The sequence below is a fragment of the Hesperophylax consimilis genome, unplaced genomic scaffold (assembly GCF_061612785.1).
Source record: "Hesperophylax consimilis isolate HC1 unplaced genomic scaffold, BYU_Hcon_1.0 scaffold_125, whole genome shotgun sequence".
Classification (NCBI taxonomy): domain Eukaryota; kingdom Metazoa; phylum Arthropoda; class Insecta; order Trichoptera; family Limnephilidae; genus Hesperophylax; species Hesperophylax consimilis.
Genome location: NW_028301348.1, coordinates 3606 through 75694, shown reverse-complemented (window position 1 = coordinate 75694; position 72089 = coordinate 3606). Strand labels below are relative to the sequence as shown.

The window sequence follows — 72089 nt, the reverse complement described above, 5'->3', positions numbered from 1 at the left end:
TGTAAATATTTAATAGAAACCAGATTATAGTCTGCTTTAAAACTACAGGAAATAGAATAAATGTTGTGAGAGTCCAATGTAGACATTAAATTAATGTAAAAATTTTGTCTTAATATGTATAATTAATCTGAGATTTATTTACTTTAAAAAAAGTTATATTTACATTCTATCTGTAATTCATTTTAAAATCTTTACATTGCACTAAGCAGAATAGTAAAATAGTATAAGTAAATGTCTTGTTCTATGAACCATCATCATCCAGCTTCATGGTACTGCGGGGTCTGGGTCGGGTTTAACCTCCACTACAAATGTCCTCTGCGACTGCAGTCAATTTCCGCACCACTCGCCTCCAGTCTCTCGTCCTTCTCGTCCTGCTCCGATCCTCCGCAGTCAGTCTCTGCCCTAATCCTAGACCTATATCTTCTGTTGTTCAACCAATAAATAACATAAATATTTAATGCACTTTGTTGAAACTGCATCCAAGTATAGTTGTACTGCCTTCATAAGCAAAAAAATAGTTGGGAATCTACAAAATTCACATTCTAATATATACTTATTATTATTATGTGACCTTTGCAAATTTCCAGCTGCCTTTTTGCTTATGATGGCAGAATACTAACTATTCTATTAAAAAATAAGCATAATTATTCTTCTATTCGGCAAAAGAAATTAGAAATAAAAGTGATTAAAGTTGTATTTAGAATCACAGTCGAATTTCTGTTTTCTTCTGCTAGGAAGGAATCAACATGCCATGTTTTTACTAACTTATCATAGAAACATTAATTTTCTATATTTTTGATACATTTTCATATTTATTTTTTTTTTTCTGCCTTGTTCACTTATATTCTTGGTAAAAAATAAAATACAGGTGACAATATTAATTTCATTTCTACCTTAGTGTACATGTATAGGAAATGTAGACAGATATCTAAAGAACAATATAAAATAACATATTTTAAAATAAAGTACTCAAATGAGGATATGCATATATTAAAACAAATTTTCTGCTTGCAAACATCAAAAATTCAGATTGGTGACGGAAATCTTTGTAATAATGGAAATCTATCTTATAACTGTTTCAATTTAACCTAACGCTATTTGATCATTGATTAGTCTGTAGAAAAACAAATGACGACAATTTGACATTTACATTAGCGCAGGCCTTAAATCATAGATCACGGCATGTATAGAGTAAGACAAGGCAAAAATTCAAAATTGCAATTTATTAGGTTTTTTTTTTGGACTCCAAACTGATTTAGTTTTTCCCAAAATGTAACAATATTTTCCCACAGCACAATAGTTATGATTGTTCTCAATTGTATATAATAATTCAGACATTCTTCAATAGTTTTGCCGTCAGCTGCGTTACTTATGTTGTTCATAAAAATGTATGTTATTATTTATTTTAGGCATTAATTACATAATATGTGTAAGAGTAAGTTTAACATATCAGCATTTCGGAAATATTATTATGCATAGTTCCAACTGTGCACTTACAAATTTTTAAGAATGTCAACTTTTGACTATATGGATCTTAAATGCCTTACACAACCTCCCTGCAATCGGAGGCAATATCGGGCAGTGGTGGGGAGCACCCTAGATCGCTTCCTTGATCATCGCGTGAGACAAATCGGCACTAACTCCAAAATCGGGACCGTGTTGAGTCACCCAGTGTGTAGTAAAATCATGTTGATTTTGTTAGTTTTCTTGCGAGCGATTCACCAATCAATTCTTAACCCAAATCTTTTTTTTTTTTTACATAATTGCACTCAAGAAAGCGCTGTTGCTTTGCTGCATGATCAGTTTAACACTGGGGCAGGGACGGGTGTGTGGAAAAGATGCCAATTTTACCCCCACCACCACTCCCTAAATCGCATTCGATTACAGGGAGGTGTGTAAGGCCTCTTAGGGTGCCGTCGAAATGTAATTTAAAAGAAGACTTTTCCATGTGTATTTTAGAATATCAAAGCAAATATGCTTTTTTCAAAGTTTTACAAACAATTCATCAAAATTAAATACTACCTACCACCATATTAGCCTGAATATCATGCCCCCATTAATAAATGAGATTAGTTGATTAGAAAATAGCGCAAGTAAATACCAATATAAATGTGCACAGAGAAGCAAATGAGTATACAAAACATCATACAGCCTCTCCCTCACAACGTACCTCAATTGAGGATGCTATTATCTCACTGGCTTCAAACGATTGGGACTGTTGTATTTGCAAAAAGTTTTGGTTTTAATGCGACACACTTATTTCTGTACCTATCTAACATTGCATTAAATAATGATTTGTATTTTGGCTAATATGGTGCCATCTACTTGGGAAAATACTGAGAAAAATTCTGTTACTTTATTAACAAACAGAATCATTTTTGAAATATTGTGAAAATAGTTATTCTTGATACATTTCGGAAATTAATTAGAGTAGAGATTTAAAAGATAATATTGGAGAGATATGTATAATATTGACTTGTTATGTTTTGTTACTTGATGTGAGGGGCGATGGTTGAAATGTTACCATTAAAAAAATTAAAAAAACACTGAGGGCTATTAACTTCTTGCGACGCTTCCTGCGCTTAAATATTTTCAGTTCCTTTACCAACCAATCACCATTATTCTACACTGTGAAAGATTATTTTAACATTACATTCTCACAACACTGAAATACCAGGATAAGTTTTTTGTTAATAGCCTCATTATTTTAGATGATTAATTTACATAATATATTGTTTATGTACCTTTTCAATTTATTTTAAGTATGTAACATTTTGTTTTCCTAGATTAACTTTATTTAATTTTGTCTTCTGTAAATTGAATTAAATTGTCACTTGTTGCACAAATTTCAATTAAATTTAAACTTTTCTAAGTCAATAAATTATTTTTCAATTAATTTGTATTTGGTTTTAAATAGTTTTTGTAATTTTTTAAAGCTAGAGTCTTTTTATAGAATTTGATACCTACCATAAATGAAATAGTTATTTTTATGTAAGATAATATCTTTGAATTTAGTTAATTTATTGCTGCACAGATTTCAGAACTGTGTTTAAAAGATTAAGATTAATTGCTATATTTTTGTAATTTTCATTCTATTATGTAATTTTATTATTGTGTTCATTGAATTAAACAATGTAATGGATAACCAAATATTTTTGTTTTATTGTATTTGTCAAATCTTGTATTTTCTGCTATGAGACCTATTTGTATATGATAGTCACTGAAATTCTTTATCGTAGGTTTTCAACAGCCTCGATGTGTGCTTTATTTCTCTCCTCATATGTAATATACAGCACTGAAATTTATTTTGTATATTAACCACTGTAATGTCATCCAATTTCATAGGGGTGGTGTTTTGAAATCTTATGTAGATAGTGACCGTCCTCTTATTTTGAAGGTCAAGTGTGTAAAGTATGATCAATCTCGGGATAAAACAAGATTTGTATAAAAAACATAGCCAGAACGTGGTACTTCTAGATAGATAATATACAACTGAAGTCCCCGGGATTTATGTAAAGTTTTTCAAAATCAGGTGTAGACTGTAATTTTCTTCTTATTTTGAACGCCTGCTGTAAGGGGTGGGGAATGGGGATGGGGTGGTTTTTCGAAATCTAATGTAGACAGTGGCCTCCCAACTGTTTTAAAGGGTTCCATGCTAACTCAACACAGTGACTATTCAACACACCTTTAAAACGTGATATAAAGTCATTAAAAATGATGAAAAAAAATAAAATTTTAACCTAACCTAACCTACTTAACCCAGTTAATAAAGTTTTTGTTTCATCACTTTCCATGACTTTAAAGATGAGATGAATTATCATTTTGATGATTTATCCGGTCACCGTTTTAAAGATCTAGTGTGCTAAATTTCATTAACCTCGGAATAAAACTGTAGATTTGTATAAAAAACAAAACCACGCCACCCGCGCCTGTCCGCCACAAAGAGATACTCTCCTTTATATATTAGAAGATTACATTTTTGTAATATTTTATTGATTTGTCCTACTTGGGCCGTGTTGTAGCAAGTAGTCTATAACTTCAATTTGTTCTGCATACTACTAAAATAATGAATACACACATTAAATTATAATGGCCATAAATGAGAACCTTGAGGTACGCCAAAGGGCACTGAAAAGAAGCTGGACTAAGTTCCTTCAACTGAATCACATTGAATTCTACTCCTAAGGTATGAAGTGATCCACTGGAGTAAGTCACCGTGGATGCCTAATTGATATATGGCTCTCTGATACATTTTTTTAATCTCTCCTTGATAACTTGTCTCTTCTCACTTAAAAGTCTGCCACTAGGGTAGTAAAAAAAGTATCTTATTTCAATCCTACTTACTGTATGAATATTTATGTACACCTGCAAAAACTATGGTCCAAATACAAGGAAATTTAATACACTTTATTTTAGAGAAAGATACAAATAACCTGGTAATCTCTACTGCACAGACGCATTGTGGGCATGCTGAGTTTGTTCTACAGGTATTCTAATACAGCCATTGATCCCCGGAGCACTAGTGCGTGAAATTCGACAGGCATGAGCGGAACACAGTTGAAATTGGCTTCATTAGAATGGGCAGTTTCTTCGACTCATTTTTGTGCAGGTCGACTCGTATTTTCTCGTTGTTTTTCCTCCTTCATATAATCCGGGCCTCGTCAAGACCATATTAAGACGCATTAATAAATTCCTTCCTACAGACCTTATCTCAACCCGCCTCACAATGCTGCCCAACCAATATATATTTAAATTCCTCCTACTACCATCAAATGAAATTGTTGCAGGACTTAGCTAACAGAGAATTGAACCCGCAAGAATTTTTTTAAATATTCTTTTTTGTTTTATTTTAGGCCTTTCTTCCTCAGTAATACTCGAGTATCCGATACTAATGTTGTGTATTCACGTCGCAAACACCTTGACACGCATAGTTCATACACGTCGCTACTGAAATCAAAAGACCCTCATCACCACCATCTCTCAAAACGTCATAACTAGCTTTCGTAACCTCACTCGCTCCTCTGCTGATGCTGGCATTTTGTTCCTAGCATGTGATCTAAAGCACACGCATTTTTATAAAATATCTGACAAGCAATGAGAACTTGAATGAACTGAAGAAGAGACTATCATATTCATTGCTCCGCTATGTTTAAAGTCTCGATGACACGAGTGGTAACGACTTTAGCCGGCTGGTCTCGAGAGACTGGCATCACCGACGTGTGTCTGTGAACAAACCTCCACACATGTTGTATGGCAGTGGTCGCCAAGATATTTAAATCACTGAGTATCAGATACTTGTGTATCCCTGTAGAAAAAGGGTCTAACACTACATTGTCATTATCAGTATTGCAAGGGAGTGAATATGATATCTCTATTATACTAAAATAAAGTCACTATCCGTGTCTGTTTGTGCGCTTAGTTCTTCTCAATTACACAACTGATTTTCAGTATCATTTACAGAATTTCTACCAGAAGGTTTATAAATATAATACATGCATATTATTTTTATAGAAAGTAGAGAAAAGTCAAGCAACGCCGTCGGCTAGCATTAAATTAAATTCACTTTTTGATAAAAATATGTTTTTATTATCCATAAAATATTTACACATGTACATTTAACATTGGAGAAACACTGGATTCCATAAACTACATCTACATATTAGGCTCTCCCACATGTACGCTTCGGAACGAGCGTTCCGCGCGCCGCTTCAGGCGTGTAGAAAAATAAAGTTACATTAGTATAACGGTTTACAGCGCTGCCATCGTGGGATTTTTCTACACGCCTGAAGGGGCGCACGGAACGCTCATTCCGAAGCGTATGTGTAAATCCTACTATTCACTTTCTTGTCTTAACAGCTTACAAACGTCATAAGTAGGATTAGTCCATTCAAGGGTTTATTTATTTAAGAAACTATTTTATAATGTCGTTTCACAGAATTTGAACAATTCATCAAATTTAAAAGTTAATATTCAAGTTCTGTTATTATCTAAGTACTGTAAAACGACAAGCCCATGATGAAATAATAACCTGAATTTTAACTCGTTTAATTTTGACAAATTGTTCAAATTCTGAGAAATAATCCATCCTTAATAATTTCCTTCACATCAAACCAAAGAAAAATATTATAAACAACTTCCTTCACATCAAACTAAAGAGCGTTAACAAGAGCCTGGTAGTGTGACAATTGATTTGCGGCTGTTTGAGCTTCCGTTTGGGTAACCGTCACTCATTGTGGATCTTCATGGGGTCAGTGAACCTGGAGGTGAGGATGTAGAAGGCAGCAGGAGCAGGCACGAGGGTCAGCAGAGCCCCGTGGAAGACGGGGTCCTTGAGGCCGGTGATGGAGACGATGCCGTAGGCGTGCAGCAGCCAGTGGCCCAGCAGGATGACTACGTTGCGCACTTCCGTCACCGAGGACACCAGCATGGCCACGACAGACTGGTCGATCTTTACAGAGAAGTGCGACGCTGACGACATCATGGACAAGATGATGATGATGTAGGGGAAAGAGTAATCTGAAAGTAATCATTGCAATTTTACAATATTCATTGTCATTAAGTGACTTTGTGATATAGATTTATTTCCCATTCTCATCTGACAAATGTTAAACCGTGTAGAAATGTCAATGCATGTTTGGCGTGTATCCGGTGCCGAAGCCATCAATGACACTAGGTCCTTTTTTTTTTTTTTTTTATTTTATAGTGAATACCTCACAAGAGTCCCAACTGCTCCCGTCTGGAGCCAGTGAGACTATGGCATCCCCAATTGGGGGATGTTGTGAGGCTGAAGGTAAGTGGGGAAGGGAAAGAGGAAGGTGGGGAAGTACCTGGCTATTCAGATCTAGTCACTAAACACGGCTAAAGCCATTTGGAGCAACGTTTCAATTCTGAATGGTGGTCTTACACCAGGGCGATACTGGTAGTATCTTCCACTCTGGAACGTGCCGCAAATATACTATATATTATTTTAATTAATTAATTGTGAAATAACACAAATTAATCAAATAAAATTTATTTGCGCACGCTGGGTTCGAACTCGCGACCTTCGGAATGGCAGTCCAATGCGTTACCACTGGACTATGCCGGCCGTCCTTGTAGGATCTTCCATTAAAGTACCGGTAGAACAAGGACAGCACTCCCACCTGACGCCTGTTCTCAAAAGATTGCAATCCGTTTGTTAACGCACATTAAGCGGGCAGTTCATGCGCTGACGGCAATGTGTAGCGGGTGAAATAAAAGGTTACGTACAAAATTATAGATTTAGCTTTAAATAATGTACAAATTTGAATGTAATTTTCTACGTATTACTAACCATACCCAGCTATGAAAGTATAGTTGGGACCTTTCCAAAGAGATTGGTATACAATATTCATATAGAAATATCGGATAGCAATATCTTTTACGCTATTAACCCCTCCAGCGTTTGAGGGTCATAAATGACCGGGCGTTTATATTTTATAAAAATATTTTTATCTTTTTTTCATGCAGAAACACGTAATTTTTTTAACATTAGATAGAGAAATAATAATTTTATACTGAAATCCATTAATAAAATCCTAAAAATTGCCAAAATTAATAATTCATATTTCACACCGCTATCGTAACAATCGGTTTAAAAATTATTTTTTAAATGAACGAGATAAAAGTGAATTTACAGTTGTCTTACAAATTCCCCAAACAAAACAATTTTTATATGATTGGAGTAAAAAATTAAGTAAAAATCTGGTTAGCATTTTTGACAACATTTTTCACATTTGATATTAAAATTTAATTATTTAGAAATAGTAATGTTTATTTTAAATATAGATCTACCCTTCTCACTATCAAACACCAGTAGATGGAATGGGTAGAACTACCTTTTCCGCACAAAGTGGTTAAGTTATTTTTTATTAAGGATTTTTTCAAGTAACTTGGGGGTACAAAGCTTTTTATTCCATAAATAAAAAAGTAATTTCATTGAAAATATGAAACCAACATTGATTGCAATGCTACTCACAGATGAGTCCCGCTCCCACGGCGTGAATGAATATGAGGATAGGCAGGAAGTAGAGACCGCAGTAGACGGCGAGGATGGAGACGGTGGGCAGGAAGGTGGCGAACACCACGCAGCGGTACAGCAGCAGCAGCGCTATGCACAGCGCATACATTATCAGCACCAGAGTGTACCTGTAACACACCACATTTGATATATTGTAAGACCCGCCTCCGTGGTCGAGAGATAAGACTCTCGACTAGCAAGCTGGTTCAAATCCCGGCTGCGCTAGTAAATTTTATTTGATTAATTTATGTTATTTCGCAATTTACTCATTTAAAATAACGTAAAGTATATTTGCGGCACGTTTCAGAGTGGAAAACACTCTCAGTATCGCCCTTGTATAAGACCATTATTCAGAATTGAAACATTGTTTGAAATGGCTTTGGCTGTATTTGGTGACCAGATCGGAATAGTCATGTACTTCCCCACCTTCCTCTTCCCCATCTCATTTCCCTTCCACCACCTTCAGCCTCACAACATACCCCAATTGGGGATGCCATAGTCTCTGGCTACAGACGGTTGGGATCTGTTGGACTCTTGCGCGGTCTGCCAGTCGGAGAACATCAGACAGCCAAGATCACTTAAATAAAACACTTAATAGAAGTACTCACAGAGGATAGACAGCCTCCTGCGTGCAGTGCAGCGTGGTTTGGTAGTTGGGCGTGGGGTTGTGCAGCAGGGTGTACCAGTCAGCTAGACCGCCCACGCGGCAGGCACGCACGCTCAGCGAGCCCAGCGGGTCGGAGAACAGCAGCGTGATAACACAGGCCATGGCCACCTCAAACAGCGCACACACGTGCATGGCTATCAGGTGGCGATTGAAGCTGGGAGTGGAACTTCATCAAATCAATTAAATTGAATCTCTTGGAATGTGGACATATTTTGCATTAATAGCCCTGTTCACACACTGTGCTCCTAGCTTTCGAGGCAGTTCCCAACCAACAAAATCAATTGTAACTATGTATAATAATATTTCAAACCATTGCTCAATACTTGTTTGCACTCGTCATGCGTTGAAGGCTTCGTAGCGAGTTCTGAGCTAACAACTATGTCCAGATACCAAGAAGCTAGTGCATGAGCTGTTCCCAATTAGCTAGAAAGTTAATTACATTGATGGGAGGGTCCAAATGTGTTATTAGAGTCACAATTGATTTCATACACTTTATTTTGCTATTTTGACTGCTTAATCATTTATTTGCTAGTTGGGTATGAAACGTGCGTATTGCGTGGACTATCCAGACAGAGCTAATGCTGCTACATAAATGGTAAGCATTGATACTGCTTGTTTGTCAGTTACATGATTTCATCGCCGTTGGGGCAAAACTCACCAAACCAAAACACACATTTTTGAGATACTACAAATTTGAAAGCTAAAATATAAACATTAAAATACAATTTTTAGTTTTCTAAGTTTTATTTACCCGCATAATCTATTTATATAAATAAAAAATATCAATGTTCGTTTGTTCAAAATCTTAAATCTTAAAGTTCTACACCGATTGCTTTGAAGTTTTGACACAACGTTGCATTTGAGTACGAGTGTGTTTTTATATACCTATCTTATATAGATGTCACCTGTAATAGGTAAAAACATGCCTTTTGAAAAACAGGGTAATCTGTTGGACGTAAAAGCAACAGGCGCTATTGTACATTTATTTGAATTTCACTCTTGTTTTCTTGAATGATATGGAAACTAACCCACTTTCCGACTTCCAATCGAGCTGAACCTCGGCAAATAAACTCGTTGTGGATGACAATGCATTCTATGATCTTCTAGTGGCAATCACTCACACAATCGGACATATAGGCATTTCTCTGAAATTGACATTACAGCAGTTAATATACTCAATAAATGTCGATCCTACCCAATTGGAATTTGGCTATTGTTAAAAATTTTAAATACATCTATTAATAAAAATATTATTATTTTCTTTTATACCATACTATGTAAATTTGCATACTTACATTATTTTTATTTTAAAGACAATTTATCTTTCTACTGATAGGTAGATACTTACAATTTGAATGATATAAATTTATACATCATAATGGAAATTAAAATATATTTATGTTAGGTTAGAAGAGCTACATTTTTAGAATTTTTATTTATTTAGCTAAAATCTGTTGAATCTCCAATTTAGTGAGATTTAGCTTAAATCTATTGAATCTCCGATTATGAAGATTTAGCTTAAATCTATTGAATCTCCAATTATGAAGATTTAGCTTAAATCTATTGAATCTCCGATTTAGTAAGATTTTGCTTAAATCTATTGAATCTCCGATTTAGTAAGATTTTGTTTAAATCTATTGAATCTCCAATTTAGTAAGATTTAGCTTAAATCTATTGAATCTCCAATTTAGTAAGATTTAGCTTAAATCTATTGAATCTCCGTTTTAGTAAAACTTTTACAATAATTTGTTAGGCAATGGACAATACCTTTCTCTCTTGTAAACAATGTCGATGAAGAACCAGTGCAGCACTAGGGCCAGGAGGGCCATGAATCCGAGGTAAAGCCAGTCGTAGAGCAGCAGTTCCTCCACGCACGGGGTGCAGTGGCCCGAGAAGCTGGCGCGGTAGCCCCGCGGGCAGGCACCGCACTCGCCCCACGTGCCATTCTCCCACTGCGAGCGCCCGCAGTACTGTCCCGGGCACGTCTGGATCAGAGTCATGGCATCTCAAACCTGGACAACAACATTTTATATCTTTACAGTGTGCAATACACAGCAAGTACATAATACTAAAACCAAACTAAGACTATCCATAAACCATTATTTCGAGACAAACAAAGATTTTTTTTTTGAATCTCTTCAAAATTGATTTTAAGATATTGAATCATGTTTTAAATTTGAAATCTCGCAAGATTCCAAACTGCTCCCAACCGTCTGGAGCCAGTGGAATACGGCATCCCCAATTGGGGTTGGAAGAGGAAGGTGGGGAAGTACCTGGCTTTTCAGATCTGTTCACCAAACACGGCCAAAGCCATTTCAAGCAACAATTCTGAATTGTGGTCTTACACCTGGGCGACACTGAGAGTATCTTCCACTCTGGAACTTGCCGCAAATATTCTATATACTATTTTAAATGAGTAATTTGTGAAATAACGCAAATTAATCACATAAAATTTACTTGCACAGCTGGGATTTGAACCCGAGACCTCTAGCTACCTGGTTCGAGAGCCTTATCCATTGACCACGGTGGCCGTCAATGTTAATGTCATTTGAATGGTATGGCTTAGATAAGTTTGGCATATATTTACATATACAAATTTGTGTTCTCATCGGTATTATTATAGAGTAGTTCATAATCCTTTTAGCCAAAAAATGATGCCATCGAATTGAGCTTTGAATAATCAAAAATACTGATTTCGGTCCAGCGTACGATGCGATGTTCGAATGTTTGGTAAATAGACACCTAATTACCTTAATTTTTATAGGCACAGATTCCATAATCTATATTTCAGACGTATATAGTTGTTTCATGTAGTAATTAAGTTGAAACGAAGTATAATTTCCATAAATTATACTTCGTTTCAACTTAATTCCTACATGAAACAACTATATACGTCGGGAGAGATGGTAAAAGACGCATTAAAATACCATTTGTATTCAATCAAAGTTCAAAGTTTCCCTTATAAAACTATTCCTTTGCCGCCATCTTGGCCTTTTTTTAGTATGGATTAATGTTAGGTGAAAGTATAATTTCAATTTAAATATGCATAAATTATTTAAATATAATCCAAACTAAGAACCTATGTTGTGTTCTGTAGTCATTGTTGAAACAAAGTGTAATATCCATAATCTTTACCTAAAAGTGTGACAGCGATAGTTTACGAGGTAAATAATTATCATTACGTAAAGGTCTGCAAATACACATCCTCAACACTATATTACAAAACCTGGAGAACTTATAACAAAATTTGATAAACTTGTCGAATTCCATTCATGCTAATATGCACAAAAATTATAAATAGCACTTGGTATTCAGCGGAATTCGACAAGTTTACCCACTATTCGAAGGCGGTGTTAGAACCCTGAGACTTGGTCAGTGACCAGCAGAGGTGTGCAAAATGGGTACCCAAAACCATTTGAAATGGATTTATTTGAAATAAAGCACATCTCTGGTGACCAGTCACCCTAGTTGTAGTCGTGCACATCGCTCGGGTCCATAAAAAAATGGATAGTGTAAAGGCTTGTTTTAAAATTATCCTTATTGCATCGCTATAAATGATCGTATTTTTTCTTGTTGTTATACAGACCAAATCCGACAAAACGTGTGTTCGAACAATTTTGAACAAAGAATTCAAACTCACCCAAATTCTGTTAGAAATTGTCTATTTTAAAGAAAAATTGTCCAGTAATATTCTCCTAAGCAATATAGCATAAAATTAGTGTATTAAGGAAAAAAGTTTGAGTATTATGACATTTGTCAAATATACAGAAATTGTCTTCTCACATTTTTGACAGTAAATGAAGTATTGCCAGATTGCTAAACACTTTCACAAATTATATTTATGTTTGGAAGTACTAGCGCAATAGCCATATAATTAGAGCTTTGGGCACAAACACACTAGTGTCTGCCATAATCAGAAATAATTGATAAAAATGAGGTTGAATGAAATATTTAAAGAATGTCACCGAAAGGTCTTGGTCGTGGCAGAAGGAAACAAGTCGAAATGGATGGAAAAGGGGATGGGGAAAGGACGGCCGGATGGCAGAGTATCTAGATTAGCCCTGTCTAGTTAAATTCATTTTAAAAATAACGCCACGTAGCGTACGTCACAAATATGGAGATGAACTTAACAACCCAACTCTGTTTAAACTCCTTGTACAAGCGTTCAAACTCGTAAGCGAAACCACGGAGAATTTGTTGTCAGAGGTGTTGTAATATGGACATAATTCAAATTTAAATATTTGGAACTGGGCTATTTTTGTGATTGAAAAAATGAACCTGCCCAGCATAGCTGAGAAGCAAAATAGCTTACTCTAGAAGAGTCTACTAGACCAACAAAAGGTAAAACGCAATGCATAGTGCCCATTTCGCATTGCGACACAGTGCGTGGGCCTTTTCATAAATGTGCACGTGAACCAAACTAAAATTGTGTTGGGGTTATTTTTATTTTTATGCCGTGTCTAGTCTAATTTAGTCTATGCAGAGTATTCTAATATACTTCCCTCAATTTGTCAGATTCAAGACAATAATTTAATTTCATTTTTACTCCCCACTACTCAACTAATACATCGTGATACCTACCAATGCAATATGGGCATGATATTAGTTGAGAAAATCACAAAAAAATTAATGTGTAAAATTAATAAATAAAAACAAATAAACCTTGTCAGCATTGCAAGCAAGTAGCAATTCTGCCACGAGTTTGAAGAGTTATATAGGTAGACTCTTTTAGGGGACACCTAATATAGAATGTAGTTAATAAAAAAACGTTTTACTTTTCCTGAGAACTGTCGGACGAAGAATGCATGCTTGTACCAATAACTTCTCTATTTATTTGGCTTTTTTTTTTAATAGGAGAAAATATTTTTTAAATCAGCAAAAAGTAGCATCTTTTGAATCATCATTCTTACGGGCACAAATGCGGCTTTCTCGGGGACTGCGCCGAACAGACTGAAATGTTAGATTCTTACTAAGAATTATGGTCTGAAGTCCAATCAATTACAAAATCAGCAAAAATTAGCATTTTTGGAACAATCATCATACTTACGGGCACAAATGCAAGACCTGGGTCCGAACTTTGAAAGCGTTTTTCTCACGCTCTACTGCGCCGAACGGACTGAAATTTCGGAATCTTACTAATAATTATGGCATGAACCTGAATCAATAACAAAATATTACATTTTTGTAAAATCATCATTCTTACAGGCTCAAATACTTTATACCGAATCTAAAACCGCTAGGAGTTCGCGCTCCGTCACGCTGCAGTTTGGCTCATGGGCATTAAAGCACCTAGAAAAGTATGGAACCGGGTGATCCTCTCCTTCAAAAAATTGTGTGTGTACACCGCCTAAGCCCACATTACCTGCATCACAGTGAATAGTAAATGGCAGTGAAAAATCAGGGCAATTAAATTAAAGCCTTCTTTCATTTCTTAAAAGAGTTGTCCGCCTCCGGAGACCAAGAAATATTACTCTCTATTTATTTATTTTATTTCTAGAGCCAGTGAGTTTGTTAAGGGTGCGGCTATGGCAGAAAAATCCGCGATAAAGCGCATAGGCCAATAAAAGCTTTTATCTGTTTTGAATTTTTTGGGGAGGAGGAAAGACAGATGCCGGCAGTGAGCAAAATCAACTGTAAACGGGTTTTCCGCTCGTGTTCCTCGAGTCTCACGCCGTGTAGGAGATCAATGCTGCTATCTCTGTCGAGCAGATTCTTGTATTATAACACCGCGTATCTCAAAAAATACGAAATTATTTTTTTCCGACTTTATTTTAAAACTACAAACAATTTTTTATCAATCACCAACCCTTTTGTACGAAGTTTGGTAACAACGCGTATCAAAGAATTAAAAAATTAAGAAATATAAAATATAGTCGAAAAAGATAATTTCGTATTTTTTGAGATACGCGGTGTTATAATATAAGCGACATTGTGTAAAACAGAAACTAAGATGTCCAAGGTAGTATATCAAGGTACAAATTGAACGCGTTTTAAATATGTTTTGCAATTTACAATGAGGATTGCATGAATGAGACACAGCAGGCGTATTAAAGATAATATTTTACCTCTCCAAGCTCTTAATTTCCTGTTGTTTATTTAAATGCATTTATTGAATACCCGTCAGTGCAAAAATAAAAAGTATTTCTTACCTCCTCATCCAAATCTCAAAACTCCAAGCTTCATTATTCAAGCTTCAAAGGCCGAAAATTATTGTTCGTTACATCATTCGGCGCCTGTACGGAATGGATTCCGCAATCAACACAACATATTTTTTAATTTATTTTTTATTTAATATTTGAAAACATATATTTTTACATAGATAAGTATACAGGATAAAAAAAGATATAAAACAATAGAAATGAAAGTAGCCTTTCCTCACTATAAAGAGACAATGCTCTTGTGTTTGGTGAGATATTTGAGATATTATCACATATTTGCGCATATTTCTTCGGCAGGGCGCCCGTTTTTTATTTGATATTTTGATATTTGGTGTTTGGTGTTTGCGTTCGGGCAGCTTCGAGTTCTACCGAACATAACCGAACGCTACCAACAGACTCGTATTACATTGCCGGGTGACGAGGAGCCATTCTGTCGCTCCTCGGTGCCAGACCCGGTCAAAGGCCTTGGATATGTCTAGTGCGACCGTTTGGGTCTCACCGTGACGTTCCAGGCACCGCCCCCAAACATGCGTCACATACACGAGAAGATCACCGCACGAGCGGTTCCGCCGGAATCCGTATTGACGGTCGTTGATAATTTTGTTCTTCTCGAGGTATGTGAGCAGTTTGTCGTTGATCACTCGTTCCATCACTTTGGAAGTCGCTAGACGGCCTTTAGGCAACTTGTTACTTGAGTAGTTGAAAATCAAAAGGTACTTAACCACCATTTTGACTTTTTTTGAGATTTAAATGCCAACACGTTCTCCTGGATCACAGCTATGTTTGAAATATTATTTCAGTGCCAAAACATGGTTAAATCCTTAGTTATAGCTTGTTAAAAATCGTCTTCAATTTCAAAACGTACTTAAATCCAAAATCGTTTGTTTTCAAAACGTACTCAACAACCAATAAGGGCCATGGAATTGGCAGCCATATTGGTTTTTTAACCAATCAATGGGCTGTTTTCTGTGCAATGGACACCATAACAAGGAAAACGTTTTTTGTGAGTGGTTTTGAAGTTGATTTGGTCGTGATTTTTTGAGTTATTAACGGTAATTTTGAAAATTAAACAAAAATGAGTGAATCAATTTGTTCTCCAGTTGTACTAGCACGCACTGGAAAAGGCAGAAAGCGTTTCAGGCGACCGGAAGAGTAGACAATCAATAAACAAAAAGTTATAAGATGAGTTCCATCATAAATATACCACTCTCTAGATCGATATCTTCCGGCTTTTTGTATCCAACAGAATTATACAGTACTTAACCACAGATATACAAGCAGTACCTACCGTGCGGAGCAAAGCAGTAGACAAGGTAGAGGAAACTCAAGGCCATTTAAAAAAAGATGCGACCATAGACAACATAATTGCTCTCAGCCTACTCTATTCATTCACTAGCCCAAAAAAACTATTATAAAAATAAAAATGTCCTTGAAGCAGAAAAATGTCGAAATGTTTTCCAAGGGAAAGGTTCATCTGACTAAGAAAATAAACTTTTACAGTGCATTTCCTTAAGATGAAACTTGTTAATCTGAGAAGTAGAAACCCAAAATGACAAGAAATTTGCAAAAACACTGAAGAAAATTTCCAAAACATCGACAGTACGACGAAAAATTCCGACATTTTTCAGCCTCATGAACTCATGGTTACATATGATTAAAAATCTTTAATTTCACCAAAACAATAAGATAATACAGGATAACACTAATCAATAACATGAATAAGTTTATCGATATAATAAATAACATTTATACGTTGTGGAGGAAGACATAATGTCAAGTATGAAGCATTGTTCAAAAAACCGAACGAATAACCTAAAACTGTTAATTCACTTTAAACTTGAACTTACGTAGGTAGGTTGAATATAATATGTTTGTAACTCGCTAACACTATACTGGCTTATATTGTATTTTTATCACGAACAACTTTAACACGCAATATTTTCGACGGAAATGATAGTATTTCGGCAGAAAATGACAACCCGCGTGTATAAATAAACCACTTTGTTTGAATGATTTGAAACTGTCAAACATCTGTCAAACGTCAAAATTCCGTCATCTCTTTCTGTTACACGAGTCATTATGGTAGAGAGCGAGAGATCAAACCAATCCTTCTGTTCTCACCAATGAGATCTGAGCTTTTAGCCATATTATTCGTTTTCTATAAGAATTTTGAGGTGGGCGTGGCGGTTTCAAATGAGTTTCGAGGCCAAAGCTTAGTTAAATGCCCCTGAGTTCCATCATGCTACTAAGACATCAGTCTATGGAAACCACAGATCGATGATAAAATAGATCGATGATCGATAAACAACCAGTGTTTTGAGAAAAATATTTATGGCTAATCAAACTTAAAAACGTTTTCCAATAAATTGGGTCCACATACAATGATAAAGATTTTTCATTTAATAATCAAAAATAACATAGGTAATGCTTCATTCACATTCTGATTTTTTTTAAAACGAATAATTTTTTTGCGTTATAAATATTAAGTAGGTTGAAGTAACGATTTTTTTATTATTAAAGGTTTTTGCATTTCGCGATTAATAATAATCATTTAATTTAGGGTGGCGGTCATGAGAACCGTCGCCCCGGGAGCCATTCATACATAGCATGATCTCTTTATTTTTTTAACCAGTAGGTAACATATTTCGTTTTGCATATATATTTTTTTTTTTATTAAATTAATGATAATTCTTATAAAGCCATTTCTGCGAAAAATTAGCTCGGTGACGCTGTAATCTACCAGGAGCACAGACGTTTGGGAAAGTAATTTACTATTAAAAACGGTTTATTCAATTGTTTTTTTTTTTTTAAATAACCTTTTTTCAGTTAAAAGTTTTTACATATGGGTACTGTCATCCCGTACTGAAAAAATGATCAGTATATTTCTTTCTTTAATTTTGTAGTCCCACACTCTTCGTCTCATCTACACCCAAACATCAAATGGCTTAGTACATTTACCCATTAGTTGCCTGCAACGGGCAAAAAGCTAATTTTAGGCACATACATTCAAACATACATACATTTGAATAAATTTGTGGTCACACATTCATTGCTTCATTCACATGCAAACATACATATTACATTTTTAAAAGTTTTTAAATTTTGCGTGTTTTTGAGGTAAGATTAGGTTAGAACATGAGAAAAGGTATTAGATTTAAATCACAAACCAGTTTATACAAACCTATCGTAGCCCACAAACTACTTGAAAACTGGGATATAACTCTAAAGGGGACGCGAGCAGGCGTTATTAAAGGGGCAATTTATGTTACAGAAAATAACATGGAAAATAGGTTTTAGAATTAAATCACAAACCAGTCTATACAAACCTAGCGTAGCCCACATACTATTTGAAAACTGGGATGTAACTCTAAAGGGGACGCGAGCAGGCGTTATTAAAGGGGCAATTTTTTGTTACAGAAAATATGTATTAGAATTAAATCACAAACCAGTCTATACAAACCTAGCGTAGCCCACAAACTACTTGAAAACTGGGATATAACTCTAAAGGGGACGCGAGCAGGCGTTATTAAAGGGGCAATTTTTTGTTTCAGAAAATAACATGGAAAATAGGTATTTGAATCAAATCACAAACCAGTCTACACAAACCTAGCGTAGCCCACATACTTTTTGAAAACTGGGATGTTACTCTTAAGGGGACGCGAGCAGGCGTTATTAAAGGGGAAATTCACATTACTTAAAAATTTGCAGTCCCACACCCTCGCCTCATCTACATTCAAATACTACACCGCGCGATTAATTTTTACCCATCAGTTGCCTGCAACGGGCAAAAAGCTAGTATATATATATATATATATATATATATATATATATATATATATATATATAGTAATACACAGTTTCTTTGTTTTTATTTGGTCGCTTAAAATTAGGCGAAAATCGACCACTTGAACTTAAAGTCGCATAGGACACTAGGTTCGTTTTGGCGTGAAAGTAGCAAAAAAGTTGCCTCTCATTTGTTTCGATCTTCAGGCGAAAGTAGACCGAGACGCCTCTCTGCGGGAAGAGAATTCGAGTTCAATTTTGCGTGCAAAAACGTGAATTTCCAGTCAGTGTTTTTAGCCGGAAGCTCGACAGGATTCGTACGGAAGAAGACGTAGACAAAAATTGGCGGCAGAAACTGGAAGCGCGCAATACTAAAGTACCGAAGTTCACGCTTCCGCCGCCAGGAGGAAAATTATTATTATTATTATTAAAAATTATTCCTAAACTAACTAACTAACTAACCATCACGCCGTTTCCCCGCAGGGGTAGGCAGAGAGGACGGACCGCCAAACAACTCGGTCTTGGCACACACTCCTTGCCTCATTCACATTCATACATCGTCTCATACATACTCTTCTATTGTTCTGACTCTTGACATGGCCCGACTCAAGTATCTGATTCACTTGGTCGTGCCATGTCTTCCTCGGGCGCCCCCGACTTCTGGCGAAAAGGCGATTTGCGGCCGTATAATTGTCGGAGCTTCTCGATTGGTAATCGACTTTTCCCTGCCAGAAATGACGAGTGTTGCCACCCGCGCGGTTTCGAAACGGCCAAATTTTGGTGCATTTTCGCAACGTTTCGTTTTTATAGATCGGGATGATGTGTAAAACTTTTTCTCCTTTACAGTTTATATTTTTATTCAATTTCGAACGCACCCCGAACGCGAAATCATTAAAAAAAAAATTCTTGCGCCTTTTTGCTCGAAAATTTTGCGTTTTTCGCATTACTCGAACGTAAATTAAAAACACGATTGATTTTTATCGAGCGTCGGGTCTGAATTGATCGGGTATCGTTGATTTTTTATTTTAAATTTTACGAAAGATGTTTTTAAATTTCCTCATTTTTAGGGTAATAGGTTTAAATAATGTCTAAATGTTTTTCTTTTCATAGTGGTATCATTATATTAAGACGCCATATCACGTGGTTTTTTTGGCAAATGGCGGACTGTTTTCTAAAAATCCACTATCGGATTTTTGTGTTTTAAATATTATCAAGTCCGCTGAAATGGACACGATGTTAGTCGATGTTATTCTGTATAATGAAGTTCTGTGTGTCATCGACGAGTGTGATCATGGGATTCTTTAAGAAATATGGATTCATAACGTGACGAAAAAAACATGGTGGTTCAGGTAAATATCCTTATTTAATGTTATTTTTTTGCTGTACCGAGTTGAAAATGAATATAACGTTACAATATATATTGATAAATGATTATTCAAATAGCTAACTCTTATCAAATGTCATTACAGGATTTAGAAACATCTCCACTGTATGCTATTAACAATGGACACCTTCACGGGGCGTTGCGTGTTGATCTTCGGTTAAAAATACACCTAGGCGGTTTCATCGATGGTAATTGATGGCGTTTCTTGGACAGGTATGTACACGTATGATAGTTGAGAATTTTTCAGAATGTTTTACAAGTTTTCAGTTGAACTTGCTCGCTGGATGACGTTAAATAAATCGCAACGTCAAACGTTTAATCATCGCACGAGAGCATTCTTTGCAAACGCAGCCGGCTCCAGTTTCAGATTACATAGATTCCTAAATTATCTTTTCTTTAGCCTGTAATTGACGATGGATATCTTCACAAAATTAATCATTAAACGAGCGTTTCTCTGCAGATCTTTTTGTAGAACCAAGTTAAAAGTGAATATAAAATTATAATACTATATACAATATGCCTAAGTTTTATCAAATATCATTTCCAGATTATTGAAACTTCTCTACGATGACGCTTTGAAGCCTCGACGTTCTGAACAAAGGAGAATGATGACGGTTGGCGATTACACATCGCAGAATTATGTCGTTTTCTCGAGGTAATATAACAATTTGTTCATAATATTACTGTTACATAAAATAAAAGCCCAACTTTTATCTACTGAAACGTTTAACTGTCTGCTTTTTGTAATTGACGATGGATATCTTCACAAAATTAATCATTAAACGAGCGTTTCTCTGCAGATCTTTTTGTAGAACCAAGTTAAAAGTGAATATCATTATAATACTGTATATTAATATAATATTTGACATTTACAGGACGTCAAACCGTCAAATTTACCAGCCTCGACAATCTGAACAAAGGACAGCGTAGAATTTTGACACTTTCTCGAGGTAAATATTATTATTTATAGATTTATAAATTTCTAGCACAATTATTGAAATGTTTCTTCTTTCTAGATAATTATTGAAGCGATATTTGAAAAGTAACGCAACTTCTCTTGATACGAGCGGCTGTGTTATAAATTATTACATATTAGTATTGACATAAGACATCTGCATATTATGTGTAGTTAGTTCTGGCTGCTATTTGACATAACATTTGAAACTTTGACAATCGCCATTATCGCCGAGTCTGTAAATTTTGCTCATTTCTTCTAATCAATCGTCTCTTATTGCAGATTTTTTTGTTGTACCAAGTTAAAAACATTAAAATACTATATATTAATAAATGAATTAACAATATGCATAATTTTTTTCGTTTGCAGGATGTCTGTCTGCGTTTTCAAGTCCTCGAGAATGAATGAACTTCAGCCGGCGTTACTTTGAACTGGAACTAATTTCACAATCCTCTCTATGTCTTTCCAAAGGCGTGATGAAAATGATGACACTTCAACGCTTTGATATTTTAAAGTTACTAATCATCCATGAATGGTATAATTATGGAACTAATTACAGTAGAACCTCGTTAATTCGAAATCCAGCGGACATCAAAAATCAAATTTCGAATTAACGAATTCCCACGTAATTCGAAATTTTATGAAAAAAAAAAAAAAAAAAAAACGCCGAAAATCGATTTTCTCGGCCGCCTCTTCAAATCTGGGTGGTATTTTAGTTGTAAATTCGTATTAATACCAATTATTTCTTTATTTTCGCGGTCGATTACCGTAGCAACCGGCCCTTTAAATTCAGATATTCGCAATAAATTCGTAAAAATGCTATATATTTACGCGTAAATCGAGACTTTGCTGCGGATTTCGGTCGCGGCCTACGCTTTAAATTGAGATATTCGTAAAAATACGATATATTTCCGCGTAAATCGAGATTTCGCGGTAATTTTCCGTCGCGGCCGGCCCTTTATTTCAAATATCTGAATTTGGATTCGTAAAAATACGATATATTTCCGAGTAAAACGAGAATTCGCGGCCGGCTCTTCAAATTCAAATATTCGAAATAAATTCATAAAAATGCTATATATTTACGCGTAAATCGAGATTTCGCTGCCGATTTCGGTCGCGGCCTACCCTTTAAATTGAGATATTCGTAAAAATACGATATATTTCCGCGTAAATCGATATTTCGCGGTAATTTTCTGTCGCGGCCGGCCCTTTATTTCAAATATATGAATTTGAATTCGTAAAAATACGATATATTTCCGCGTAAAACGAGAATTCGCGGCCGTATTCCGTCGCGGCCGGCTCTTCAAATTCAGATATTCGAAATAAATTCGTAAAAATATGATATATTTCCGCGTAAATCGAATTTTGTCGGCAGTTTTTCGTCGCGGCCGGCCTTTTAAGTTCAGATATTTGAAGTAAATTCGTAAAAATATGTCATATTTCGGCATGCATCGAAATTTTTCGGCCGATTTCCGTCGCGCCGTATTTTTTCAACTCGGATATTCGAAGTAAAGTTAGTAAAAATACGATATATTTCCGCGTAAATTGAAATTTCGCGTCCGATTTCCGTCGCGGTGACGAAATACGATATATTTACGCGTAAATCGAAATTACGCGGCCGAGTTTCGTCGCGGTCGACCCTTTAAATTCAGATATTTGGCGTAAACTCGTAAAACTACGACATATATCCGCGTAAAATGTATTTTATCGGCCCTTTAAACTCGGATATTCGAAATAAATTTGAAAAAAATACGACATTCCAATGTAAATCGATTCAGATTTACAAAATAATAATACTAATTAGGACGATGTATAACCACGTAAAAATACATTTTTCGGCGTTTTACCGAAACCTCTGACTTTTAGATTCGGATTTACGAAATATTATGATTTATTTTCGCAAAAATCAAATTTTTTCGAATTACACGAACAAATTTTCGTGCGCGGACAAAAATAAATTTCGAATTACGAATTAACGAATTTCGAATTAAAAAAAATTTTGTATGAAAAAATTTTTCAGAGGAAATTTTTTTTGCGAAAATTTCGAATTACTCGTTTTTTCGAATTATCGGGGTTCGAATTAACGGGGTTCTACTGTACATAACTAGCTTGCCAGTTAATATATCTACTTAAATCGGAAACGATCAAGGTTTTTAATTGGACGGCCAATTTGTTCATTTAAAATTTGTTCACAGACGAATGGAATGGAACATTACAAACTCCTCAAAGTTGCGTACCATCATGAAATAGTTTTACCGTCAAGTACGATTTGCCAAGATGTTATTAGCGCACTTTACGGAGATTCTCATTCTGTAGCGATTCAAATTTATTCAGTGACAGAGCGATACTGTGTCCCAAAAATGTAGATGCACGTAAAATTAACGTTAAAGTCTTGCTTATGAAATGACAGTTAATAAATCGCAGGGTCAAACTTTTAATCAGATTGGTGTTTATTTACCAGAACCCGTCTTTACGCATGGGCAATTGTATGTAGCTTGCTCCAGAGTCAAAACAATAAATTCATTAAAAATTCAAATAGTCGACGGAAGTCGTCAAGGTGTAAATCAGGCCGGAGTTTCAACCCAAAACATTGTTTACAGGGAAATTTTAGATTAGGTATTGTCGTTTTATATCTATTTAAACCAGTAAATTTAATCTATTTAAGACTAATCTTCCCATTTTAAATTTATTCACAGGGTTAAATACATTCATTTGATGATAACGTAAACCTAAATTTGTCACTATTTGAGGGAACTGTTGATTTTTATCATTAGGAAAATTTAGTTTCAGATTAAATAGATTCCCAAAAGCATTTTAACTATTTTTATATTCTGTTTAAACTTTAAAAAGTAAAACAAGTTCAAACTCAAAATACTTATATCGAATCAGATTTAAAAAAAATAAATACACTTTAATGAAATTAAAACGTTGTTTGATTTTTACTTATTTCCAAAATCTGTTATTTTATTTTATTTATTTCATTCAAAAAACAGTGTTTTACATAAAAAGCATACTCTGCACATCTCACTAGGGCATTTCAATCGGTAGCTTGACATAGGTAAATAGGTTTGCTCAGCTAGATCAGTGAGCTAAATTAAAATGTATTTATGTAAGGTAAGTTTTTAGATTCTCACGGCCAAAAGCATTTTTGTTGTTTGTTTTTGGGGTGTTATGCCGTGTTGCGCTAACTCCTTCTTTAGCCGACGTTTCGGACAGCGTCGGCTAAAGAAGGAGTTAGCGCAACACGACATAACACCCCAAAAACAAACAACAAAAAAGTATTTATGTAAGTTCAAGTAGTTGTAGGTAGTAAACAATTATATTTTTAACGTCTTACTTTTAAGTAAAGAGAGTGAAATGTGTATATTTCTTTTCTACGGTTTATACTGTGGATTCCAAATTGTCGAGGCATATTCCAGTGTACTTCTGACTCATACAAAAGTTAAAACGCTTTTAACACGCGAGGCAACAAAACACAAGTGTCTTAGCGCGTTGTTCAGTTCAAAGTTTTTACAGCTTTAAAACCACTATTCCATATTATATGTATTGTGAGAAGTGTGCATTAACCCAAAGACGTCACAATTCAAGTGTTGTGTAAATCAGACGTTAAATTTGTCAAATCTAACATGTTTTGCATATTCTTTGTAAACAACAAACTATATCTGTACATTTATATTGAATGTTTTGTTACCCAATAAAAAAATATTTTAAGCATTTATGTTATAACGTGTTTCTTTCCACCACCATTTTCAATATGGATTTCATTATAGGTAAAGACTTCCATTATAGGGGTCGATGTATAAAATGTTTAAGACTTATAAAAGAAAATATACGCTACGTTAACGATATGTAGACAAATCACATCCTGATTGTTTCATTTTTAATTAAATGTATTCATGTCATAACTATGAATATGTTGAATGTGAGGTGTAATCGGATAAACTGTTTTTAATTGAACTGTTAGCAAATAAATAAATGCTGGCTGCAAAAAAAACATTCATCAGCTCAAATGTTAACAGAGACGGCAGTGGCTCAAATGTCAAATGTCATACTAAAACCACAGATAAATTATAGATAGATAGATGGATGCTTTGGAACAACCAGTTTTTATTACAAATATTTAAGGCTAATCAAACTTAAAAACGTATTCCAATAAATTGGGTCCACATACAATGATAAAGATTTTTCATTTAATAATCAAAAATAACATAGGTAATGCTTCATTCACATTCTGATTTTTTTTAAAAGGAATAATTTTTTTGCGTTATAAATATTAAGTAGGTTGAAGTAACGATTTTTTTTTTTTTATTAAAGGTTTTTGCATTTCGCGATTAATAATAATCATTTAATTTAGGGTGGCGGTCATGAGAACCGTCGCCCCGGGAGCCATTCATACATAGCATGATCCCTTTATTTTTTTAACCAGTAGGTAACATATTTCGTTTTGCATATATATATTTTTTTTAATTAAATTAATGATAATTCTTATAAAGCCATTTCTGCGAAAAATTAGCTCGGTGACGCTGTAATCTACCAGGAGCACAGACGTTTGGGAAAGTAATTTACTATTAAAAACGGTTTATTCAATTGTTTTTTTTTTTTTAAATAACCTTTTTTCAGTTAAAAGTTTTTACATATGGGTACTGTCACCCCGTACTGAAAAAATGATCAGTATATTTCTTTCTTTAATTTTGTAGTCCCACATTCTTCGTCTCATCTACACCCAAACATCAAATGGCTTAGTACATTTACCCATTAGTTGCCTGCAACGGGCAAAAAGCTAATTTTAGGCACATACATTCAAACATACATACATTTGAATAAATTTGTGGTCACACATTCATTGCTTCATTCACATGCAAACATACATATTACATTTTTAAAAGTTTTTGAATTTTGCGTGTTTTTGAGGTAAGGTTAGGTTAGAACATGGAAAAAGGTATTAGATTTAAATCACAAACCAGTTTATACAAACCTAGCGTAGCCCACAAACTACTTGAAAACTGGGATATAACTCTAAAGGGGACGCGAGCAGGCGTTATTAAAGGGGCAAATTTTTGCTACAGAAAATAACATGGAAAATAGGTATTAGAATTAAAACACAAACCAGTCTATACAAACCTAGCGGAGCCCACAAACTACTTGAAAACTGGGATATAACTCTAAAGGGGACGCAAGCAGGCGTTATTTAAGGGGCAATTTATGTTACAGAAAATATGTATTAGAATTAAATCACAAACCAGTCTATACAAACCTAGCGTAGCCCACATACTATTTGAAAACTGGGATGTAACTCTTAAGGGGACGCGAGCAGGCGTTATTTAAGGGGCAATATATGTTACTTAAAAATTTGCAGTCCCACACCCTCGCCTCATCTACATTCAAATACTACACCGCGCGATTAATTTTTACCCATCAGTTGCCTGCAACGGGCAAAAAGCTAGTATACATATATTAATACTCAGTTTCTTTGTTTTATTTGGTCGCTTAAAATTAGGCGAAAATCGACCACTCGCCCCTAAAGTCGCATAGGACACTAGGTTCGTTTTCGTGTGCTTGAAAAAAGTTGCCTTTCTTTTGTTTCAGGCTTCACGCGAAAGTAGACCGAGACGCCTCTCTGCGGGAAGAGAATTCGAGTTCAATTTTGCGTGGAAAACCCGAAAAACCGAGGTATCCTCCATTTCCGGAAATTCAACCGGATTCGTACGGAAGAAGACGTAGACAAAAATTGGCGGCAGAAACTGGAAGCGCTCGAGTTGCGCCATACTAAAGTAAGGAAGTTCACGCTTCCGCCGCCAGGACGGCCCCACTCTGGCGAACAGCGATTTGCGGCCGTATAATTGTCGGAGCTTCTCGATTGGTAAACGGAAGTAAAACCGTTTCGTGGTCAAGACGAAACCACGTGGTATGATTTATTTATAAAATGTACACGGTCAAACTGATGATTGCAATCCGTAGCAAATACGCCGTCTGCCTTTAATATTATCGAAAAAATTCATCCTCCGAAGGTTTAGGAACGTTATTCGGCCGTCCCGCAGATGGCGTTCGGTTCAAAATGTCTCACAGTAACCGGCTAAAATTTGACATTTGCCATTTTAACAAAAAATGCCAACAATCGGGATTTTTGGTCAGTCAGAAATCAGCCAATCATAGACACACCGAAGTGATGTGCTTTTATTTTAGTGATGTTATCTCAAAGAAACGATAAAATTTGTAGAGGTACTTACTTTGGCAGTTTATTTTTTTTTAAATCGATAATGCTTATGAACGAAATAAAATAAAGTTTGGTAAAATAATTTGGCACGGATACCGTCGCCCCGTAGTGAAAAACTACATCAAGAGCGTCTCGCAGATTTTTAATTTCTACCAGGAGCGCAGAAATTGGAAAAGGTAACTGGGAGCGATTCATAGGTTTTCATCTGATTATTTTTTAACGAGTAGGTGCCTAACTGCGTTATGTAAATATTTTTTCGGTACATTTTTGATAGTAGGTTCAGGTACCTACACAGATGGTACCGGGTAGAGGTCCTAGGTAGGCAGGTACGAGAGCGTGTTTTAGCCCGTTTTTTAGGTTTGGTTCGTAGTGTTGTTATATAACCTATGGATTTAAAATTAAAAAAAACGATCAAATCTGTTCAAGTACCTACTTTGGTAGTTCATATTTTTAAAATCGATAATGCTTTTGAACAAAATAAAATAAATGGTAAGTTTTTAAATTCTCACGGCCAAAAGCATTTTTGTTATTTGTTTTTGGGGTGTTATGCCGTGTTGCGCTAACTCCTTCTTTAGCCGACGTTTCGGACAGCGTTGCAGTGTCCATCATCAGGGCAGATCCGGTAGATCCGAAACGTCGGCTAAAGAAGGAGTTAGCGCAACACGGCATAGCACCCCAAAAAAAACAAAAAAAAAGAAATAAAATAAACTTTGGTAAAAATAATTTGACACGGATACCGTCGCCCCGTAGTGAAAAACTACATCAATTGCGTCACGCAAATTTATAAATTGTACCAAGTAGTAGTAGCAGTAGTAGGAGAAGTAGTAGTAGTAGGAGGAGTAGGAGTAGGGGTAGGAGTAGGAGTAGGAGTAGGAGTAGGAGTAGGAGTAGTAGTAGGAGTATTAGTAGAAGTAGGAGTAGGAGTAGGAGTATGAGTAGGAGTAGGAGTAGGAGTAGGAGTAGGAGTAGGAGTAGGAGTAGGAGTAGGAGTAGGAGTAGGAGTAGGAGTAGGAGTAGGAGTAGGAGTAGGAGTCGGAGTAGGAGTAGGAGTTGTAGTTGTAGTTGTAGTTGTAGTTGTAGTTGTAGTTGTAATTGTAGTAGTAGTAATTTATAAATTATACCCAGAGCGCAGAAGTTATATAGGGTGAAGCGGTGTTATTGTTATGTAAAATAAACATTTTTTAATCAAAAATTTTTCCAGAATGAGTGTTTGTAATAAATTTGAGAGGCGGGCATGGGTACCGTCGCCCCGGGAGCCATTCATATTTTAAGTTTTTGTCTCTTTATTTTTAACGAGTAGGTACCTAATTGCGTTATGAATATATTTTTTTGGTAATTTTTTTTTTAAATATATTAAGTTTGAAGATTTTTTTTTTATATAATTTTTTCCAATAAAAGTTTTACATTTTACATGTTTGTAGAGCGATGTTTTTTTCCAAAATAAAACTCGCTGGGACTTTTGAAGAATATCGGTGACAAAAACCGTACATACGATATGGGTATCAAATTACGCGTCTCGACTTACAGAATCCGAATGGCTCGGTGAAAAAATGATCGGTAAGCTCCTTGGCTCTTTTTTTTCTCAAAATATTCATTTCTTTCTAAACAAAAATATATTTTAATACATTTGTGGTCACACATTCATTGCTTCATTCACATGCAAGCATACATATTTTTCGTGTTAATTGAGCAATTTTTTTTTCCAAAATAACAACTTTTGAAGAATGTTGGTGACAAAAACCGTACATACGATATGGGTATCAAATTACGCGTCTCGACTTACAGAATCCGAATGGCTCGGTGAAAAAATGATCGGTAAGCTCCTTGGCTCTTTTTTTCTCAAAATATTCATTTCTTTCTAAACAAAAATATATTTTAATACATTTGTGGTCACACATTCATTGCTTCATTCACATGCAAGCATACATATTTTTCGTGTTAATTGAGCAATTTTTTTTCCAAAATAACAACTTTTGAAGAATGTTGGTGACAAAAACCGTACATACGATATGGATATCAAATTACGCGTCTCGACTCACAGAATCCGAACGGCTCGGTGAAAAAATGATCAGTAAGCTCCTTGGCTCTTTTTTTTCTCAAAATATTCATTTCTTTCTAAACAAACATATATTTTAATACATTTGTGGTCACACATTCATTGCTTCATTCACATGCAAACATAAATATTTTTCGTGTTAATTGAGCAATTTTTTTTCCAAAATAACAACTTTTGTAGAATGTTGGTGACAAAAACCGTACATACGATATGGATATCAAATTACGCGTCTCGACTCACAGAATCCGAACGGCTCGGTGAAAAAATGATCAGTAAGCTCCTTGGCTCTTTTTTTTCTCAAAATATTCATTTCTTTCTAAACAAACATATATTTTAATACATTTGTGGTCACACATTCATTGCATCATTCACATGCAAACATAAATATTACATTTTTAAAAGTTTTTAAACTTTGCGTGTTAGTTGAGCATTTCTTTTTCCAAAATAACAACTTTTGAAGAATGTCGGTGACAAAAACCTTACATACGATATGGGTATCAAATTACGCGTATCGACCTACACAACCCGAACGGCTCGGTGAAAAAATGATCAGTAAGCTCCTTGGCTCTTTTTTTTCTCAAAATATCCATTTCTTTTTTTAAATTTTGTAGTCCCACACTCTTCGTCTCATCTACATTCAAACATCAGATCGCTTATCACATTTACCCATCAGTTGCCTGCAACGGGCAAAAAGCTAGTATATATACAGTAATACACAGTTTCTTTGTTTTTATTTGGTCGCTTAAAATTAGGCGAAAATCGACCACTTGACCCCAAGTCGCTTTACACTCTAAGGTTTGTTTTGGCGTGAAAGTAGCGAAAAAGTTGCCTCTCATTTGTTTCAGGCTTCAAGCAAAAGTAGACCGAGACGCCTCTCTGCGCGCGTAGAGCCCGGCGTTCAATTTAGCGTGCAAAACCCGAAATACCGAGTAATCCGAATTTTGTATGAAAATAATTCCCGGAAACTCGAGAGGTTTCGTTAGGGAATCGATGTCGTCAAAATCGTCCGGCAACGCTGGCGGCGCGCAATACGAGAGCGCTGATTTTCTCTTCTTCGGCGGCCAGGACGGCGACACTCCAATAAGTTAATTCGCGGCCGGTCAATCGGCAGAGCTTCCCGGCGACAAATCGGAAAAGAAATAGTCACGTGGTAACGACGAAACCACGTGGTACGATTTATTTATAAAATGTACATGGTCATCCTAATGATTAAATTCCGTCGCAAACACGCAGTCTGCAGGTGAAATTATCGAAAAAATTCATCCTCCGAAGGTTAAGGAACGTTATTCGGCCGTCCCACAGATGGCGCTCGGTTCAAAATGTCTTACAGTAACCGGATAAACTTTTGACATTTGCAATTTGACCCGAAAAATGCCAACAGGCGGGCTTTTGTATAATCAGAAATCAGCCAATCATAGACAAGCACCGAAGAGATGTTTTATTACATAGTGATGTTACTTCAAAGAAACGATAAAATTTGTAGAGGTACTTACTTTGGCAGTATATTTTTAAAAATCGATAATGCTTATGAACGAAATAAAAAAAAGTTTGGTAAAATAATTTGGCACGGATACCGTCGCCCCGTAGTGAAAAACTACATCGAGAGCGTCTCGCAGATTTTTAATTTCTACCAGGAGCGCAGAAATTGGAAAAGGTAACTGGGAGCGATTCATAGGTTTTCATCTGATTATTTTTTAACGAGTAGGTGCCTAACTGCGTTATGTAAATATTTTTTCGGTAAATTTTTAATAGTTGGTGCAGGTACCTACACAGATGGAATTCAAAGAAACAATAAAATATTTGTAGGTACTTACTTTGGCAGTATATTTTTTTTAAATCGATAGTGCTTTTGAACGAAATAAAATAAATGGAAAGTTTTTAGATTCTCACGGCCAAAAGCATTTTTGTTATTTGTTTTTGGGGTGTTATGCCGTGTTGCGCTAACTCCTTCTTTAACCGACGTTTCGGACAGCGTTGCAGTGTCCATCATCAGGGCAGATCAAGTAGATCCGAAACGTCGGCTAAAGAAGGAGTTAGCGCAACACGGCATAACACCCCAAAAACAAACAACAAAAAAAATAAAAAAAATAAAGTTTAATAAAAATAATTTGACACGGATACCGTCGCCCCGTAGTGAAAAACTACATCAATTGCGTCACGCAAATTTATAAATTGTACCAAGTAGTAGTAGCAGTAGTAGGAGTAGTAGTAGAAGTAGTAGGAGGAGTAGGAGTAGGAGTAGGGGTAGGAGTAGGAGTAGGAGTAGTAGTAGGAGTAGTAGTAGAAGTAGTAGGAGGAGTAGGAGTAGGAGTAGGAGTAGGAGTAGGAGTAGGAGTAGGAGTAGTAGTAGGAGTAGTAGAAGAAGTAGGAGTAGGAGTAGGAGTATGAGTAGGAGTAGGAGTAGGAGTAGGAGTAGGAGTAGGAGTAGGAGTAGGAGTAGGAGTAGGAGTAGGAGTAGGAGTAGGAGTAGGAGTAGGAGTAGGAGTAGGAGTAGGAGTAGGAGTAGGAGTAGGAGTAGGAGTAGGAGTAGGAGTAGGAGTAGGAGTAGGAGTAGGAGTAGGAGTCGGAGTAGGAGTAGGAGTTGTAGTTGAAGTTGTAGTTGTAGTTGTGGTACCGTCGCCCCGTAGTGAAAAACTACATCAATAGCGTCACGCAAATTTATAAATTGTACCCAGAGCGCAGAAGTTATATAGGGTGAAGCGGTGTTATTGTTTTGTAAAATAAACAGTTTTTAATCAAAAAAATTTCCAGTTTGAGTGTTTGTAATAAATTTGAGAGGCGGGCATGGGTACCGTCGCCCCGGGAGCCATTCATATTTTAAGTTTTTGTCTCTTTATTTTTAACGAGTAGGTACCTAATTGCGTTATGAATATATTTTTTTGGTAATTTTTTTTTTAAATATATTAAGTTTGAAGATTTTTTTTTTATATAATTTTTTCCAATAAAAGTTTTACATTTTACATGTTTGTAGAGCGATGTTTTTTTCCAAAATAAAACTCGCTGGGACTTTTGAAGAATGTCGATGAGAAAAACCGTACATACGATATGGGTATCAAATTACGCGTCTCGACTTACAGAATCCGAATGGCTCGGTGAAAAAATGATCGGTAAGCTCCTTGGCTCTTTTTTTTCTCAAAATATTCATTCCTTTCTAAACAAAAATATATTTTAATACATTTGTGGTCACACATTCATTGCTTCATTCACATGCAAGCATACATATTTTTCGTGTTAATTGAGCAATTTTTTTTTCCAAAATAACAACTTTTGAAGAATGTTGGTGACAAAAACCGTACATACGATATGGATATCAAATTACGCGTCTCGACTCACAGAATCCGAACGGCTCGGTGAAAAAATGATCAGTAAGCTCCTTGGCTCTTTTTTTTCTCAAAATATTCATTTCTTTCTAAACAAACATATATTTCAATACATTTGTGGTCACACATTCATTGCTTCATTCACATGCAAGCATACATATTTTTGGTGTTAATTGAGCATTTTTTTTTTTCCAAAATAACAACTTTTGAAGAATGTTGGTGACAAAAACCGTACATACGATATGGGTATCAAATTACGCGTCTCGACTTACAGAATCCGAATGGCTCGGTGAAAAAATGATCGGTAAGCTCCTTGGCTCTTTTTTTTCTCAAAATATTCATTTCTTTCTAAACAAAAATATATTTTAATACATTTGTGGTCAGGGGCATCTTTTTGTTACAGAAAATAACATGGAAAATAGGTTTTAGAATCAAATCACAAACCAGTCTATACAAACCTAGCGTAGCCCACAAACTACTTGAAAACTGGGATATAACTCTAAAGGGGACGCGAGCAGGCGTTATTTAAGGGGCAATTTATGTTACAGAAAATATGTATCAGAATTAAATCACAAACCAGTCTATACAAACCTAGCGTAGCCCACATACTATTTGAAAACTGGGATGTAACTCTAAAGGGGACGCGAGCAGGCGTTATTAAAGGGGCAATTTATGTTACTTAAAAATCTGCAGTCCCACACCCTCGCCTCATCTACATTCAAATACTACACCACGCGATTAATTTTTACCCATCAGTTGCCTGCAACGGGCAAAAAGCTAGTATATATACAGTAATACACAGTTTCTTTGTTTTTATTTGGTCGCTTAAAATTAGGCGAAAATCGACCACTTGACCCCAAGTCGCTTTACACTCTAAGGTTTGTTTTGGCGTGAAAGTAGCGAAAAAGTTGCCTCTCATTTGTTTCAGGCTTCAAGCAAAAGTAGACCGAGACGCCTCTCTGCGCGCGTAGAGCCCGGCGTTCAATTTGGCGTGGAAAACCCGAAATACCGAGTAATCCGAATTTTGTATGAAAATAATTCCCGGAAACTCGAGAGGTTTCGTTAGGGAATCGATGTTGTCAAAATCGTCCCGGAACTATGGCGGCGCGCCATACGAGAGCGCTGATTTTCTCTTCTTCGGCGGCCGGGACGGCGACACTCCAATAAGTTAATTCGCGGCCGGTCAATCGGCAGAGCTTCCCGGCGACAAATCAGCGAGTGTTGCAACACGCACGGTTTCGAAACGGCCAAATTTTGGTGCATTTTCTCAATGTTTCGTTTTCATCGATCGCCACCGATCTGTAAAACTTTTTCTCCTTCACCGTTTATGTTTTTATTCAACATCGAACGCACCCCGAACGCGAAATCATTAAAAAAAAATTTCTTGCGCCTTTTTGCTCGAAAATTTTGCGTTTTTCGCATTACTCGAACGTAAATTAAAAACACGATTGATTTTTATCGAGCGTCGTGTCTGAATTGATCGGGTATCGTTGATTTTGTTTTTTAAATTTCACGAAAAGTTGTACGAAATATCCCGATTTTTAGGGTAATGGGTTTAATTTATGTCTAAATGTTTTTCTTTGAATAATGGCATCATTGGAAAAGAAATAGTCACGTGGTAACGACGAAACCACGTGGTACGATTTATTTATAAAATGTACATGGTCATCCTAATGATTAAATTCCGTCGCAAACACGCAGTCTGCAGGTGAAATTATCGAAAAAAATCATCCTCCGAAGGTTAAGGAACGTTATTCGGCCGTCCCACAGATGGCGCTCGGTTCAAAATGTCTTACAGTAACCGGATAAACTTTTGACATTTGCAATTTGACCCGAAAAATGCCAACAGGCGGGCTTTTGTATAATCAGAAATCAGCCAATCATAGACAAGCACCGAAGAGATGTTTTATTACATAGTGATGTTACTTCAAAGAAACGATAAAATTTGTAGAGGTACTTACTTTGGCAGTATATTTTTAAAAATCGATAATGCTTATGAACGAAATAAAATAAAGTTTGGTAAAATAATTTGGCACGGATACCGTCGCCCAGAAGTGAAAAACTGCATCAATAGCCTCTCGCTAATTTATTATTTCTACCAGGAGCGCAGAACTTGGATGAGGTTAGCCTGGAAGCTATTCATAGGTTTTCATCTGTTTATTTTTTAACGAGTAGGTGCCTAATTGCGTTATGTAAATATTTTTTCGATAAATTTTTAATAGTAGGTGCAGGTACCTACACAGATGGAATTCAAAGAAACAATAAAATATGTGTAGGTACTTACTTTGGCAGTATATTTTTTTTAAATCGATAGTGCTTTTGAACGAAATAAAATAAATGGAAAGTTTTTAGATTCTCACGGCCAAAAGCATTTTTGTTATTTGTTTTTGGGGTGTTATGCCGTGTTGCGCTAACTCCTTCTTTAGCCGACGTTTCGGACAGCGTTGCAGTGTCCATCATCAGGGCAGATCAAGTAGATCCGAAACGTCGGCTAAAGAAGGAGTTAGCGCGACACGGCATAACACCCCAAAAAAAAACAAAAAAAAAAAAAAAAAATAAAGTTTGGTAAAAATAATTTGACACGGATACCGTCGCCCCGTAGTGAAAAACTACATCAATTGCGTCACGCAAATTTATAAATTGTACCAAGTAGTAGTAGCAGTAGTAGGAGAAGTAGTAGTAGTAGGAAGAGTAGGAGTAGGGGTAGGAGTAGGAGTAGGAGTAGTAGTAGGAGTAGTAGTAGAAGAAGGAGTAGGAGTATGAGTAGGAGTAGGAGTAGGAGTAGGAGTAGGAGTAGGAGTAGGAGTAGGAGTAGGAGTAGGAGTAGGAGTAGGAGTCGGAGTAGGAGTAGAAGTTGTAGTTGTAGTTGTAGTTGTAGTTGTAGTTGTAGTTGTAATTGTAGTAGTAGTAGTGGTACCGTCGCCCCGTAGTGAAAAACTACATCAATAGCGTCACGCAAATTTATAAATTATACCCAGAGCGCAGAAGTTATATAGGGTGAAGCGGTGTTATTGTTATGTAAAATAAACATTTTTTAATCAAAAATTTTTCCAGAATGAGTGTTTGTAATAAATTTGAGAGGCGGGCATGGGTACCGTCGCCCCGGGAGCCATTCATATTTTAAGTTTTTGTCTCTTTATTTTTAACGAGCAGGTACCTAATTGCGTTATGAATATATTTTTTTGGTAATTTTTTTTTTAAATATATTAAGTTCGAAGATTTTTTTTTTTATTTAATTTTTTCCAATAAAAGTTTTACATTTTACATGTTTGTAGAGCGATGTTTTTTTCCAAAATAAAACTCGCTGGGACTTTTGAAGAATGTCGGTGACAAAAACCGTACATACGATATGGATATCAAATTCCGCGTCTCGACTCACAGAATCCGAACGGCTCGGTGAAAAAATGATCGGTAACCTCCTTGGCTCTTTTTTTTCTCAAAATATTCATTTCTTTCTAAACAAACATATATTTCAATACATTTGTGGTCACACATTCATTGCTTCATTCACATGCAAGCATACATATTTTTCGTGTTAATTGAGCAATTTTTTTTCCAAAATAACAACTTTTGAAGAATGTTGGTGACAAAAACCGTACATACGATATGGATATCAAATTCCGCGTCTCGACTCACAGAATCCGAACGGCTCGGTGAAAAAATGATCGGTAACCTCCTTGGCTCTTTTTTTTCTCAAAATATTCATTTCTTTCTAAACAAACATATATTTCAATACATTTGTGGTCACACATTCATTGCTTCATTCACATGCAAGCATACATATTTTTCGTGTTAATTGAGCAATTTTTTTTCCAAAATAACAACTTTTGAAGAATGTTGGTGACAAAAACCGTACATACGATATGGATATCAAATTACGCGTCTCGACCTACACAACACGAATGGCTCGGTGAAAAAATTATCAGTAAGCTCCTTGGCTCTTTTTTTCTCAAAATATCCATTTCTTTTTTTTAATTTTGTAGTCCCACACTCTTCGTCTCATCTACATTCAAACATCAGATCGCTTATCACATTGACCCATCAGTTGCCTGCAACGGGCAAAAAGCTAGTATATACAGTAATACACAGTTTCTTTGTTTTTATTTGGTCGCTTAAAATTAGGCGAAAATCGACCACTTGACCCCAAGTCGCTTTACACTCTAAGGTTTGTTTTGGCGTGAAAGTAGCGAAAAAGTTGCCTCTCATTTGTTTCAGGCTTCAAGCAAAAGTAGACCGAGACGCCTCTCTGCGCGCGTAGAGCCCGGCGTTCAATTTGGCGTGGAAAACCCGAAATACCGAGTAATCCGAATTTTGTATGAAAATAATTCCCGGAAACTCGAGAGGTTTCGTTAGGGAATCGATGTTGTCAAAATCGTCCCGGAACTATGGCGGCGCGCCATACGAGAGCGCTGATTTTCTCTTCTTCGGCGGCCGGGACGGCGACACTCCAATAAGTTAATTCGCGGCCGGTCAATCGGCAGAGCTTCCCGGCGACAAATCGGAAAAGAAATAGTCACGTGGTAACGACGAAACCACGTGGTACGATTTATTTATAAAATGTACATGGTCATCCTAATGATTAAATTCCGTCGCAAACACGCAGTCTGCAGGTGAAATTATCGAAAAAATTCATCCTCCGAAGGTTAAGGAACGTTATTCGGCCGTCCCACAGATGGCGCTCGGTTCAAAATGTCTTACAGTAACCGGATAAACTTTTGACATTTGCAATTTGACCCGAAAAATGCCAACAGGCGGGCTTTTGTATAATCAGAAATCAGCCAATCATAGACAAGCACCGAAGAGATGTTTTATTACATAGTGATGTTACTTCAAAGAAACGATAAAATTTGTAGAGGTACTTACTTTGGCAGTATATTTTTAAAAATCGATAATGCTTATGAACGAAATAAAAAAAAGTTTGGTAAAATAATTTGGCACGGATACCGTCGCCCCGTAGTGAAAAACTACATCGAGAGCGTCTCGCAGATTTTTAATTTCTACCAGGAGCGCAGAAATTGGAAAAGGTAACTGGGAGCGATTCATAGGTTTTCATCTGATTATTTTTTAACGAGTAGGTGCCTAACTGCGTTATGTAAATATTTTTTCGGTAAATTTTTAATAGTTGGTGCAGGTACCTACACAGATGGAATTCAAAGAAACAATAAAATATTTGTAGGTACTTACTTTGGCAGTATATTTTTTTTAAATCGATAGTGCTTTTGAACGAAATAAAATAAATGGAAAGTTTTTAGATTCTCACGGCCAAAAGCATTTTTGTTATTTGTTTTTGGGGTGTTATGCCGTGTTGCGCTAACTCCTTCTTTAACCGACGTTTCGGACAGCGTTGCAGTGTCCATCATCAGGGCAGATCAAGTAGATCCGAAACGTCGGCTAAAGAAGGAGTTAGCGCAACACGGCATAACACCCCAAAAACAAACAACAAAAAAAATAAAAAAAATAAAGTTTAATAAAAATAATTTGACACGGATACCGTCGCCCCGTAGTGAAAAACTACATCAATTGCGTCACGCAAATTTATAAATTGTACCAAGTAGTAGTAGCAGTAGTAGGAGTAGTAGTAGAAGTAGTAGGAGGAGTAGGAGTAGGAGTAGGGGTAGGAGTAGGAGTAGGAGTAGTAGTAGGAGTAGTAGTAGAAGTAGTAGGAGGAGTAGGAGTAGGAGTAGGAGTAGGAGTAGGAGTAGGAGTAGGAGTAGTAGTAGGAGTAGTAGAAGAAGTAGGAGTAGGAGTAGGAGTATGAGTAGGAGTAGGAGTAGGAGTAGGAGTAGGAGTAGGAGTAGGAGTAGGAGTAGGAGTAGGAGTAGGAGTAGGAGTAGGAGTAGGAGTAGGAGTAGGAGTAGGAGTAGGAGTAGGAGTAGGAGTAGGAGTAGGAGTAGGAGTAGGAGTAGGAGTAGGAGTAGGAGTAGGAGTAGGAGTCGGAGTAGGAGTAGGAGTTGTAGTTGAAGTTGTAGTTGTAGTTGTGGTACCGTCGCCCCGTAGTGAAAAACTACATCAATAGCGTCACGCAAATTTATAAATTGTACCCAGAGCGCAGAAGTTATATAGGGTGAAGCGGTGTTATTGTTTTGTAAAATAAACAGTTTTTAATCAAAAAAATTTCCAGTTTGAGTGTTTGTAATAAATTTGAGAGGCGGGCATGGGTACCGTCGCCCCGGGAGCCATTCATATTTTAAGTTTTTGTCTCTTTATTTTTAACGAGTAGGTACCTAATTGCGTTATGAATATATTTTTTTGGTAATTTTTTTTTTAAATATATTAAGTTTGAAGATTTTTTTTTTATATAATTTTTTCCAATAAAAGTTTTACATTTTACATGTTTGTAGAGCGATGTTTTTTTCCAAAATAAAACTCGCTGGGACTTTTGAAGAATGTCGATGAGAAAAACCGTACATACGATATGGGTATCAAATTACGCGTCTCGACTTACAGAATCCGAATGGCTCGGTGAAAAAATGATCGGTAAGCTCCTTGGCTCTTTTTTTTCTCAAAATATTCATTCCTTTCTAAACAAAAATATATTTTAATACATTTGTGGTCACACATTCATTGCTTCATTCACATGCAAGCATACATATTTTTCGTGTTAATTGAGCAATTTTTTTTTCCAAAATAACAACTTTTGAAGAATGTTGGTGACAAAAACCGTACATACGATATGGATATCAAATTACGCGTCTCGACTCACAGAATCCGAACGGCTCGGTGAAAAAATGATCAGTAAGCTCCTTGGCTCTTTTTTTTCTCAAAATATTCATTTCTTTCTAAACAAACATATATTTCAATACATTTGTGGTCACACATTCATTGCTTCATTCACATGCAAGCATACATATTTTTGGTGTTAATTGAGCATTTTTTTTTTTCCAAAATAACAACTTTTGAAGAATGTTGGTGACAAAAACCGTACATACGATATGGGTATCAAATTACGCGTCTCGACTTACAGAATCCGAATGGCTCGGTGAAAAAATGATCGGTAAGCTCCTTGGCTCTTTTTTTTCTCAAAATATTCATTTCTTTCTAAACAAAAATATATTTTAATACATTTGTGGTCAGGGGCATCTTTTTGTTACAGAAAATAACATGGAAAATAGGTTTTAGAATCAAATCACAAACCAGTCTATACAAACCTAGCGTAGCCCACAAACTACTTGAAAACTGGGATATAACTCTAAAGGGGACGCGAGCAGGCGTTATTTAAGGGGCAATTTATGTTACAGAAAATATGTATCAGAATTAAATCACAAACCAGTCTATACAAACCTAGCGTAGCCCACATACTATTTGAAAACTGGGATGTAACTCTAAAGGGGACGCGAGCAGGCGTTATTAAAGGGGCAATTTATGTTACTTAAAAATCTGCAGTCCCACACCCTCGCCTCATCTACATTCAAATACTACACCACGCGATTAATTTTTACCCATCAGTTGCCTGCAACGGGCAAAAAGCTAGTATATATACAGTAATACACAGTTTCTTTGTTTTTATTTGGTCGCTTAAAATTAGGCGAAAATCGACCACTTGACCCCAAGTCGCTTTACACTCTAAGGTTTGTTTTGGCGTGAAAGTAGCGAAAAAGTTGCCTCTCATTTGTTTCAGGCTTCAAGCAAAAGTAGACCGAGACGCCTCTCTGCGCGCGTAGAGCCCGGCGTTCAATTTGGCGTGGAAAACCCGAAATACCGAGTAATCCGAATTTTGTATGAAAATAATTCCCGGAAACTCGAGAGGTTTCGTTAGGGAATCGATGTTGTCAAAATCGTCCCGGAACTATGGCGGCGCGCCATACGAGAGCGCTGATTTTCTCTTCTTCGGCGGCCGGGACGGCGACACTCCAATAAGTTAATTCGCGGCCGGTCAATCGGCAGAGCTTCCCGGCGACAAATCAGCGAGTGTTGCAACACGCACGGTTTCGAAACGGCCAAATTTTGGTGCATTTTCTCAATGTTTCGTTTTCATCGATCGCCACCGATCTGTAAAACTTTTTCTCCTTCACCGTTTATGTTTTTATTCAACATCGAACGCACCCCGAACGCGAAATCATTAAAAAAAAATTTCTTGCGCCTTTTTGCTCGAAAATTTTGCGTTTTTCGCATTACTCGAACGTAAATTAAAAACACGATTGATTTTTATCGAGCGTCGTGTCTGAATTGATCGGGTATCGTTGATTTTGTTTTTTAAATTTCACGAAAAGTTGTACGAAATATCCCGATTTTTAGGGTAATGGGTTTAATTTATGTCTAAATGTTTTTCTTTGAATAATGGCATCATTGGAAAAGAAATAGTCACGTGGTAACGACGAAACCACGTGGTACGATTTATTTATAAAATGTACATGGTCATCCTAATGATTAAATTCCGCCGCAAACACGCAGTCTGCAGGTGAAATTATCGAAAAAAATCATCCTCCGAAGGTTAAGGAACGTTATTCGGCCGTCCCACAGATGGCGCTCGGTTCAAAATGTCTTACAGTAACCGGATAAACTTTTGACATTTGCAATTTGACCCGAAAAATGCCAACAGGCGGGCTTTTGTATAATCAGAAATCAGCCAATCATAGACAAGCACCGAAGAGATGTTTTATTACATAGTGATGTTACTTCAAAGAAACGATAAAATTTGTAGAGGTACTTACTTTGGCAGTATATTTTTAAAAATCGATAATGCTTATGAACGAAATAAAATAAAGTTTGGTAAAATAATTTGGCACGGATACCGTCGCCCAGAAGTGAAAAACTGCATCAATAGCCTCTCGCTAATTTATTATTTCTACCAGGAGCGCAGAACTTGGATGAGGTTAGCCTGGAAGCTATTCATAGGTTTTCATCTGTTTATTTTTTAACGAGTAGGTGCCTAATTGCGTTATGTAAATATTTTTTCGATAAATTTTTAATAGTAGGTGCAGGTACCTACACAGATGGAATTCAAAGAAACAATAAAATATGTGTAGGTACTTACTTTGGCAGTATATTTTTTTTAAATCGATAGTGCTTTTGAACGAAATAAAATAAATGGAAAGTTTTTAGATTCTCACGGCCAAAAGCATTTTTGTTATTTGTTTTTGGGGTGTTATGCCGTGTTGCGCTAACTCCTTCTTTAGCCGACGTTTCGGACAGCGTTGCAGTGTCCATCATCAGGGCAGATCAAGTAGATCCGAAACGTCGGCTAAAGAAGGAGTTAGCGCGACACGGCATAACACCCCAAAAAAAAACAAAAAAAAAAAAAAAAAATAAAGTTTGGTAAAAATAATTTGACACGGATACCGTCGCCCCGTAGTGAAAAACTACATCAATTGCGTCACGCAAATTTATAAATTGTACCAAGTAGTAGTAGCAGTAGTAGGAGAAGTAGTAGTAGTAGGAAGAGTAGGAGTAGGGGTAGGAGTAGGAGTAGGAGTAGTAGTAGGAGTAGTAGTAGAAGAAGGAGTAGGAGTATGAGTAGGAGTAGGAGTAGGAGTAGGAGTAGGAGTAGGAGTAGGAGTAGGAGTAGGAGTAGGAGTAGGAGTAGGAGTAGGAGTCGGAGTAGGAGTAGAAGTTGTAGTTGTAGTTGTAGTTGTAGTTGTAGTTGTAGTTGTAATTGTAGTAGTAGTAGTGGTACCGTCGCCCCGTAGTGAAAAACTACATCAATAGCGTCACGCAAATTTATAAATTATACCCAGAGCGCAGAAGTTATATAGGGTGAAGCGGTGTTATTGTTATGTAAAATAAACATTTTTTAATCAAAAATTTTTCCAGAATGAGTGTTTGTAATAAATTTGAGAGGCGGGCATGGGTACCGTCGCCCCGGGAGCCATTCATATTTTAAGTTTTTGTCTCTTTATTTTTAACGAGCAGGTACCTAATTGCGTTATGAATATATTTTTTTGGTAATTTTTTTTTTAAATATATTAAGTTCGAAGATTTTTTTTTTTATTTAATTTTTTCCAATAAAAGTTTTACATTTTACATGTTTGTAGAGCGATGTTTTTTTCCAAAATAAAACTCGCTGGGACTTTTGAAGAATGTCGGTGACAAAAACCGTACATACGATATGGATATCAAATTCCGCGTCTCGACTCACAGAATCCGAACGGCTCGGTGAAAAAATGATCGGTAACCTCCTTGGCTCTTTTTTTTCTCAAAATATTCATTTCTTTCTAAACAAACATATATTTCAATACATTTGTGGTCACACATTCATTGCTTCATTCACATGCAAGCATACATATTTTTCGTGTTAATTGAGCAATTTTTTTTCCAAAATAACAACTTTTGAAGAATGTTGGTGACAAAAACCGTACATACGATATGGATATCAAATTCCGCGTCTCGACTCACAGAATCCGAACGGCTCGGTGAAAAAATGATCGGTAACCTCCTTGGCTCTTTTTTTTCTCAAAATATTCATTTCTTTCTAAACAAACATATATTTCAATACATTTGTGGTCACACATTCATTGCTTCATTCACATGCAAGCATACATATTTTTCGTGTTAATTGAGCAATTTTTTTTCCAAAATAACAACTTTTGAAGAATGTTGGTGACAAAAACCGTACATACGATATGGATATCAAATTACGCGTCTCGACCTACACAACACGAATGGCTCGGTGAAAAAATTATCAGTAAGCTCCTTGGCTCTTTTTTTCTCAAAATATCCATTTCTTTTTTTTAATTTTGTAGTCCCACACTCTTCGTCTCATCTACATTCAAACATCAGATCGCTTATCACATTGACCCATCAGTTGCCTGCAACGGGCAAAAAGCTAGTATATATAGTAATACGCAGTTTCTTTGTTTTATTTGGTCGCTTAAAATTAGGCGAAAATCGACCACTTGAACCTTCAAGTCGCTCACATTCTAGGTTCATTTTCGTGTGCTTGAAAAAAGTTGCCTTTCATTTGTTTCAGGCTTCAAGCGAAAGTAGACCGAGACGTCTCTCTGTTTGCATAGAATTCAAGTTCAATTTTGCGTGGAAAATCCGAAATACCGTGTAATCCGGTTTTTGTATGAAAATGTTTACTAATTTATTCGTTCGGCGTAATTTGTCGACAAAAATTTGAGTAGCATCTAGCGGCGGAAACTGGAAGCGCTCGCGGCGCGCTATGCGAAAGTGCGCAGTTCTCTCTCCGGCCGCCAGGTTCGCCCGACACGCAAAAAAATGATTTAATAGGGAGAGCTTCGCGAAGTCACGTGATCAAGCAAAAACTACGCGGTATGCTTTTTTATAAAATCTACACGCTCAACTTGATGATTGCAATCCGCAGCATATACGCCGTCCGCCTTTAATATTATCGAAAAAATTCATCCTCCGAAGGTTAAGGAACGTTATTCGGCCGTCCCACAGATGGCGTTCGGTTCAAAATGTGTCACAGTAACCGGCCAAACTTTTGACATTTGCTATTTTAACAAAAAATGCCAACAATCGGGCTTTTGGTTAGTCAGAGATAATAGCCGATCGTAGACAAGCAGCGAAGTGATGTGCTTTTATTTTAGGGATGTGATCTCAAAGAAACGATAAAATTTGTAGAGGTACTTACTTTGACATTATATTTTTAAAAATCGATAATACTTTTGAACGAAATAAAATAAAGTTCGGTAAAAATAATTTGACACGGATACCGTCGCCCCGTAGTGAAAAACTACATCAATAGCGTTACGCAAATTTTTGATTTCTACCAGGAGCGCAGAAATTGGAAGAGGTTAGCCTGTTAGCAATTCATATTTAAAGTTTTCATGTGTTTATTTTTTTACGAGTAGGGGTCTAATTGCGTTATGTAAATATTTTTTCGGCAAATTTTTAATAGTAGGTGCAAGTACCTACACAGATGGTACCGGGTAGAGGTCCTAGGTAGGCAGGTACTGAGAGCGTGTTTTAGCCCGTTTTCTAGGTTAGGTCCGTAGTGTTGTAATATAACGTATGGATTTAAAATTAAAAAAAAACGATAATATCTGTGCAGGTACTTATTTTGGTAGTTTATCTTTTGAAAAATCGATAATGCTTTTGAACGAAATAAAATGAAGTTTGGTAAAAATAATTTGTCACGGATACCGTCGCCCCGTAGTGAAAAACTACATCAATAGCGTCACGCAAATTTATAAATTGTACCAAGTAGTAGTAGCAGTAGTAGGAGTAGTAGTAGTAGTAGAAGGAGTAGGAAAGGAGTAGGAGTAGGAGTAGGAGTAGTAGTAGGAGTAGTAGTAGAAGTAGTAGGAGGAGTAGGAGTAGGAGTAGGAGAAGGAGTAGGAGTAGGAGTAGGAGTAGGAGTAGGAGTAGGAGTAGGAGTAGGAGAAGGAGTAGGAGTAGGAGTAGGAGTAGGAGTAGGAGTAGGAGTAGGAGTAGTAGTAGGAGTAGGAGTAGGAGTAGGAGAAGGAGTAGGAGTAGGAGTAGGAGAAGGAGTAGGAGAAGGAGTAGGAGAAGGAGTAGGAGAAGGAGTAGAAGTCGGAGTAGGAGTAGGTGTAGTAGTAGGAGTAGGAGAAGTAGTGGTAGTGGTAGTAGGAGTAGGAGTAGTAGTAGGAGTAGGAGTTGTAGTTGTAGTTGTAGTTGTAGTAGTAGTAGTGGTACCGTCGCCCCGTAGTGAAAAACTACATCAATAGCGTCACGCAAATTTATAAATTGTACCCAGAGCGCAGAAGTTATATAGGGTGAAGCGGTGTTATTGTTTTGTAAAATAAACAATTTTTAATCAAAAATTTTTCCAGTTTGAGTGTTTGTTATAAATTTGAGAGGCGGGCATGGGTACCGTCGCCCCGGGAGCCATTTATATTTTAAGTTTTTGTCTCTTTATTTTAAACGAGTAGGTACCTAATTGCGTTATGAATATATTTTTTTGGTAATTTTTTTTTTTTAAATTTATTAAGTTTGAAGATTTTTTTTTATATAATTTTTACCAATAAAAATTTTACATTTTACATGTTTGTAGAGCGATGTTTTTTTCCAAAATAAAACTCGCTGGGACTTTTGAAGAATGTCGGTGGGAAAAACCGTACATACGATATGGGTATCAAATTACGCGTCTCGACTTACAGAATCCGAATGGCTCGGTGAAAAAATGATCGGTAAGCTCCTTGGCTCTTTTTTTTCTTAAAATATTCATTTCATTCTAAACAAAAATATATTTTAATACATTTGTGGTCACACATTTATTGCTTCATTCACATGCAAGCATACATATTTTTCGTGTTAATTGAGCAATTTTTTTTTCCAAAATAACAACTTTTGAAGAATGTTGGTGACAAAAATCGTACATACGATATGGGTATCAAATTACGCGTCTCGACCTACATAACCCGAACAGTTAGGTGAAAAAATGATCAGTAAGCTCCTTGGCTCTTTTTTTTCTCAAAATATTCATTTCTTTTTATAAAATTTTGTAGTCCCACACCCTCGCTTCATCTACATTCAAATACTACACCACGCGATTAATTTTTACCCATCAGTTGCCTGCAACGGGCAAAAAGCTAGTATACAGTAATACACAGTTTCTTTGTTTTTATTTGGTCGCTTAAAATTAGGCGAAAATCGACCACTTGACCCCAAGTCGCTTTACACTCTAAGGTTTGTTTTGGCGTGAAAGTAGCGAAAAAGTTGCCTCTCATTTGTTTCAGGCTTCAAGCAAAAGTAGACCGAGACGCCTCTCTGCGCGCGTAGAGCCCGGCGTTCAATTTAGCGTGCAAAACCCGAAATACCGAGTAATCCGAATTTTGTATGAAAATAATTCCCGGAAACTCGAGAGGTTTCGTTAGGGAATCGATGTCGTCAAAATCGTCCGGCAACGCTGGCGGCGCGCAATACGAGAGCGCTGATTTTCTCTTCTTCGGCGGCCAGGACGGCGACACTCCAATAAGTTAATTCGCGGCCGGTCAATCGGCAGAGCTTCCCGGCGACAAATCGGAAAAGAAATAGTCACGTGGTAACGACGAAACCACGTGGTACGATTTATTTATAAAATGTACATGGTCATCCTAATGATTAAATTCCGTCGCAAACACGCAGTCTGCAGGTGAAATTATCGAAAAAATTCATCCTCCGAAGGTTAAGGAACGTTATTCGGCCGTCCCACAGATGGCGCTCGGTTCAAAATGTCTTACAGTAACCGGATAAACTTTTGACATTTGCAATTTGACCCGAAAAATGCCAACAGGCGGGCTTTTGTATAATCAGAAATCAGCCAATCATAGACAAGCACCGAAGAGATGTTTTATTACATAGTGATGTTACTTCAAAGAAACGATAAAATTTGTAGAGGTACTTACTTTGGCAGTATATTTTTAAAAATCGATAATGCTTATGAACGAAATAAAAAAAAGTTTGGTAAAATAATTTGGCACGGATACCGTCGCCCCGTAGTGAAAAACTACATCGAGAGCGTCTCGCAGATTTTTAATTTCTACCAGGAGCGCAGAAATTGGAAAAGGTAACTGGGAGCGATTCATAGGTTTTCATCTGATTATTTTTTAACGAGTAGGTGCCTAACTGCGTTATGTAAATATTTTTTCGGTAAATTTTTAATAGTTGGTGCAGGTACCTACACAGATGGAATTCAAAGAAACAATAAAATATTTGTAGGTACTTACTTTGGCAGTATATTTTTTTTAAATCGATAGTGCTTTTGAACGAAATAAAATAAATGGAAAGTTTTTAGATTCTCACGGCCAAAAGCATTTTTGTTATTTGTTTTTGGGGTGTTATGCCGTGTTGCGCTAACTCCTTCTTTAACCGACGTTTCGGACAGCGTTGCAGTGTCCATCATCAGGGCAGATCAAGTAGATCCGAAACGTCGGCTAAAGAAGGAGTTAGCGCAACACGGCATAACACCCCAAAAACAAACAACAAAAAAAATAAAAAAAATAAAGTTTAATAAAAATAATTTGACACGGATACCGTCGCCCCGTAGTGAAAAACTACATCAATTGCGTCACGCAAATTTATAAATTGTACCAAGTAGTAGTAGCAGTAGTAGGAGTAGTAGTAGAAGTAGTAGGAGGAGTAGGAGTAGGAGTAGGGGTAGGAGTAGGAGTAGGAGTAGTAGTAGGAGTAGTAGTAGAAGTAGTAGGAGGAGTAGGAGTAGGAGTAGGAGTAGGAGTAGGAGTAGGAGTAGGAGTAGTAGTAGGAGTAGTAGAAGAAGTAGGAGTAGGAGTAGGAGTATGAGTAGGAGTAGGAGTAGGAGTAGGAGTAGGAGTAGGAGTAGGAGTAGGAGTAGGAGTAGGAGTAGGAGTAGGAGTAGGAGTAGGAGTAGGAGTAGGAGTAGGAGTAGGAGTAGGAGTAGGAGTAGGAGTAGGAGTAGGAGTAGGAGTAGGAGTAGGAGTAGGAGTAGGAGTAGGAGTCGGAGTAGGAGTAGGAGTTGTAGTTGAAGTTGTAGTTGTAGTTGTGGTACCGTCGCCCCGTAGTGAAAAACTACATCAATAGCGTCACGCAAATTTATAAATTGTACCCAGAGCGCAGAAGTTATATAGGGTGAAGCGGTGTTATTGTTTTGTAAAATAAACAGTTTTTAATCAAAAAAATTTCCAGTTTGAGTGTTTGTAATAAATTTGAGAGGCGGGCATGGGTACCGTCGCCCCGGGAGCCATTCATATTTTAAGTTTTTGTCTCTTTATTTTTAACGAGTAGGTACCTAATTGCGTTATGAATATATTTTTTTGGTAATTTTTTTTTTAAATATATTAAGTTTGAAGATTTTTTTTTTATATAATTTTTTCCAATAAAAGTTTTACATTTTACATGTTTGTAGAGCGATGTTTTTTTCCAAAATAAAACTCGCTGGGACTTTTGAAGAATGTCGATGAGAAAAACCGTACATACGATATGGGTATCAAATTACGCGTCTCGACTTACAGAATCCGAATGGCTCGGTGAAAAAATGATCGGTAAGCTCCTTGGCTCTTTTTTTTCTCAAAATATTCATTCCTTTCTAAACAAAAATATATTTTAATACATTTGTGGTCACACATTCATTGCTTCATTCACATGCAAGCATACATATTTTTCGTGTTAATTGAGCAATTTTTTTTTCCAAAATAACAACTTTTGAAGAATGTTGGTGACAAAAACCGTACATACGATATGGATATCAAATTACGCGTCTCGACTCACAGAATCCGAACGGCTCGGTGAAAAAATGATCAGTAAGCTCCTTGGCTCTTTTTTTTCTCAAAATATTCATTTCTTTCTAAACAAACATATATTTCAATACATTTGTGGTCACACATTCATTGCTTCATTCACATGCAAGCATACATATTTTTGGTGTTAATTGAGCATTTTTTTTTTTCCAAAATAACAACTTTTGAAGAATGTTGGTGACAAAAACCGTACATACGATATGGGTATCAAATTACGCGTCTCGACTTACAGAATCCGAATGGCTCGGTGAAAAAATGATCGGTAAGCTCCTTGGCTCTTTTTTTTCTCAAAATATTCATTTCTTTCTAAACAAAAATATATTTTAATACATTTGTGGTCAGGGGCATCTTTTTGTTACAGAAAATAACATGGAAAATAGGTTTTAGAATCAAATCACAAACCAGTCTATACAAACCTAGCGTAGCCCACAAACTACTTGAAAACTGGGATATAACTCTAAAGGGGACGCGAGCAGGCGTTATTTAAGGGGCAATTTATGTTACAGAAAATATGTATCAGAATTAAATCACAAACCAGTCTATACAAACCTAGCGTAGCCCACATACTATTTGAAAACTGGGATGTAACTCTAAAGGGGACGCGAGCAGGCGTTATTAAAGGGGCAATTTATGTTACTTAAAAATCTGCAGTCCCACACCCTCGCCTCATCTACATTCAAATACTACACCACGCGATTAATTTTTACCCATCAGTTGCCTGCAACGGGCAAAAAGCTAGTATATATACAGTAATACACAGTTTCTTTGTTTTTATTTGGTCGCTTAAAATTAGGCGAAAATCGACCACTTGACCCCAAGTCGCTTTACACTCTAAGGTTTGTTTTGGCGTGAAAGTAGCGAAAAAGTTGCCTCTCATTTGTTTCAGGCTTCAAGCAAAAGTAGACCGAGACGCCTCTCTGCGCGCGTAGAGCCCGGCGTTCAATTTGGCGTGGAAAACCCGAAATACCGAGTAATCCGAATTTTGTATGAAAATAATTCCCGGAAACTCGAGAGGTTTCGTTAGGGAATCGATGTTGTCAAAATCGTCCCGGAACTATGGCGGCGCGCCATACGAGAGCGCTGATTTTCTCTTCTTCGGCGGCCGGGACGGCGACACTCCAATAAGTTAATTCGCGGCCGGTCAATCGGCAGAGCTTCCCGGCGACAAATCAGCGAGTGTTGCAACACGCACGGTTTCGAAACGGCCAAATTTTGGTGCATTTTCTCAATGTTTCGTTTTCATCGATCGCCACCGATCTGTAAAACTTTTTCTCCTTCACCGTTTATGTTTTTATTCAACATCGAACGCACCCCGAACGCGAAATCATTAAAAAAAAATTTCTTGCGCCTTTTTGCTCGAAAATTTTGCGTTTTTCGCATTACTCGAACGTAAATTAAAAACACGATTGATTTTTATCGAGCGTCGTGTCTGAATTGATCGGGTATCGTTGATTTTGTTTTTTAAATTTCACGAAAAGTTGTACGAAATATCCCGATTTTTAGGGTAATGGGTTTAATTTATGTCTAAATGTTTTTCTTTGAATAATGGCATCATTGGAAAAGAAATAGTCACGTGGTAACGACGAAACCACGTGGTACGATTTATTTATAAAATGTACATGGTCATCCTAATGATTAAATTCCGTCGCAAACACGCAGTCTGCAGGTGAAATTATCGAAAAAAATCATCCTCCGAAGGTTAAGGAACGTTATTCGGCCGTCCCACAGATGGCGCTCGGTTCAAAATGTCTTACAGTAACCGGATAAACTTTTGACATTTGCAATTTGACCCGAAAAATGCCAACAGGCGGGCTTTTGTATAATCAGAAATCAGCCAATCATAGACAAGCACCGAAGAGATGTTTTATTACATAGTGATGTTACTTCAAAGAAACGATAAAATTTGTAGAGGTACTTACTTTGGCAGTATATTTTTAAAAATCGATAATGCTTATGAACGAAATAAAATAAAGTTTGGTAAAATAATTTGGCACGGATACCGTCGCCCAGAAGTGAAAAACTGCATCAATAGCCTCTCGCTAATTTATTATTTCTACCAGGAGCGCAGAACTTGGATGAGGTTAGCCTGGAAGCTATTCATAGGTTTTCATCTGTTTATTTTTTAACGAGTAGGTGCCTAATTGCGTTATGTAAATATTTTTTCGATAAATTTTTAATAGTAGGTGCAGGTACCTACACAGATGGAATTCAAAGAAACAATAAAATATGTGTAGGTACTTACTTTGGCAGTATATTTTTTTTAAATCGATAGTGCTTTTGAACGAAATAAAATAAATGGAAAGTTTTTAGATTCTCACGGCCAAAAGCATTTTTGTTATTTGTTTTTGGGGTGTTATGCCGTGTTGCGCTAACTCCTTCTTTAGCCGACGTTTCGGACAGCGTTGCAGTGTCCATCATCAGGGCAGATCAAGTAGATCCGAAACGTCGGCTAAAGAAGGAGTTAGCGCGACACGGCATAACACCCCAAAAAAAAACAAAAAAAAAAAAAAAAAATAAAGTTTGGTAAAAATAATTTGACACGGATACCGTCGCCCCGTAGTGAAAAACTACATCAATTGCGTCACGCAAATTTATAAATTGTACCAAGTAGTAGTAGCAGTAGTAGGAGAAGTAGTAGTAGTAGGAAGAGTAGGAGTAGGGGTAGGAGTAGGAGTAGGAGTAGTAGTAGGAGTAGTAGTAGAAGAAGGAGTAGGAGTATGAGTAGGAGTAGGAGTAGGAGTAGGAGTAGGAGTAGGAGTAGGAGTAGGAGTAGGAGTAGGAGTAGGAGTAGGAGTAGGAGTCGGAGTAGGAGTAGAAGTTGTAGTTGTAGTTGTAGTTGTAGTTGTAATTGTAGTAGTAGTAGTGGTACCGTCGCCCCGTAGTGAAAAACTACATCAATAGCGTCACGCAAATTTATAAATTATACCCAGAGCGCAGAAGTTATATAGGGTGAAGCGGTGTTATTGTTATGTAAAATAAACATTTTTTAATCAAAAATTTTTCCAGAATGAGTGTTTGTAATAAATTTGAGAGGCGGGCATGGGTACCGTCGCCCCGGGAGCCATTCATATTTTAAGTTTTTGTCTCTTTATTTTTAACGAGCAGGTACCTAATTGCGTTATGAATATATTTTTTTGGTAATTTTTTTTTTAAATATATTAAGTTCGAAGATTTTTTTTTTTATTTAATTTTTTCCAATAAAAGTTTTACATTTTACATGTTTGTAGAGCGATGTTTTTTTCCAAAATAAAACTCGCTGGGACTTTTGAAGAATGTCGGTGACAAAAACCGTACATACGATATGGATATCAAATTCCGCGTCTCGACTCACAGAATCCGAACGGCTCGGTGAAAAAATGATCGGTAACCTCCTTGGCTCTTTTTTTTCTCAAAATATTCATTTCTTTCTAAACAAACATATATTTCAATACATTTGTGGTCACACATTCATTGCTTCATTCACATGCAAGCATACATATTTTTCGTGTTAATTGAGCAATTTTTTTTCCAAAATAACAACTTTTGAAGAATGTTGGTGACAAAAACCGTACATACGATATGGATATCAAATTCCGCGTCTCGACTCACAGAATCCGAACGGCTCGGTGAAAAAATGATCGGTAACCTCCTTGGCTCTTTTTTTTCTCAAAATATTCATTTCTTTCTAAACAAACATATATTTCAATACATTTGTGGTCACACATTCATTGCTTCATTCACATGCAAGCATACATATTTTTCGTGTTAATTGAGCAATTTTTTTTCCAAAATAACAACTTTTGAAGAATGTTGGTGACAAAAACCGTACATACGATATGGATATCAAATTACGCGTCTCGACCTACACAACACGAATGGCTCGGTGAAAAAATTATCAGTAAGCTCCTTGGCTCTTTTTTTCTCAAAATATCCATTTCTTTTTTTTAATTTTGTAGTCCCACACTCTTCGTCTCATCTACATTCAAACATCAGATCGCTTATCACATTGACCCATCAGTTGCCTGCAACGGGCAAAAAGCTAGTATATACAGTAATACGCAGTTTCTTTGTTTTATTTGGTCGCTTAAAATTAGGCGAAAATCGACCACTCGCACCTAAAGTCGCATAGGACACTAGGTTCGTTTTCGTGTGCTTGAAAAAAGTTGCCTTTCATTTGTTTCAGGCTTCAAGCGAAAGTAGACCGAGACGTCTCTCTGTTTGCATAGAATTCGAGTTCAATTTTGCGTGTAAAAACGTGAAACAGCAGTCAGTTTTTTTATTTGGAAACTCTACGGCTGGAAAATTAGAGGAACTCTGTCGACAGAAACTGGAAACGTTCGAGGCGCGCCATGCTCAAGTACCGAGGTTCACTCTCCCGCCGCCAGGACTGCCCCACTATGGCAAAAAAACGATTTGCGTCAGAGCTTCCAAATCTGGGAATCGTACCACGTGGTCTGCCGAATTTTGCAGAAATCCGAGTGTTGCCACGCGCGCGGTTTCGAAACGGCCAAATTTTGGTGCATTTTCGCAACGTTTCGTTTTCATCGATCGGGATTATCTGCAAAACATTTTCTCCTCCACCGTTTATGTTTTTATTCAACATCGAACGCACCCCGAACGCGAAATCATTAAAAAAAAATTTCTTGCGCCTTTTCGCTCGAAAATTTTGCGTTTTTCGCATTACTGGAACGTAAATTAAAAACACGATTGATTTTTATCGAGCGTCGGGTCTGAATTGATCAGGTATCGTTGATTTTGTTTTTTAAATTTTACGAAAGATGTTTTGAAATTTCCCGATTTTTAGGGTAATAGGTTTAATTTATGTCTTAAATGTTTTTCTTTGCATAGTGGTATCATTATATTAAGACGCCATATCACGTGGTATTTTGGCAAATGGCGGCTGCTTTCTAAAAACCCACTATCGGTTTGTGTTTTAAATATTATCAAGTCCGCTGAAATGGACACGATATTAGTCGATGTTAGTCGATGTTATTCTGTATAATGAAGTTCTGTGTGTCATCGACGAGTGTGATCATGGGATTCTTTAAGAAATATGGATTCATAACGTGACGAAAAAAACATGGTGGTTGGATTAATTGTTTTCCTTTTTCGTCAGGTAAATATTCTTATTTAATGTTATTTTTTTGCTGTACCGAGTTGAAAATGAATATAACGTTACAATATATATTAATAAATGATTATTCAAATAGCTAACTCTTATCAAATGTCATTACAGGATTTAGAAACATCTCCACTGTATGCGGATTTTCGGTTAAAAATACACCTAGGCGATTTCATCGATGGTTATTGATGGCGTTTCTTGGACAGGTATGTACACGTATGATAGTTGGGAATTTTTCAGAATGTTTTACAAGTTTTCAGTTGAACTTGCTCGCTGGATGACGTTAAATAAATCGCAACGTCAAACGTTTAATCATCGCACGAGAGCATTCTTTGCAAACGCAGCCGGCTTCGAGTTTCAGATTACATTAATTCCTAAATTATCTTTTCTTTAGCCTGTAATTGACGATGTAATTGACGATGGATATCTTCACAAAATTAATCATTAAACGAGCGTTTCTCGGCAGATCTTTTTGTAGAACCAAGTTAAAAGTGAATATAAAATTATAATACTATATACAATATGCCTAAGTTTTATCAAATATCATTTGCAGGTTATTGAAACTTCTCTACGATGACGCTTTGAAGCCTCGACGTTCTGAACAAAGGAGAATGATGACGGTTGGCGATTACACATCGCAGAATTATGTCGGTTTCTCGAGGTAATATAACAATTTGTTCATAATATTACTGTTACATAAATAAAAGCCCAACTTTTATCTACTGAAACGTCTTAACTGTCTGCTTTTTGTAATTGACGATGGATATCTTCACAAAATTAATCATTAAACGAGCGTTTCTCTGCAGATCTTTTTGTTGTACCAAGCTAAAAGTGAATATCATTATAATACTATACATTAATATAATTTTTGACATTTACAGGACGTCAAACCGTCAAATTTACCAGCCTCGACAATCTGAACAAAGGACAGCGTAGAATTTTGACGCTTTCTCGAGGTAAATATTATTATTTATAGATTTATAAATTTCTAGCACAATTATTGAAATGTTTCTTCTTTCTAGATAATTATTGAAGCGATATTTGAAAAGTAACGCAACTTCTCTTGACACGAGCGGCTGTGTTATAAATTATTACATATTAGTATTGACATAAGACATCTGCATATTATGTGTAGTTAGTTCTGGCTGCTATTTGACATAACATTTGAAACTTTGACAATCGCCATTATCGCCGAGTCTGTAAATTTTGCTCATTTCTTCTAATCAATCGTCTCTTTTCTATTCTGCAGGTCGTTCTTCCACGAACGTGACCTGAGAAGTGTTTGATTCCGTTCTTCAAGCTCTTTGGATACGATTAAAATTACACCTGGGCGCTAATTCATCGTTGATTTTGAAGGCTCATTCTTTGCAATCGCAACCGGTTTTAAGCGATTCTTGAACAGGTATATACAATTGCACAAGTATGATATTTGGGAATTTTCAGATAATGTTTTACAAGACAGTCACGTGAAATGATAAAAGAGAAAGCGTTCATTTTTTGCCTACAATCATGCCGGATATATTCGCAGACACAACGGTTCCTTTAATCTTTACGTGCGCCAGTTTTCAGTATGACATAACTATAACATCTTGCTTTATTCACACCACATTTTTACCCATTAGTTTCGGGGAAAAAGCAACGTTTTGACACGCAGTCCGCTTCATTTACACGCAAGCATATGTATTTAATTATCAGAGTTGTGCCGTTTAGAAAGCCTCATGCTATTTATAGGAAAGGAACGAAACAACCGCAAATGGCTCGAAACGCCGTTTGCAGTTGTTGCGTTCCTTTTCTGGTTCGGTTCGGAGCTTATAATCACAGGGGCCCAACTACAAAAACTGGTGTTTTGAGTTAAGCTGGGTTTTGGTAATGCCATTATAATATTTATTAGTGACACGAAGCGGACCTTAAAGTTACAAAGTTTGTTTGCATAATTCTATTAGATAGTAAGTTACATCAGGCGTTTCAATTATTGACTATCATTGTAACATTTGAAAGTCAACACAATGCAATAAGATTAAAATACAAGACGCGTTGGACGCCATTGTAATATTTAAAATTCATAGCTATAAAATTCATGTTGAGCGTCAAATTATCATACAAAAGTTAAAACGCTACACTTGAGACAAGAAAACATGAGGCGACTCTTTAATTATAATATTCAAATAACATATCTCAAGATCGTGCACTGTGTTCGTAGATGGCTAATAAACCCCTATGTTTAAATATATATGTTTAAACATAGGGTACAAGTAATATCTATTACAAAATGTATGTAATTAGTTCTGGCCCGCTATTTGATATTACATTTGAAACTTTGACAATCGCCATTAACGCCGATTCTGTAAATTTTGCTCAATTCTTCTGATCATTTGTCTCTTATTGCAGGTTTTTTTGTTGTACCAAGTTAAAAATGAATATATAACATTAAAATACTATATATTAATGAATTAATTAACCATATGCATAATTTTTGTCGTTTGCAGGATGTCTGTCTGCGTTTTCAAGTCCTCGAGAATGAATGAACTTCAGCCGGCGTTACTTTGAACTGGAACTAATTTCACAATCCTCTCTATGTCTTTCCAAAGGCGTGATGAAAATGATGACACTTCAACGCTTTGATATTTTAAAGTTACTAATCATCCATGAATGGTATAATTATGGAACTAATTACATAACTAGCTTGCCAGTTAATATATCTACTTAAATCGGAAACGATCAAGGTTTTTAATTGGACGGCCAATTTGTTCATTTAAAATTTGTTCACAGACCACAGGGGGGTGGGTCAGGTACCTACAGCTATTTGATTTAAATGAAAGCATTCACTTTATTTACATTCGAACATCAAATCGTAAATATGAAATTTGGCACAAACATCTTGCTTCATTCACATTCAAACATTTCATAACACAACATAACAAAAGTGTTGAAACACATTCTTTGCTTCTCCATTTTTATCAGAGTTGTGCCGTTTAGAAAGCCTCATGCTATGTACACGAGCTGAACTTCGATTTATAGGAAAGGAAAGAAACAACCGCAAATGGCTCGAAACGCCGTTTCTTTCCTGGCTCGGTTCGCAAATCGGGAGCTTACGTATTTAAACAACCTACAAATAATACAGAATAGACGTTTTAATCATGGAATGGAACATTACCAACTCCTCAAAGTTGCGTACCATCATGAAATAGTTTTACCGTCAAGTACGATTTGCCAAGATGTTATTAGCGCACTTTACGGAGATTCTCATTCTGTAGCGATTCAAATTTATTCAGTGACAGAGCGATACTGTGTCCCAAAAATGTAGATGCACGTAAAATTAACGAAAAAGTCTTGCTTATGAAATAACAATTAATAAATCGCAGGGTCAAACTTTTAATCAGATTGGTGTTTATTTACCAGAACCCGTCTTTACGCATGGGCAATTGTATGTAGCTTGCTCCAGAGTCATAACAATAAATTCATTAAAAATTCAAATAGTCGACGGAAGTCCTCAAGGTGTAAATCAGGCTGGAGTTACAACCCAAAACATTGTTTACAGGTAAATTTTAGATTAGGTATTGTCGTTTCATATCTATTTAAACCAGTAAATTTAATCTATTTAAGACTAATCTTCCCATTTTAAATTTATTCGCAGGGTTAAATACATACAGTGTCACTTGAACTTATCATTTGATGATAACGTAAACCTAAATTTGTCACTATTTGAGGGAACTGTTGATTTTTATCATTAGGAAAATTTAGTTTCAGATTAAATAGATTCCCAAAAGCATTTTAACTATTTTTATATTCTGTTTAAACTTTAAAAAGTAAAACAAGTTCAAACTCAAAAGTTGTTTATAAGTTGTTTATTTGACATGAAATATGAATATATGAAACGCAATTAATATGCTATATATGGGTTTCTTTCTGGTTCTTCCCATATTACTTTTATCGAATCAGATTTTAAAAAAATAAATACACTTTAATGAAATTAAAACGTTGTTTGATTTTTACTTATTTCCAAAATCTGTTATTTTATTTTATTTATTTCATTCAAAAAAAGTTTTTAAATAAAAAGCATACTATGCACATCTCACTAGGGCATTTCTGTATCAAGATGAGCAGTTTTATAATATGTTAAAATTTCCATTATGTTGACATTACAGTTATTATAAATAATTTCATGGAGTGGACTTTCAACAAACTGCGTCAAACTGTACAGATGATTTTGAAGTGCCATAAGTCAAAGTTGCAGAATTTTTTCTATCTTTTTACACTAAATGCACAGAAGGCCTGAATGAAAATAATTTCCCTCGGGGCTTATGGCATCTTTGGGGATGCAGTAAGTAGTATCTGAAGGTATCTCATTGACATTAAAATTATGTTCTACTCGCAGAATTTGATGAAAGCATCAAAATATTTTCAAAAATATTAGATTTTGTATTGCTCAGTTGTCACGTCAGATCACCAAGATGATTATAAAATATACTTGAACATATATATTTAAACATAGGGGTTTATTAACCCACAAGTAATATCTCTTACAAAATTTAACAGACCAACATTTAAATTATCGAACTTCATTGGACTTAAATTATCAAAAAAAATATCATTTATGTTCCGTTTATCTTTATTGTGGGTTCATAATAGATATAAAATTTCCAATTTTCCGGTGTTATGTCATATTAAAATTCGAATTTCTTAGCAAATTAATCAGCATTAACTTTTAACCTGCAAAATAATGCATATATTTTAACATCGAATGTCAGTTCAAATGACATATGTAAACCACAGATCGATGAAAAAATAGATCGATGATCGCTGAACAACCAGTGTTTTGAAAAAAATATTTAAGGCTAATCAAACTTAAAAACGTTTTCCAATAAATTGGGTCCACATACAATGATAAAGATTTTTCATTTAATAACATAGGTAATGCTTCATCCACATTCTGATTTTTTTTTAAACGAATAATTTTTTTGCGTTATAAATATTAAGTAGGTTGAAGTAACGATTTTTTTTATTAAAGGTTTTTGCATTTCGCGATTAATAATAATTATTTAATTTAGGGTGGCGGTCATGAGAACCGTCGCCCCGGGAGCCATTCATACATAGCATGATCCCTTTATTTTTTTAACCAGTAGGTAACATATTTCGTTTTGCATATATATATTTTTTTTAATTAAATTAATGATAATTCTTATAAAGCCATTTCTGCGAAAAATTAGCTCGGTGACGCTGTAATCTACCAGGAGCATAGACGTTTGGGAAAGTAATTTACTATTAAAAACGGTTTATTCAATTGTTTTTGTTTTTTTAAATAAACTTTTTTCAGTTAAAAGTTTTTAAATATGGGTACTGTCGCCCCGTAGTGAAAAAATGATCAGTATATTTCTTTCTTTAATTTTGTAGTCCCACACTCTTCGTCTCATCTACACCCAAACATCAAATGGCTTAGTACATTTACCCATTAGTTGCCTGCAACGGGCGAAAAGCTCATTTTAGGCACATACATTCAAACATACATATATTTGAATAAATTTGTGGGCACACACTCAATGCTTCATGCACATGCAAACATACATATTACATTTATAAACATTTTTGCTCACACTCAGCTTCACTCTTAATACGCAATATTTCACTTTCAAATAAATGGATTTAGCTTTATTAATTCAAAACATGATTTATTATTCGGGGGAGACGGAAAAATACGCACTTTTAATTTTAATTTCGTTCATAGTCAATTACGCGATACAAAATATTTCATAGACACTGCTGCCAACCAAAAAAAATTAAGTATTGCCATATAAAATAAATAATATCATCGTGTATAATTAATCCATATTAATACGTAAGTCAATGTAACAATTATAACAAATAATCAACATATAATTAAATTAAATAACCCGAATAACAACCAAATAGAATAAAATGTGATGTAGTTTGGGTGAGGTTAGCTTAGAACATGAAAAATAGGTATTTGAATCAAATCACAAACCAGTCTATACAAACCTAGCGTAGCCCACAAACTACTTGAAAACTGGGATATAACTCTTAAGGGGACGCGAGCAGGCGTTATTAAAGGGGCAATTTTTTGTTACAGAAAATAGGTATTAGAATTAAATCACAAACCAGTCTATACAAACCTAGCGTAGCCCACATACTATTTGAAAACTGGGATGTAACTCTTAAGGGGACGCGAGCAGGCGTTATTTAAGGGGAAATTTACATTACTTAAAAATCTGCAGTCCCACACCCTCGCCTCATCTACATTCAAATACTACACCGCGCGATTAATTTTTACCAATCAGTTGCCTGCAACGGGCAAAAAGCTAGTATATACAGTAATACACAGTTTCTTTGTTTTTATTTGGTCGCTTAAAATTAGGCGAAAATCGACCACTTGACCCCAAGTCGCTTTACACTCTAAGGTTTGTTTTGGCGTGAAAGTAGCGAAAAAGTTGCCTCTCATTTGTTTCAGGCTTCAAGCAAAAGTAGACCGAGACGCCTCTCTGCGCGCGTAGAGCCCGGCGTTCAATTTAGCGTGCAAAACCCGAAATACCGAGTAATCCGAATTTTGTATGAAAATAATTCCCGGAAACTCGAGAGGTTTCGTTAGGGAATCGATGTCGTCAAAATCGTCCGGCAACGCTGGCGGCGCGCAATACGAGAGCGCTGATTTTCTCTTCTTCGGCGGCCAGGACGGCGACACTCCAATAAGTTAATTCGCGGCCGGTCAATCGGCAGAGCTTCCCGGCGACAAATCGGAAAAGAAATAGTCACGTGGTAACGACGAAACCACGTGGTACGATTTATTTATAAAATGTACATGGTCATCCTAATGATTAAATTCCGTCGCAAACACGCAGTCTGCAGGTGAAATTATCGAAAAAATTCATCCTCCGAAGGTTAAGGAACGTTATTCGGCCGTCCCACAGATGGCGCTCGGTTCAAAATGTCTTACAGTAACCGGATAAACTTTTGACATTTGCAATTTGACCCGAAAAATGCCAACAGGCGGGCTTTTGTATAATCAGAAATCAGCCAATCATAGACAAGCACCGAAGAGATGTTTTATTACATAGTGATGTTACTTCAAAGAAACGATAAAATTTGTAGAGGTACTTACTTTGGCAGTATATTTTTAAAAATCGATAATGCTTATGAACGAAATAAAAAAAAGTTTGGTAAAATAATTTGGCACGGATACCGTCGCCCCGTAGTGAAAAACTACATCGAGAGCGTCTCGCAGATTTTTAATTTCTACCAGGAGCGCAGAAATTGGAAAAGGTAACTGGGAGCGATTCATAGGTTTTCATCTGATTATTTTTTAACGAGTAGGTGCCTAACTGCGTTATGTAAATATTTTTTCGGTAAATTTTTAATAGTTGGTGCAGGTACCTACACAGATGGAATTCAAAGAAACAATAAAATATTTGTAGGTACTTACTTTGGCAGTATATTTTTTTTAAATCGATAGTGCTTTTGAACGAAATAAAATAAATGGAAAGTTTTTAGATTCTCACGGCCAAAAGCATTTTTGTTATTTGTTTTTGGGGTGTTATGCCGTGTTGCGCTAACTCCTTCTTTAACCGACGTTTCGGACAGCGTTGCAGTGTCCATCATCAGGGCAGATCAAGTAGATCCGAAACGTCGGCTAAAGAAGGAGTTAGCGCAACACGGCATAACACCCCAAAAACAAACAACAAAAAAAATAAAAAAAATAAAGTTTAATAAAAATAATTTGACACGGATACCGTCGCCCCGTAGTGAAAAACTACATCAATTGCGTCACGCAAATTTATAAATTGTACCAAGTAGTAGTAGCAGTAGTAGGAGTAGTAGTAGAAGTAGTAGGAGGAGTAGGAGTAGGAGTAGGGGTAGGAGTAGGAGTAGGAGTAGTAGTAGGAGTAGTAGTAGAAGTAGTAGGAGGAGTAGGAGTAGGAGTAGGAGTAGGAGTAGGAGTAGGAGTAGGAGTAGTAGTAGGAGTAGTAGAAGAAGTAGGAGTAGGAGTAGGAGTATGAGTAGGAGTAGGAGTAGGAGTAGGAGTAGGAGTAGGAGTAGGAGTAGGAGTAGGAGTAGGAGTAGGAGTAGGAGTAGGAGTAGGAGTAGGAGTAGGAGTAGGAGTAGGAGTAGGAGTAGGAGTAGGAGTAGGAGTAGGAGTAGGAGTAGGAGTAGGAGTCGGAGTAGGAGTAGGAGTTGTAGTTGAAGTTGTAGTTGTAGTTGTGGTACCGTCGCCCCGTAGTGAAAAACTACATCAATAGCGTCACGCAAATTTATAAATTGTACCCAGAGCGCAGAAGTTATATAGGGTGAAGCGGTGTTATTGTTTTGTAAAATAAACAGTTTTTAATCAAAAAAATTTCCAGTTTGAGTGTTTGTAATAAATTTGAGAGGCGGGCATGGGTACCGTCGCCCCGGGAGCCATTCATATTTTAAGTTTTTGTCTCTTTATTTTTAACGAGTAGGTACCTAATTGCGTTATGAATATATTTTTTTGGTAATTTTTTTTTTAAATATATTAAGTTTGAAGATTTTTTTTTTATATAATTTTTTCCAATAAAAGTTTTACATTTTACATGTTTGTAGAGCGATGTTTTTTTCCAAAATAAAACTCGCTGGGACTTTTGAAGAATGTCGATGAGAAAAACCGTACATACGATATGGGTATCAAATTACGCGTCTCGACTTACAGAATCCGAATGGCTCGGTGAAAAAATGATCGGTAAGCTCCTTGGCTCTTTTTTTTCTCAAAATATTCATTCCTTTCTAAACAAAAATATATTTTAATACATTTGTGGTCACACATTCATTGCTTCATTCACATGCAAGCATACATATTTTTCGTGTTAATTGAGCAATTTTTTTTTCCAAAATAACAACTTTTGAAGAATGTTGGTGACAAAAACCGTACATACGATATGGATATCAAATTACGCGTCTCGACTCACAGAATCCGAACGGCTCGGTGAAAAAATGATCAGTAAGCTCCTTGGCTCTTTTTTTTCTCAAAATATTCATTTCTTTCTAAACAAACATATATTTCAATACATTTGTGGTCACACATTCATTGCTTCATTCACATGCAAGCATACATATTTTTGGTGTTAATTGAGCATTTTTTTTTTTCCAAAATAACAACTTTTGAAGAATGTTGGTGACAAAAACCGTACATACGATATGGGTATCAAATTACGCGTCTCGACTTACAGAATCCGAATGGCTCGGTGAAAAAATGATCGGTAAGCTCCTTGGCTCTTTTTTTTCTCAAAATATTCATTTCTTTCTAAACAAAAATATATTTTAATACATTTGTGGTCAGGGGCATCTTTTTGTTACAGAAAATAACATGGAAAATAGGTTTTAGAATCAAATCACAAACCAGTCTATACAAACCTAGCGTAGCCCACAAACTACTTGAAAACTGGGATATAACTCTAAAGGGGACGCGAGCAGGCGTTATTTAAGGGGCAATTTATGTTACAGAAAATATGTATCAGAATTAAATCACAAACCAGTCTATACAAACCTAGCGTAGCCCACATACTATTTGAAAACTGGGATGTAACTCTAAAGGGGACGCGAGCAGGCGTTATTAAAGGGGCAATTTATGTTACTTAAAAATCTGCAGTCCCACACCCTCGCCTCATCTACATTCAAATACTACACCACGCGATTAATTTTTACCCATCAGTTGCCTGCAACGGGCAAAAAGCTAGTATATACAGTAATACGCAGTTTCTTTGTTTTATTTGGTCGCTTAAAATTAGGCGAAAATCGACCACTCGAACTTAAAGTCGCATAGGACACTAGGTTCGTTTTCGTGTGCTTGAAAAAAGTTGCCTTTCTTTTGTTTCAGGCTTCAAGCGAAAGTAGACCGAGACGCCTCTCTGTTTGCATAGAATTCGAGTTCAATTTTGCGTGTAAAAACGTGAAACAGCAGTCAGTTTTTTTATTTGGAAACTCTACGGCTGGAAAATTAGAGGAACTCTGTCGACAGAAACTGGAAACGTTCGAGGCGCGCCATGCTCAAGTACCGAGGTTCACTCTCCCGCCGCCAGGACTGCCCCACTATGGCAAAAAAACGATTTGCATCAGAGCTTCCAAATCTGGGAATCGTACCACGTGGTCTGCCAATTTTGCAGAAATCACGAGTGTTGCCACGCGCGCGGTTTCGAAACGGCCAAATTTTGGTGCATTTTCGCAACGTTTCGTTTTCATCGATCGGGATGATCTGCAAAACATTTTCTCCTTCACCGTTTATGTTTTTATTCAACATCGAACGCACCCCGAACGCGAAATCATAAAAAAAAAAATTTCTTGCGCCTTTTTGCTCGAAAATTTTGCGTTTTTCGCATTACTCGAACGCAAATTAAAAACACGATTGATTTTTATCGTGCGTCGGGTCTGAATTGATCGGGTATCGTTGATTTTTTTTTTAAATTTCACGAAAGATGTTTTTAAATTTCCCGATTTTTAGGGTAATAGGTTTAATTTATGTCTAAATGTTTTTCTTTTCATAATGGTATCATCGGTAGTCACGTGGCCATTTTTTTTTCTCAAAATGGCGTCCTCTTTTAACTAAATAACCGCATTTTTTACGCGTCTGTTTGTTTTCTGTGTGTTTCAAAATATTGGAAAGTCCGTCGAAATGGATATCGATAATGGATAATAGATGAGTTGAGATTATTCTCAAGTTCCGTGTGTCTTTGACAAGTTGCCCAATTGGAAATCGAATTTGCACTCATGAACGCGACGAAGAAAACAATGGTGCCTATCTGCAAGCTTTGATCGAAAATGAACTTAAAGTGAGTTTTACCCATAATATAACGTAATAATTTATATTAATAAATGATTATACAAATGCCTAACTGTCATTTGTAGGGTTCTGAAACGTCTAGGCTGTCGAAATATCGTCTCTAACAACGCTTCGACTAGACGTTCTGGACAAAGGACAGCGCAGAATTCTAGCATCTTCTCAAGGTGAATATTATCATGTTATAATTAATTAATTAATGTCATTATTATAACGTAAATAAAAGCCTAACTTTCATCTATTGAAACATCTCTACTGTCAATGTAAAACATCTCTATTGCAATTGACAATGGAGGACATATCCACCAATGATAAAAGAGAAAGCGTTCACTTTTTGCCTAGAATCATGCCGGATATATTCGCAGACACAACGGTTCCTTTAATCTTTACGTGCGCCAGTTTTCAGTATGACATAACTATAACATCTTGCTTTATTCACATTCAAACATTTCATAACACACTACATTTTTACCCATTAGTTTCGGGGAAAAAGCAACGTTTTGACACGCAGTCCGCTTCATTTACACGCAAGCATATGTATTTAATTATAAAATTAGGCAGATGCCTCTCGCATTACTTTCGGGCAAAAAGCAAAAGTGTTGAAACACATTCTTTTTAATCTATTGATTTCTTCACGTGGTAAAATACATACAGTGTGACTTGAACTAATCATTAAATTTGTCAAAACCCATCACTATTTGGGGAAACGAAATGAAATATAGTAGATTCATTAAAAAGAAAACTAACGTCCCTTTCTTAATGATATTCTAAATTATATTTTAATGTTATTACATTCGTTATTTGCAGGATTCTACTGTATGGATACTTTAATGGATACTTTCACGGGACGTTGTGTTCAAGTGGATTTTAAAATCTAAAAAAATGGCGTCTACGCTTTTCCAAATTCGGTTAAAAATACACCTAGGCGATTTCATCGATGGTTTTTGGGAGCGTTTCTTGGACAGGTATGTACACGTATGATAATTGGGAACTTTTCAGAATGTTTTAGCGGCAGTGTTATAAATGATTATTAGTATTATGACATAAGACGACTGCATATTACGTGTAGTTTTTTCTGGCTGCTATTTGACATACATTTTAAAACTTTGACAATTGCCATTATCGCCGAGTCTGTAAATTTTGCAATATATATTAATAAAATGATACAAAATGCCTAACTGTTATTAAAATGTCATTTGCAGGGTTTTGAAAACGTCTTTGCAGTCTGCGTTTTTCAGTATTCGAGAAAGCCGAGTAATGACAGCCGGCGTTACGTTACTTACATACGTTACTGGCGTTGCTTCAGAAATATCGTCAAGTCGTGATGACTGTGCAACGCTTTGACTCGACGTTCTGAACAAAGGACAGCGCAGAATCCTGAATGCACTTTCTCAAGGTGAATATTATCATGTTCATACTATTATTATAACGTAAATAAAAGCCTATCTTTCATCTATTGAAACATCTCTACTGTCTGTTTATTGCAATTGACAATGGAGGAAATCTCCACCGGGCGTCGTGGAACTTCAGAAATATCTAAAAATATAAGTTTGAAATTAAAGTTGTCAGCCGGCTTTAAGCGTTTCTTGAACAGGTATACAATGGCACAAGTATGATGGTTGGGAATTATCAGATAATGTTTTACAAGAAAGTCACGTGAAATGATAAAAGAGAAAGCGTTCATTTTTTGCCTACAATCATGCCGGATATATTCGCAGACACAACGGTTCCTTTAATCTTTACGTGCGCCAGTTTTTAGTTTCAGTATGACATAACTTTTTCTATTATGACGTTTCTTTATCTTTTTGCTGTACCGAGTTGAAAATGAATATAACGTTACATATATATTAATATAATGGCTAACTGTTATCTAATGTAATTTGCAGGATTTAGAAACGTATTCTGCTGTCTGCGTTTTCCAATTGACGTTCAGCGCTTTGACTCGACATTCTGAACAAAGGACAGTGCAGAATTCTGGCACTTTCAGGTGAATAGTATCATGTTCATAATATTGCATTCGAACAACATCAAATAGTAAATATGAAATTTGGCACAAACATCTTGCTTCATTCACATTCAAACATTTCATAACACACCACATTTTAACCCGTTAGTTTTGGGCAAAAGGAAAAAGTGTTGACACGCAGTCCGCTACATCTACACGCAAGCATATGTATTTAATTATCAGAGTTGTGCCGTTTAGAAAGCCTCATGCTATTTATAGGAAAGGAACGAAACAACCGCAAATGGCTCGAAACGCCGTTTGCAGTTGTTGCGTTCCTTTTCTGGTTCGGTTCGGAGCTTATAATCACAGGGGCCCAACTACAAAAACTGGTGTTTTGAGTTAAGCTGGGTTTTGGTAATGCCATTATAATATTTATTAGTGACACGAAGCGGACCTTAAAGTTACAAAGTTTGTTTGCATAATTCTATTAGATAGTAAGTTACATCAGGCGTTTCAATTATTGACTATCATTGTAACATTTGAAAGTCAACACAATGCAATAAGATTAAAATACAAGACGCGTTGGACGCCATTGTAATATTTAAAATTCATAGCTATAAAATTCATGTTGAGCGTCAAATTGTATTATCATACAAAAGTTAAAACGCTATTAACACTTGAGACAAGAAAACATGAGGCGACTCTTTAATTATAATATTCAAATAACATATCTCAAGATCGTGCACTGTGTTCGTAGATGGCTAATAAACCCCTATGTTTAAATATATATGTTTAAACATAGGGTACAAGTAATATCTATTACAAAATGTATGTAATTAGTTCTGGCCCGCTATTTGATATTACATTTGAAACTTTGACAATCGCCATTAACGCTGATTCTGTAAATTTTGCACAATTCTTCTGATCATTTGTCTCTTATTGCAGATTTTTTTGTTGTACCAAGTTCAAAATGAATATAACATTAAAAATACTATATATTAATGAATGAATTAACCATATGCATAATTTTTGTCGTTTGCAGGATGTCAAAACCTTTCTCTACTGTCTGCGTTTTTAAGTCCTCGAGAATGAATGAACTTCAGCCGGCGTTACTTTGAACTGGAACTAATTTCACAATCCTCTCTATGTCTTTCCAAAGGCGTGATGAAAATGATGACACTTCAACGCTTTGATATTTTAAAGTTACTAATCATCCATGAATGGTATAATTATGGAACTAATTACATAACTAGCTTGCCAGTTAATATATCTACTTAAATCGGAAACGATCAAGGTTTTTAATTGGACGGCCAATTTGTTCATTTAAAATTTGTTCACAGACCACCATAGGGGGGTCGGTCAGGTACCTACAGCTATTTGATTTAAATGAAAGCATTTACTTTATTTACATTCGAACATCAAATCGTAAATATGAAATTTGGCACAAACATCTTGCTTCATTCACATTCAAACATTACACCACGCACCACATTTTTACCCATTACTTTCGGGCAAAAAGCAAAAGTGTTGAAACACATTCTTTGCTTCTCCATTTTTATCAGAGTTGTGCCGTTTAGAAAGCCTCATGCTATGTACACGAGCTGAACTTTGATTTATAGGAAAGGAAAGAAACAACCGCAAATGGCTCGAAACGCCGTTTCTTTCCTGGCTCGGTTCGCAAATCGGGAGCTTACGTATTTAACCTCTAAGGGAGTGAGTTTCTGAGAGCAAAAAGTGTTCAGTAGAGTGAGTTTTTTTTACCTTCAAAATTTGATTTTTTTATAAATTATATTCATAGCATGTGTTATAAAAATCAAACTTTGCTAAAGAAATACATATAGAAATATCAAAATAACCGAATTAATCCGATAACAAAAAATATGTGATTCATGTTTTGTCAACCATCGGTTCACGTAAAATGTACAACTGTAACGTCAAAGAATTGTGCAAGTTTGGATTGCCACGGTAGTGCCTGATGATTGTTTTGTTGAGAGTTTTTCGGGTGGCTGCCCTGCGATCGGTTTGAGGGGCGAGCAAAAATTACGCCGGTAGGGAGATTGGGAACAATACGGGGGAGGACGATTCCGCGGTGCGCGTGGCGTTAGGCGAGAAAAAAATGGAGATTGAAATTTTGAGAAAAAGATCGCGCGGATACCTTGAACTTATCCTTTGGAGACTTTCCGTTTAAATTTAGAAAACACATAACCAACGTTTCGACTCCTGTGTGAGATCGGCCTGTGCTTGTTCGAGTGTTGTGGCTTGAAGAGATGAAAATATACAATCGGTTATTTGGATTAAAAAATGGTTTTATTTGTGAAGCGTAATTCCTTGGAGACTACACTGGATTACCAAGCATGCTGTCGAGGTGACACAAAGATGAATCATCATTGTTCCGTTAAACGTTCAATGGATGCTGTTTAATTGAGGATGGCCTCGCGCACTCCATCAGACGAATCTCTACCCGGCGCAACCTGCTCACCGCTGGCGGACTCTCAAAACACCTTCAGACGTGACAACATGATCAAGGTTCTTCAATGCTTTTACACATTATGTCTTCTTGCCTTAGCCCCATAATAGCCCTGGTGATTGACAAGGGTCCATGCTCATCAGACGCTCATCAGACGCTCATCCGACGCTCATCAGACGTGACATCAAACGTGACATTGGCGCTCCAACGTAAATAAAGTTTAAAACAACTTTAGGTGCTCGTATTTAAGCCTATGGCAAGGGGATACTCTCTATCGTATCAAATTTAAGATTAAAAATTGTAATTTAATAATTTTTAATGTATAAATTCTCTAATAATATGCTTAATGTTTATATATAATGTGCATTACGAAGTACTTATGTGTGTGCATTGCGTGGTTGCGTTGTGGCTTCGTTCGCTTTACATTGATGTTTTGTTCGGTAGACGGTGTACAATTTTGACGTGAACTAGCTTCGTTCGCTCATTTGCTCAAAATATATTTTTTTAAATTAACTACTGAATGATATTCGGGTGCTGTTGTTTTAATCCACTGGTAACACGGACCTGTCAGTTGATATTGTTTTGAACATAGTGACAGCGATAATGTTTATTATTGTCGATCATTTGATATGTCATTACATTTGTAAATGCGAGCTATACACTTATATAGAATTTGAACACATTTGTTACGACTTGCGGTAACGTGTTAGTGTACCAGATTTTTTTTAAAATTTAAGAGTTAATGTTTTTTAAATAATTTTTGAAAAATTTCTCAAAAAAAATTTTTTTTTTCCTTTCAATTAAAATGGCGATTCCTAACATCAATAGTTGTACGAGAGAGGAGTTGATGATACTTTTAGAAGATAGAAAAATTGTTCCAGAAGCAACCCTAACAGCGATGAGACAACAGGCACGTAATTTTAATCTATCATTTAAAGAAGGGGGCTCCGAATCAATAGACAAATCCTTGGATCCTCAAGTAAATAATATAACAAATAACTACTATTATTCAGCAAGAAAGGAAGATGAAGTCTATTCATGGCAGTTACGTTTTGACGGGACGTCAGACGTCAGGGATTTTTTGTACAGGGTCGAGGAACTGAGTAGAGCCAGGAAAACTAAGACAGAAAATTTGGTTTTGGGTTTTGGTGAACTTCTTGAAGGAAAAGCGGCAAACTGGTTTCGTGCAGTAGATAAAGAGAATTTAAATTGGAGTACATTGAGAAATAAGCTTATAGATCGTTATGAACGCGAAGACAGCCAGGTAGAAGCAACGCGATCAATTTACACTATGCGACAGGACCCTAACGACACTGTTGCTGATTTCGTGGACAATTTGAGAATAGCGAATTCCAAATTACTAGAACCCCTTTCTGATCAGCAGTTAGTGCGTCTGGCAAGGCATAGTCTTTTAGACAAATATGCAAGTGTATTAGCCTCCAGCGACACATCCGATCTAGAGTCCCTAGTTTTAGCTTGCACAAAAATAGAGATGTACACTTCAAAGCAACCCTCACATAGTCAACCTCGGCGAGCTGTTCATTTTGAAGGACCGACTTCTTCTTCTTCTTCTCGAAATAATTCTTCCCAGAACAATAGATCTTTTTATTGCAATTTTTGTAAATTACAGGGCCACTCTTGGAATAACTGCAGGAAAAGGCAAAATCAAAATCAACCTCGGTTTTCAAAAAACTAAAGGGCGGTTTTCACCATCTTACGTACGAGGATGAGGGGAACCGTACTTTGTTTTCATCTTTAGAGTGTTCTAAGACACGTGCAATGCAGGCATTCACGCCTCTGGAACATGCTAAGGATGACATCAGACCACATATTAATATTAACATTGCAAATAGGATCTTTTCATGTTTATTGGATAGCGGCGCTTCGGTTAGTTGTTTTGGGGGGAATATTTATAATTTTTTTACTAGTTTAGGATTTGAATTAAGATATTTAAATTCTTTTGTTACCACTGCAGACGGTAAACACCAAGATGTAATAGGCACGATGCGAATACCTGTTACCTTTAATGAAAAAATTAAAGACATTTTATTCTTTGTAATTCCGTCACTTTCACCTACGATTATTTTGGGGGTCGACTTTTGGAGACAGTTCCAAGTAGCTCCGCAACTGTTTCCAGAAGTAAACATCACAAGTAATGATTTTGAGAGGGGCATTAATGAAATTAGAAAAATTACTGCAGCTTCTTTTCTCTCTCCAAAAGATAATTGGAAGTTAAAAGAAATCATCAAAAAATTTGAAACAATTTCATTTGAAAAATGTGGGTTAGGACTCACCCATCTTGTGCAACATCATATAGAAACCACGGGACCACCGATAAAGCAACGTTACTATCCTTTGTCTCCAGCGCGTCAACGCTTATTAGAAGCTGAATTAAAGGAAATGTTAGCTTTAGGTGTTGTTCGCCCTTCACGATCGGCTTGGTCTAGTCCAGTGCTTCTAGTAACAAAAAAAGATGGTTCCGCAAGATTTTGTCTTGACAGTCGAAAAATCAACGCAATTATGAGGCGAGATTCATATCCACTACCATACGTGTCACGCATTTTGGACAAGCTTCGTGGCGCGCGTTTTATTTCGTCTGTGGACCTCTCGAAAGCTTTTTGGCAGATTGCTCTAGATGAGTCCTCAGCTCCTGTCACAGCATTTGTTGTACCTGGTTATGGTCTTTACGAGTTTACGCGTATGCCCTTTGGCCTAAAAAATGCACCCAGTGAATTACAACGTCTAATTGATAAGCTATTTGGCCCTGAATTTGATGAAAATGTGTTTGGATATGTAGACGACTTAATATTAATATCGGTTGATTTTGAATCTCACTTAAAACTACTACGAAAGGTTTTCGAACGATTAAAAGAAGCTGGTCTAACAATAAATTTAAAAAAGAGTGAGTTTTGCAAGAAAGAACTAAAATACTTAGGTTACGTGGTAGATTCAGAAGGACTACGGACAGATCCGGTTAAAGTTGATTGTATCAAACAATATCCAATCCCGGAAAACTCAAAGCAAATTAAAGCTTTCATTGGATTGTGCGGTTATTACCGCAGGTTTATTAAAGACTTTTCCA

At 36.2% G+C, this 72089-nt stretch overlaps 2 protein-coding genes and 1 long non-coding RNA gene across 6 annotated transcripts in view; 2 read left to right on the top strand and 1 right to left on the bottom strand.

Moving 5' to 3' along the window:
- LOC149408673 (uncharacterized) overlaps positions 1-2989 on the top strand; it is a gene marked incomplete at its 5' end in the record, with an annotated part of 10803 nt that extends 7814 nt beyond the window's left edge. Inside the window, one exon of the mRNA XM_089650535.1 lies at positions 1-2989. This exon is cut by the window's left edge and continues 3530 nt beyond it.
- Positions 2990-5563: 2574 nt separating this feature from the next.
- Positions 5564-12491, bottom strand: LOC149408672 (JNK1/MAPK8-associated membrane protein-like). 2 transcript variants are annotated; one of them, XM_089650536.1, is made up of 5 exons: positions 12346-12491; positions 10473-10717; positions 8647-8871; positions 7997-8166; positions 5564-6516 (listed from the first exon to the last, which is right to left on the bottom strand). In XM_089650536.1, exons 2-5 carry the CDS (start codon positions 10703-10705, stop codon positions 6224-6226), a joined length of 921 nt encoding a protein of 306 aa, XP_089506662.1. In that variant the 5' UTR covers positions 10706-10717; positions 12346-12491; the 3' UTR covers positions 5564-6223. The 2 variants fall into 2 exon arrangements, with proteins under 2 accessions (XP_089506662.1, XP_089506663.1); XM_089650537.1 differs by having other exon boundaries at positions 8647-8859.
- Positions 12492-19777: 7286 nt separating this feature from the next.
- Positions 19778-57727, top strand: LOC149408671 (uncharacterized). Of its 3 annotated transcripts, none has more exons than XR_016305429.1 (6): positions 19778-19995; positions 20116-20243; positions 20578-20685; positions 20906-20980; positions 55047-55199; positions 56284-57727. It is a non-coding gene; the product is annotated as an uncharacterized LOC149408671 (long non-coding RNA). The 3 variants fall into 3 exon arrangements; XR_016305430.1 differs by lacking the exons at positions 19778-19995; positions 20116-20243; positions 20578-20685; positions 20906-20980 and adding exons at positions 53567-53791; positions 53912-54003; positions 54351-54458; positions 54679-54753; XR_016305428.1 differs by lacking the exons at positions 55047-55199; positions 56284-57727 and adding an exon at positions 21355-24701.
- The last annotated feature ends 14362 nt before the right edge of the window (positions 57728-72089 follow it).

What these genes read in the sequence shown, in the direction of transcription:
- LOC149408672 (XM_089650536.1), bottom strand. Translation starts at nt 10,705, where the DNA reads ATGACTCTGATCCAGACGTGCCCGGGACAGTACTGCGGGCGCTCGCAG. An exon ending in ATTGTTTACAAGAGAGAAAG is followed by an intron (nt 8,872 to 10,472) that starts GTATTGTCCATT and finishes GATTTGATGAAG; the next exon opens with TTCCACTCCCAGCTTCAATC. An exon ending in CGTGGGAGCGGGACTCATCT is followed by an intron (nt 6,517 to 7,996) that starts GTGAGTAGCATT and finishes GATTACTTTCAG; the next exon opens with ATTACTCTTTCCCCTACATC.